Here is a 72,089-nt window from a genome sequence, read left to right on the forward strand (position 1 = left end):
TGGCTGGGCATAGGTATCTGCATCTGTCTCAGTCAGCTGCTGGTAGAATCTCTCAGAGATCAGCGATGCTAGGTTCCTGTCTTCAGTCTCTTCTCCATTATTGTCCCTGCAGTTCTTTTAGACAAGAACAGTTCTATGTCTCTGGTTACTGTGGACCTCCTGAGAGGCAGACGGATTGTAAGATGTGGGAGGGCATTGAGCACTGATCTGGCCCGGATCAGGAAGCAGAACAAAAATCATATTAGCTGTTTATTAATTCTCTATTATACCTGCTATGATGCAGCTTTGAATATGAGTGAATCAACAAGGAAATAATCACTATTCTATTTTGTCTTGTCATATAATGAAAGAGTTTTTTTTGAAAAAAGATCTTTGAAACTCTTTACAATATATTCTGATCATGCTTTGCATACCCCAATCCTCCCCATTTTATCTCCCACCCAACCCCACACCTTCATTCTCTTTCTCTTTAGAAAAAAAAAAAAACAGGCAAGCCACCCAACCAAACTTAAAAAAAAATGGAAAAATGTATGAAACAAAACCAGACATACAAAAACAAAACCCATAAAAGCACAAAACCAGTAATCACAATACATAAGCAAAAGCCCAATCAGATAAAAAATGCACAAGCCAAGATGTATGAGACAAAAATCATCTACAAAAATGTCACTGAGTTCATTCTGTGTTGGCCAAGAACTGATGAGCATAGTGCCTGTCTATCCTTAAATGTGGTTTATATAGCCAGTGAGCATCCATAGAAGAAAACGAATTTTTCCTTTGAAAGCACATGCCAATTTGAGATGACTTCTTGTTTAAGGATGGGAGATAAGAAATGTGTAGCTCTTCATTAATTGAATTAGTATTAACTAGATATCATCAACTACTATCTTTCACAATTGAGTATTTGTGTTGTTTCAGATACTACAACAAACATTTTTCTGAGGTGGAGATGAGTAGGTGGGACATCCTGATTCATGTAGCAAGAAGACTAAGAAACAGAGATTTAAGCTCCTAGATGCCAGGGTCCAGAGCCTATATTATTCCCACCATAGAAGGCTAGATAATATGCTATCTATAAAAATGTGTAACCTTAGGTCTTTTCCTGAATTACAGACGTTTTTTTTTAAACAATCAAAATAACAACAATCATCTATTTGAGCAGCATAAGTGAACTTGTAAATTTTAGACCGAGATTACTGATAGAATCTGATTCAGCTACCCTGAACGTCAGTAACGGGGAACTTCAGGTCTGCAATGAAATAGATCTCAAACTAGAAGCCTGAAGAGAGGATGGGAGGAAACACATTTCACTAGGCATTCATACCTCCTCAAACACCATTGACATATTTCAGATTCATATTGTGGTAATGTAGTTACCACAATAACTCCTTGAAACACAATAATTTTTTAAAAATGAGGCAAAGAAGTTGCTTATTAGTGTTTAGAAAGGTTGTGTTAATTCTTCTTTTTATTTCTTTATTGGACCTTTACAAGAAATGCCCTAAATTTTTCCTTTACTTATTGACATATGAATTTCACAGCTCAGTATGAGTTAGATGTTAATATCACCATTTAATAACTGGCCAAATTAAGACACATGAACACTGAGCATGATGTTCAAAGCTACACAATTAGTAATTAGACAAGTTTAAGTTCAGGTACTGTGACTGGACTTTGAGCTCTAGTTGCTACCTGAAGGGGTAAAATGTCAGAACTTAGATTCAAACTCACACTGAGTTCATTTTTTTAAAGTTTCCCATTGGACTCAGATCCTTTCACAAAACCCAATCTTTTCATAAGGCTGGTAACTGACTTCTTTAGGATGTTGTACCTACATGTGTTACTTAGGGTTACTACTGCTTTGATGAAACACCAAGGCCAAAGCAAGTTGGGGAGGAAAGGGTCTATTTCACTCACAGTTCTCTATGACAGTTCATTAACAAAAGCAGTAAGGGCAGGAACTCAAGCAGAGCAGGAGCTGATGCAGAGGCCATGGAGAAATGCTGCTTACTGGCTTGCTTTCATGGGTTTGCTCAGCCTTCTTTCTTCTAGATCCTGACACCATCAGCACAGGGGTGGTACCACCCATCATGGCCTGAGCTCTCTTTCATCAGTCACTAATTAAGAAAATGTCTGATGGCTGGACGTTATGGATACATTTTCTCAATCAAGGTCCCCTCCTCTCAGATGACTCTAGGTGTGTCAAGCAGACATAAAAGTTATCAGGACGGCACTTCTGAGAGAAGAGTGAAATATCATTCCTCCGGACCATTCAGAATTTCGTTAAAAGTCCCATAAACATGGTCTGTTTAATTTGACCATTAAATTTCCCCTTCATCTCGCCTCTCCTCTTCCTTCCAGAGAGATGATGATATAATGTCCAGAATAATTTGCTTTCCTTTTCTCCAACCTTTGCTCTGACTTCATACTAAGTCCTTCCCCAAGTGAAGCAGTTTTAGAAGCCGACTCCGAATCTCCTTGGTTCTTGCACCGTAGATGATGGGATTGAGCACGGGAGGCACCAGCACATAGAGGTTAGCCAGGAAGATATGCACATGCTTGGGAACTCGATTGTGACCAAAACGGTGGGTAAGGAAGGAGAAGAAAGCAGGTATATAGAAAACCAGAATGACACCAAGGTGAGATCCACAGGTACTCAGAGCCTTGTGTTGAGCATCACGGGATGGAAGACGGAAGACAGCCCGGAGAATGAAGCCATAGGAGATGGCAATGAGGATGGAATCCAGGCCCATGGCCAGCAGAGCCACAGTCAACCCATAGACAATGTTAACAGTAATATTGGCACAGGCAAGCCTAGCAATGCCCATATGCTCACAGTATGTGTGAGTCATGACACGGTGACCACAGTAGGGCAGTCGCCTCAGCAAAAAGATGAAAGGGGAGACAATAGCCACACTACGGACTATCCCAGCAAAGATAATTTGAGCTATGACAGTATGGTTGAGGATGGTTGTATATCTCAGTGGGTTGCAGATAGCTACATATCGATCAAAGGCCATGGCAAGGAGAACCGAGGACTCAAGAGCATAGATAGAGTGGACACAAAACATCTGGGCGAGGCATCCACCAAAGGAAATCTCATTAGCATGGAGCCATAGAATGGCCAACATTTTAGGTACAGTGGTGGAGCTGAGAGCCAGGTCAGTGAGTGAGAGAAGGCAGAGGAAGAGGTACATGGGTGTGTGAAGCACACTCTCTGTCCCAATGATAAGGATGAGGGCAGCATTCCCAAGCAGAGCTACTACATACATGACACAGAAGGGGATGGCAATCCAGAGGTGGGCGAACTCCAGCCCTGGGATCCCAGTCAGGAAGAGAGTGACTGGGAGACTGTCGCTCATGTTGGAGGCTGTTGTCTGTCTTGGCACACGAAGGGCTTTATCCAAGGGGTGACGGCATGCCTGCCCTGAAATTAGGTGTCTGGTTCATTCATGAATTTATAGGCTGAACAATTGCCTGTTCCTCAAGAATCTTTTAAAGCCTCATCTATTTCCTGTATTATTCATCAGTCCTTGTTTTTACAGTCAACACAAGGTAAGTGTTTATGATCCTTAGTGAATATTGTCTGACTTGTCAAATGCTCTGCATACCATCTAGAGGCCTTTAGCCTGCTCTCTTGGATGGATACTTAATTTCCATCACTCATATCCCCCTACACCCCTATCATTTTCAGATTTTTAAACTTTCCTCCTCTATATATCTTTTCTTATTTCAGGGAACTTTCAAGGGACCTTCTGTCTATTTTGCTCCTTAGTCATCTTTACACTCTTGCCTTTTTGATGGGGCCTCCATGTTATCTACATGTTACTTAAAGTTGGTCTTATATATCCAGTTCTGAGTTGGTTCTTTTTACCCCATCCAATGTCATTATTTAATTTTCTATCACTTCCAGAAAAAAACATTTTATTCCATGTCACTTCCTGGTGCCACAATAGCTTTATTTGTTGTCTGAACTTCAGACCCTCTTCCTACTTGCCTGTAAATTTTCACTGATAATGCAGAATAGTTTGGGCTTAGCCCTGCTATTGGCCTGTGGTGAGAGAATCTGGCAAGCTGGAATCACTACAAACTTTTTCCTCTCCTTTTGTTTCAGTACTATACCTGCACAAGATTTCCAATGATTGCTGTGAGATATCTGCCACTCTGTCAGCATCTGTGGCTCAGAGGACTGAGAAGGGTAGCATACAAGCACAGTTAGTTTCTCTTCCATCAAGAAACTGTGAAAGCACATTGAGCTAGCATCCAACTTGTATTCATGGTGGGGGTCCCTTTCCAAATTTGCCTCAGCCTTTTTTGAGTCATGATGGTGACTGGGTTTTGAGGTCTTGCTTAGGCAAATGCAGTTTAGCCAATCTTAGACATCATGCAGTAACTCTGAGTTGTTTGCTTGTTTGTCTTTGTTTTTTTGTTTGTTTGTTTTTCCTAATAAAATACATTTTCTTGGATTCTGATAAGACAAAACAAAACAAAACAAAACAAAACAAAACAAAACAAAACAAAACAAAACAAAACAAAACAAAACTCTTACCTGTGCAAGAGGTATCCATTTTTGGCAGAGAGTGCTGAATGTAGATCTCGGTCAAGGAGCACTGTGTGGGAGCACAGCTACTCTGAGATGTGTTACATGAATGCTGAGTTGCTTGGGAGAGAAAGAGGAGGTAAAAGGGTTTGACCAGACATACCCTGTGGTTGAAGCTTTGTTTGGAGGTGTGGAAGGGCTGTATCCTTGCAGATTCAGGTGAGTGTGGTGTAAGAGAGTGTGAATGCTTAGCATCATTCCTGTTGAATTGGCCTCTTTTAAAGTTTTCTGAACTCCCTGAATGTCTTCAGATCAGCTCTGTATTCCAGCCTCTTTGGTCACCTGGCTCATTAAGAGAAACTTGCTTTGTTCTTCAATGCTCAAGAGTAAAGACTCAGGTGTCCTCCTCCTCTGAGGTCCCTGCTGTGTTTATCTTGAGGGAGAAAGAGAAAGTGACACTTTGATAAATGAAGGAAAAAACTGAGTGAGAAAACTAGCAGTAACCTTTGAAGGGAAGTGGAAATTAACTCCCATGTCTGTGCTCTCTGTGCTCCCATGTCTGTCTTCTCTGCTTGACTCCCTTCTTTCTTTCATTCTGTGTTTTCTTGAATGCCTAGTTATCATGGTTCATTAACATTCTGTGGCCAGGATGAAAGATTTATGTGAAGAAAGTAGTAAATGTCTGTGAATGGCATTGTGTTAACAGATGCCACTTAACAACACACAGTTAAATGGCCCGGAGAGGTGGCTCAGCAGTTGATTATTGGCTGCTCTTCAAGAATACCTTGGTTTGATTCTTGACACCCACATGGCATCTCGCAACTGTAAATTTAGCTCCAGGGAATATGATACTCACTTCTGGCTCCTGAGGAAGCTACATACATGTGGTGCATAGACAAACATGTGGACAAAACATTTCTAAACATAATATAAAAATATGCATAATCAGCATGCACAAGACCTACACCAGGTCTAAGCCAGATAGGGTCCCACTGCTGAGAGGGGAAGTGCACACCAGCCCCCATCCCTAACCCACAAACTACCTCCAACTGATAACCACTCACACAGGAAACTTGTTTTCCACCAACCTCCATCTATGCCCAGCAGTAGATGGCCAACACAAAATAAACTCAATAGTATTTTTGAAGGTCTTTCCTCCCCATACAGGTCTTTGGTGTATATTTCAGTTTCTGATTTTGCATGCAAATGTGTATATTTCTGCATCTATATGTGTTTCTTGTGCCTTTTCTTTAGCTCCTTTCTTCCCTTGTTTGTTTTGTCCTATTCTGGCTTGTTTTTTTTATTTTATGTCATTATCTTTTTAAAGGTAACTGTTTTTTTTTAAATGAGAGAGAGAGAGAGAGAGAGAGAGAGAGAGAGAGAGAGAGAGAGAGAGAGAGAGAGAGAGAAGAGGTAGATTTGGATGGGAGGTGATGTGAGACAAATCTGGAAGGAGTTGAGGGAAGGGAACCATAATCAGAATATATTGTATGGGAAAGTTCTATTTTCAGTAGAAACAAACAAATGCATAGTCAATGATGAGAGCATGGACTTCATGACAATGACAACAGGGAATTATGCAGAGCACAGGGCCTTCCTGAGCATTTTCACCACTGGTACCAGGGTGTGTCATGAACCAGTTCTGGTTGGGTAGCATTTTATTCCAGTCAGATCCCCTGAATTTCATGGCTTTTGCCACCCACCAGGCCCTGATCTATGTTCATCAAAGCTCTGTCCCAGGATCCATCAATTTTCCTTCTTGATTTCCTTTTCAACATATATTCTCTTCTCAAATTACTCCAAAGCAGTAGCCTTACAAAATTTAGGTACTTATTCCTAAAGGATGTAGTTGTTGTAGATTTGGTCTTGTGCTGCTTGTATTATATTAATCTGGTCCCCCCAATTGCATGAGAATCCACACATCTGCATGTAAGAAACTAAGGGAACCCTGCACCCCATTTGTTTTTGATTGGTAAATAAAGTTGCTGGTGGCCAATGGCTGAGCAGAGAGACAAAGCCAGAACTTTTAGGATTGCTGGGCAAGGGACCCAAGGAGGAAGGAGAGATTAGCTGCCATGACATAACAAAAGAAGAGACACAACAGTCCTGAGAGGTGCAGAAGACAGAGAGATAGTCATCATGTAGGTTCAAGAGAATGCAGCTGAGTGGCTGCAGGTCTGGGTCTGGAGCAGCAAAGATGAAATACAGATTTTAGTAATAAGATAGGAATACTGAAGGGGAGTTAGCCATGTGGAGGTTAGGAAGTTGCCCAGCCATTGAACTCTCTAAGGTATATTAAAATATAAGGCTGTGTGTGTGTGTGTGTGTGTGTGTGTTTCACTCGAGAGCACAGATCATTGGGGTTAAATGGTCACATGATTATTTAAAAAAAATCAATAACATTTTTTGGTTGTATGCATATGTATGACATGTGTGTGGAGGTCAGAGGTCAAATTTTGCTGCCTCTTCCCTTGCAAACAACCTTGTTACTATTTATTATTATTATTATTATTATTATTATTATTGTTATCATCATCTCACTATGTTGTCCTGGTTGGCCTCAAAATGCCACTGTAGAGCAGACTGGTCCTGAATTCACAGAGATCCACTTGCCTCTGCCTCTCTAGTGCTGGGATTTAGAGGTGTATGACATCATGCCTGGCTTCCACCTCATTTTCTAAGACAGGATCTTTCACTAATTGGCTATGCTGGTGTGACTAGCCAGCCCGAGACTGTCTCGTATAGATACCCCTGCCCTGAGGTTACAGATGCTGACATCATGTCTGACTTTTTACATTGGTGATGGGACTTAGATTTGTGTCCTCATGCTAACTATAACAAGCACTTACCAACTGAGTCATTTCCACAATTTCTGAAATATTTATAGACTAGAAATTTCTAAGTCATCATTATCAAATTATAAACAGATAGACCTTGGTTAACTATGAAAAATGTATTGTTTTGACTTGAAGGGGTTCATTATTCCACTGAATTTTCCTTGAATATTTAATTATGATCATGCTTACTAAACATATATATACATATACACATATATATGTGTGTGTGTGTATGTATATATATATATATATATATATATATATATATACATATTCTTTCTTTCATTCCTTTTAACAAAAGGCTTTTCATGTTAAACTATTAGTATAATTATTACAATGCTGCATTAACTATTGGAAAAATTTCTCAGTTCGTCCATTATTAGAAAGAGAAACAAATATTCCAGGAAACATTTTTTCCTAATTAGATGAATATAACTTCAATTAGTTATTCTTTTCTTTCAATTTATTTCCCGTGTCCAAGATTGATTGAAATGGAAGATAGTTCACATTCAGTCTGACCCGTCCAGCAGGTCCAGTTATTCGAGGGTCTCGAGGGGACCTTCTCCTAAGAACCAAATGGGGGGTAGAGAGAGACGAGGGTCTTGTGCCAATAACGACACGGAAACGTTCTGAATTGCATCAAGACCCCAATGTATTAGCCAGGCCCAAGGTTTAAATGCACAAGCAAAAGGGGAAGTACAGATACTTACCAGCGGGAGGGGTGGGGCAATACAAGCAAAAGGAGAAGTACTTATCAGTGGGAGGGGGGGCAATAGAAATTTTTTTCTTTTGGCAGCTACACGGGGAAGCAGGAACTTGGTGGTATCAGGGTGTGGTCAGGACATCAGTGGAACATTCTGTGGTTGTTCTCAGAATCAGTGTGTCAGTGGCTCGCTTTTGACCCCCTTTTCTTCTCGGGGGAGAGGCCCAATTTAGAGATCAGGACAATAGTGTTGTCTTAATAGCTCCCAATATCAGTCACTTTTAATTTTATTTAAATTAAGTGGTAAGCAGGAAGAACTATAGTTTCCCTTTACCAGCCAGCTGCCTGTCATAAGATGGTAACAGGAGGTCTTACAGGAAGCCTGGGAAGGCAAAAGATTGAGAAGGGATAACTGTTACTGTCTTTATCTTTTAGTTTACATGGTTTACATAAAGAACTTGGCTATGAATGACTTTCGGTTCTGCCATATAGGGTGTGTGCCACAGCTAGAGGTTAGCAACAGTTTTAAGAATTCTGTGAGGGGGACTGGAAAGGGAAACATTAATAATAATCATCATAATATTAATAATATTAATAATAATAATTTTGGTTGTCTGCAACCAATACCCTAGACTCTGTAGGGCAATATGGTACGCTGGTGTAATGAGGTTAGCTAGAAGGGAGAAATTGAAAAATCAACTAATGTTGCTAGTAAAAAGTTAAGTTCTCTAATCCTCAAGAGACTGGAGACACCAGGGAGTTTAGAGGTCTGGTGGGGCGTGGGGTGTGAAAACATTCTTGTGGAGACAGGGTGGTGCGGAGGAGGTATGGGATGGGGAGCATTCAGAGGGTGAACCAGGAGGGGGATAAACCCTGGAGTGTAAAAAACAAACAAAGGAAAGATTAAATAAAATTTTAAAAAAAGTTAGGTGTTTGAATGATATGGCAAAAGTAAGATATGGACAGTAAGAGTCACCCCTTGCAGTCTTTTGCCTTTCCAGGCTGCCTTTAAGGCTTCCTGTTGCTGAGTCATGACAGGCAGCTGGCTGGTAAAGGAAAAATATAGTCCCAGCCGAGCCATCTTAACCAGAGCCTAGAGGCTGGTTTAGAGCTGGCAAGACAGTGATCTTTGCTACCTGTGTGTTGTGGCTTGAATGAGAAATGTCTTGGGTATGGTCTCTGACACGTGAACACTTGGCATCCTGTTGCTGGAGCTGTTTGGGAAGGTTTAGGTGTGATGCACCTGTGCTGGATGAAGTACACTGCTGGGGATGGGCTTTGAGATAAAAAGCCTTACCTACTTCCAATTCACTCTCTCTGCTTCATGTTTATGGCCCAAGATATGAACTATCTGCTTCTGCAGTTCCACAGAAACTGTTGCTGCTGCAATGTTTGCTGTTTGGTGAGTGACTCTACTCTGCCAACGTGCCAACATGGACTCTCATCCCTCTGGACTTTATGCCAAAATATGCTTCCTCTTAAGTTGCCCTTGGTGTTTTATCACAGCAACAGAAGAGCAAGCAATACATTGTGTAAACATATGTAGAATAATTTGAGTGATATTTTATAATTAAATATGAAGCATGTTAAAACTTGAAATCAGTTTTGTTATACTTTCCTGTAGTTTTTAACGTAAGAAAAGATATGTTGATAACTATTATTTTATGAAACTAAATCCTATTAAGAGTATAATATTAAAATATTTCATTATACATTTGATAGCAGTTTTTAATTGAATAATGAGTATCTTCTCTAGGTATATCTTCTCAAGAAGACAAACAAATATGTGTATATAATATTGTTATTTTGTCATTAAGTGTCATCTACTGAGTTTTGAGGATGTGAGCATGTGGGTATTTGCCTAAGCATTCTCGGTGAAGACAAAGTCCCCGTCACAGCTTATTGCACCTTAGAGTTTACGTGAAGGTAGTGGCCATGATTCCCATTGTGTTTGTGCCAAATGCTGAATGGATGATATGAAGGGAGGAATAACATTCAAGCCACTGCTGCTGTGTGCCAGCCTGAGCAAAGAACTTGTACTTACGATACAATTGTGAAATATGCATGATATTCTAAGTTTCATTTTAGGAATCCGAGTACACTGTAGATTATGGCTTAAGATCATGAAACTGGCAAGTGACTCACCTGGTAATCACACCAAGTCTGACCAAAGCTGTTTCCTCATATATAGCATACCTCATGCTTTTTATCCCAGTAGTGTTCTTTGCCACCAAATATACATATAGTGTGTGTGTGTGCATGTATGTTTGTGGATATCTGTGTATGTATTCTCCCTCCCCCTCTCCCTTTCTCTTTCTGTGTTTAGTGATGATATCAATAGTATTAACAGTTAAAGATCTCTGAAAATTTTATTCTTTCAAAACAAAGTGAAAATGGTGAAAATATTGTTAGGGTCAACTTTTTCAGAACTAGCTGGATATAAAATTAGCTATTAAATAATGGCTTGTGTTAGTCTATAAAGTTTCTATATACAAAATGCCTGAATTTTGCTAATATCAGAGATTTTTGTGCATCGTAATCTTTCCTCATCCTATCCCATCCTCAATTTTTGAGCTCTGTAGGTGCATGTCAACTAGAACTTGGGGTCACAGTCAGAACTAGTGACCTGTTGCCACTCAGAGAGAGCAGACATGGGTGCAGCGCTTATGGTGTCCTTTACTGTGACTTTGATGCTTGGTTCTCTGCTGCTTCCCTTGAAAACCCTGTCTGCAATTCTGTCTAAATGTGGCAGGATCCAGAGCTTATCCTATGTGGAAGATCTTTTCCCATGGGTGACTTTTAAAGGCAATTATACAGTGTTAACTGTGTAGTCCCCTGTGACTTCAGAACAGTTGGAGGAGACAAAGTGATCTCCCAAAGATAAGACTGAGAAGCTGAGGAATATCTTTATTAACATGAATTACTCACACAATTTAGTGAGTTTCATGTGATATTTCCATAAAATATATAAAGTACTGACCCTATCTACTGTTGCTTACATTCCCTCATGTTCTTCATGGTCTACTCTCCCTGGACACCTTTCCATACAGGCTGCTTCAGAAATACATGCTTTTCTTTATGTGGGGGGCCATACTAACCTACTCTGAATAATTCCAATTTTCCGTATGTGCTGCTAAAGGGAACACTGAAGTACTTACAAGCTTCAAAACATTCTAAAGATTTATTTATTTATTTAATATATATGAGTACACTGTAGCTGTACAGATGGTTGTGAGCCTTCATGTGGTTGCTGGGAACTGAACTCAGGACCTCTGCTTGCACCAGCCTGAAGATTTATTATTATATGTAAGTACACTGTAGCTGTCTTCAGACACACCAGAAGAGGGCGTCTGATCTCATGGATGGCTGTGAGCCACCATGTGTTTGCTGGGATTTGAACTCAGGACCTTTGGAAGAGCTATCAATGCTCTTAACCTCTGAGCTATCTCTCTAGCCAATCTTCAGAACATTCTAATTGTGTATCCATAGCAGGCTGGGTCCATGTCCAGAGGTTGATGTATCACCAGAAGACATCATCATTTACACTGAATCTCTGTAGGAGATGATACTAAACTATAGTTGTCTAATAAACTCCTGAGAGCTGAAGTTCTAGTTCAAAAGTTTGCCCTCATCGAACACAGATCTGTTTATGGCTCTTAAAGAAATATCTACTTAATTATTTCCCTTTCTTCTTTTTTTTTAAAGTCTGCAAAATAATTCTTACCAGTAACACACATGAATTCCACCTGCTACTGCCCCTTGCCAGCCAATGGCAGTGCCATTTTTTTTTGAATTTCAATTTTTTTCTTTTACTGAAAATAGATTTTTATCCATATAATATATTCTGATTCCAGTCCCCACCCGCACTCCTCCCAGTTCCTTCCCACCACCTTTTCCATCCATACCCTATTTCTCATTAGAAAATAAAAATTTAATTATAAAAGAAGAATAACTTCAAGATATCTGTGATATAATATGTTGAGCATAATTAACAGGAATACATTAAATACTTGATAATGTTTAAGAAGTCAATAAGAATGTTCTCATAAATGGATGTCAGGTGTATGAGTTGTTCCATATAAAATAGCTTAATTTAGTCATGCCATAGTGCCCATGTACACTAGAAATGTACATTACACTTCAGAACTTTGTGTTATATACCATAAATGAATACAATCTATTAAATTTTTCTTTTATTTCTACATTTTTTGAAAATTTTACACATAGATACAGTATGTTTTGATCATGTCCAAAAAACTGTCCACCTTCAATTTAACTTCTTCCAGACTTCCCCTGTATCTCCCTCCTTTCCTACCAACATTCCTTTGTCTTTACCTCTATGCCTCTGTCTCTGTCTCTGTCTCTCTATCTCTCTCTCCCTCTTTCACACACACACACACACACACACACACACACACACACACACACACACACCCTTAATGAGTCCAGTTAAAGCTGCCCATATGTGCATGGTGCAATCACCATCTCTGACCTCAAGCTGTACTACAGAGCAATTGGGATAAAAACTGCATGGTATTGGTACTGTGACAGGCAGGTAGATCAACAGAAAATAATTGAAGACCCAGAAATGAACCCACATACCTATGGTCACTTGATCTTTGACAAAGGAGCTAAAACCATCCAGTGGAAAAAAGACAGCATTTTCAATAAATGGTGCTGCTTCAACTGGAGGTCAACATGTGGAAGCATGAAAATTCTTATCTCCCTGTATGAAGCTCAATTCCAAGTGGATCAAGGCTTCCACATAAAACCAGATACACTGAAACTAATAGAAAAGACAGTGGGAAAGAGCCTCAAGCACATGGGCACAAGGGAAAATTTCCTAAACAGAACACCAATGGCTTACGCGCTAAGATCAAGAATTGACAAATGGGGCCTCATAAAATGAGGCCTTGTAAAGCTTCTGTAAGGCAAAGGACACTGCCAATAGGACAAAATGGTAACCAACAGATTGGGAAAAGACCTTTACCAACCCTACATTTGATAGAGAGCTAATATCCAATATATACAAAGAACTCAAGAAGTTAGACTCCAGAGAACCAAATAACCTATTAAAAATTTGGGGTACAGAGCTATACAGAGAATTCTTAACTGAGGAATACCAAATGGATGAGAAGCACCTAAATAACTGCTCAACATCCTTGGTCATCAGGGAAATGCAAACCAAATAAGTTTTCTTAAGTGTTTAATGAGGGTGAATTTGCTACTAAAAGAAAATAAAACTCAGAAATGTAGGGCAAGAAATGTATTAGAAGAAAATACAATTTATTAAGCACACAGCATATCAATTATTGTCTATTTTATATAGATCTTATAAAAGAATCATAATAATTATCTGTTGGGAGATTATTTAAGAAGTATTATGCAAAAAGTCTTATATAAAAATCTAATAATGTTTTGAGGTTAAATAAGTTGTATAATTTACTTTTGTTTACTAAACCTTCTATATTTTAGGCACCATTCCAGATTTGGGGTACACACTCAGTAATTTATTTAGTCCTTAACACAATCCCCAAAGTATTTCCATTGTCCCATTTTCAAAGCTGACCTTACTTGATAGAAGAAGATCTTGCAACTGTCCCATAGCTGAAAAGCAGGTGAGGAAGAACACATTTAAACCCATGTGCTCTTTCAGACTTGTGGCTGCATCCAAGACCTAGCACTTTTACATTCACTCTGAATGCCATTTTGATCCCCCATTTTTGTGCCAACCTTGAAATAGAGTATTCTCTTCAGAACACACCTCCTCTTCCTTCTCTCCCTGCTCCTCCTCCTTTGCCTTCTCTTTCATCTCCATCTAGCAAATTCTATCTCCTTTTTTTAAAATTTATTTTTTATTAGGTATTTTCCTCGTTTACATTTTCAATGCTATCCCAAAAGTCCCCCATCCCCTCCCCCCCATCCCCTACCCACCCACTCCCCCTTTTTGGCCCTGGGGTTCCCCTGCACTGGGGCACATAAAGTCTGCAAGTCCAATGGGCCTCTCTTTGCAGTGATGGCCGACTAGGCCATCTTTTGATACATATGTAGCTAGAGACAAGAGCTCCGGGGTACTGGTCAGTTCACACTGTTGTTCCACCTATAGGGTTGCAGTTCCCTTCAGCTCCCTGGGTAACTTCTCTAGCTCCTCCATTGGGGGCTGTGTGATCCATCCAATAGCTGACTGTGATCATCCACCTCTGTGTTTGCTAGGCCCCGGCACAGTCTCACAAGAGACAGCTACATCTGGGTCCTTCCAGCAAAATCTTGCTAGTGTATGCAATGGTGTCAGCGTTTGGAAGCTGATTATGGGATGGATCCCTGCATATGGCAATCACTAGATGGTCCATCCCTTCGTCACAGCTCCAAATTTTGTCTCTGTAACTCCTTCCATGGGTGTTTTGTTCCCATTTCTAAGAAGGGGCAAAGTGTCCACACTTTGGTCTTCATTCAGAAAACTAATATAATCTGATGGTGTGAGAATGGTGGTGGTGGTGGTGGGAGTACCTTATTGTGATGTTTAACAAACCACATTCACCAGACTACTGCTGTTTCTTCCAGCAGTTCTCCCCATGCCATACTGTCATTAACACATCATGGATCTCATCCAAATGATTTTATCTAGAGGACTCACCTGCCCATGTCTATTTTGCTTTCATCATCTTCAACCTCTGCTCAGAATTCACACCGAGCCTTTCTCTAAGCAAAGCAGTTTTAGAAGCCGACTCCGAATCTCCTTGGTTCTTGCTCCGTAGATGATGAGATTGAGCATGGGAGGCACCAGCACATAGAGGTTAGCCAGGAAGATATGCACATGCTTGGGAACTCGATTGTGACCAAAGCGGTGGGTGAGGAAGGAGAAGAAAGCAGGGGTGTAGAAAACCAGAATGACACCAAGGTGAGATCCACAGGTACTCAGAGCCTTGTGCCTGGCATCTTTAGATGGAAGTCAGAAGACAGCCTGGAGAATGAAGCCATAGGAGATGGCAATGAGGTTGGAATCCAGGCCTATAACCAACAACGCTACAGTCAACCCATAGACAATGCTGACAATGATGTTGGCACAGGCAAGCATAGCAATGCCCATATGCTCACAGTATGTGTGAGTCATGACACGGTGACCACAGTAGGGCAATCGCCTCAGCAAAAAGATGAGAGGGGAGGCAAAAGCCACACTACAAACTATGCCAGCAAAGCCAATTTGTCCTATGACTGTATGGTTGAGAATGACTGTGTATCTCAGTGGGTTGCAGATAGCTACATATCGATCAAAGGCCATGGCTAGAAGAACAGAAGACTCCAAGGCATAGATGGAGTGGACACAAAACATCTGAGCTAGGCATCCATCAATGGAAATCTCTCCAGCATGTAACCACAGAATGGAAAGTGTCTTGGGAACAATGGTGGAGCTGAGAGCCAGGTCAGTGAGTGAGAGAAGGCAGAGGAAGAGGCACATGGGTGTGTGAAGCACACTCTCTGTCCCAATGATAAGGATGAGGGCAGCATTCCCAAGCAGAGCTACTACATACATGACGCAGAAGGGGATGGCAATCCAGAGGTGGATGAACTCCAGCCCTGGGATCCCTGTCAGAATGAGAGTGGCTGGGAGACTGTCACTCACATTGAAGGATGACATCCTTGGTAGAAGAAGGGCTCTGCCACAGATTAAGTGATACACCAGCCCTGTAGCATCAGTCAGGTAGTTGATTCACCTAAAACAAATGGCCTTTTGATGAAAAACATTTTTTTTAATTGTGAATACATTCATTTCCACTTATTTGTGCTGAGCATCTGAGAAGATGCTGTCGTATATAACAGCCTTTTCTTTTTGTGCTCATTGTTGGTGGTGTGCATTCATAATAAAATACTGAGTATCAGGCTAAATGTTTATTATTCCTGGACTGTCTAGCTGGCCAGATATATGGAGATCTTTTGTTAATTATGAATGCTTGGCCATTTTGACTTTTTCCAAACTAGCTCTTATATTTAATTTGTCCCATTTATACTAATCTACATTCTGCCATGAGGCTCCTTACTGAGTACTGGCACTTGCTTCTTCCTCTGAGTCTGGTTGGCAAATTCTCACCTGATTCTTTTCCAGAGTTTCTGTCTCAGCTCAGAAGTCCCATCCATCCTTTCCTAGTTTGCTATTGGCCACTCAACTTTTTATTAAACCATTCAGAAGGTATTGGAGGGACTGTTTATAAAATCTAAAGCAGTCATAAGTAGCTGCATATGTATCACCTGTGGAAAGAGAGGCCCATTGGACTTGCAAACTTTATATGCCCCAGTACAGGGGAACGCCAGGGTCAAAAAGTGGGAGTGGGGACTCCGCCGAACTTAGTCTACAGGTTAGAGTGAGGACCACAGAGGCAGACAGCTTCTGGGACAGGCGGGAGCCACAGAGCCGCTGAGGCAGCACCCTTTTGGGGCCGCAGACATCTGGCACCCTCCCAGTCGAAGGACAGTGACCTGCCCTGCAGGGAGCGCCATCTTGGCTCCGGGACTCCGCCGAGCTTAGTCTCTACAGGTCAGAGTGGGGACCACGGGGGCAGACGGCTTCTGGGACAGGCGGGAGCCACAGAGCTGCTGAGGCAGCACCCTTTAGGGGCCGCAGACATCCGGCACCCTCCCAGTTGGAGGACAGTGACCTGCCCTGCAGGGAGCGCCATCTTGGCTCCGGGACTCCGCCGAACTTAGTCTGTACAGGTCAGAGTGGGGACCACAGAGGCAGACAGCTTCTGGGACAGGCAGGAGCCACAGAGCCGCTGAGGCAGCACCCTTTTGGGGCCGCAGACTTCCGGCACCCTCCCAGCCGGAGGACAGAGACCAGCCCTGCAGAGAGCGCCATCTTGGCTCCGGGACTCCGCCGAACTTAGTCTACAGGTTAGAGTGAGGACCACAGAGGCAGACAGCTTCTGGGACAGGCGGGAGCCACAGAGCCGCTGAGGCAGCACCCTTTTGGGGCTGCAGACATCCGGCACCCTCCCAGTCGGAGGACAGTGACCTGCCCTGCAGGGAGCGCCATCTTGGCTCCGGGACTCCGCCGAGCTTAGTCTCTACAGGTCAGAGTGGGGACCACGGGGGCAGACGGCTTCTGGGACAGGCGGGAGCCACAGAGCTGCTGAGGCAGCACCCTTTAGGGGCCGCAGACATCCGGCACCCTCCCAGTCGGAGGACAGTGACCTGCCCTGCAGGGAGCGCCATCTTGGCTCCGGGACTCCGCCGAACTTAGTCTGTACAGGTCAGAGTGAGGACCACAGAGGCAGACAGCTTCTGGGACAGGCGGGAGCCACAGAACCGCTGAGGCAGCACCCTTTTGGGGCCGCAGACATCCGACACCCTCCCAGCCGGAGAACAGTGACCTGCCCTGCAGGGAGCGCCATCTTGGCTCCGGGACTCCGCCGAACTTAGTCTGTACAGGTCTGCTGACAGAGGATACTCAGAATCCCCAGAAGAACAACCTCTGAACAGAGACAACTATAACAACTCCAGAGATTACCAGATGGCGAGAGGTAAAGGTAAGAATCTTACTAACAGAAACCAAGACCACTCACCATCATCAGGACCCAGCACTCCCACTTCGCCCAGTCCAGGGCACCCCAACACACCTGAAAAACTAGACCTGGATTTAAAAGCATATCTCATGATGATGGTAGAGGACATCAAGAAGGACTTTAAAGAACTACAGGAGAACATGGCTAAAGAGTTACAAGTCCTTAAAGAAAAACAGGAAAACACAACCAAACTGGTAGAAGTCCTTAAAGAGAAACAGGAAAACACATCCAATCAGATGATGGAAATGAACAAAACCATACTAGACCTAAAAAGGGAAGTAGACACAATAAAGAAAACCCAAAATGAGGCAACACTGGAGATAGAAACCCTAGGAAAGAAATCTGGAACCATAGATGCAAGCATCAGCAACAGAATACAAGAGATGGAAGAGAGAATCTCAGGTGCAGAAGATTCCATAGAGAACATGGGCACAACAATCAAGGAAAATGGAAAATGCAAAAAGATCCTAACTCAAAACATCCAGGAAATACAGGACACAATGAGAAGACCAAACCTACGGATAATAGGAGTGGATGAGAATGAAGATTTTCAACTCAAAGGACCAGCAAACATCTTCAACAAAATTATAGAAGAAAACTTCCCAAATCTAAAGAAAGAGATGCCCATGAACATACAAGAAGCCTACAGAACTCCAAATAGGCTGGACCAGAAAAGAAATACCTCCCGACACATAATAATCAGAACAACAAATGCACTAAATAAAGATAGAATACTAAAAGCAGTAAGAGAAAAAGGCCAAGTAACATATAAAGGCAAGCCTATCAGAATTACACCAGATTTTTCACCAGAGACTATGAAAGCCAGAAGATCCTGGACAGATGTTATACAGACACTAAAAGAACACAAATTCCAGCCCAAGCTACTATACCCAGCCAAACTCTCAATTAACATAGATGGAGAAACCAAAGTATTCCACGACAAAACCAAATTCACACATTATCTCTCCACGAATCCAGCCCTTCAAAGGATAATAACAGAAAAAAACCAATACAAGGACAGGAACCACGCCCTAGAAACAACAAGAAGGTAATCCCTCAACAAACCTAAAAGAAGACAGCCACAAGAACAGAATGCCAACGTTAACAACAAAAATAACAGGAAACAACAATTACTTTTCCTTAATATCTCTTAATATCAATGGACTCAACTCCCCGATAAAAAGACATAGACTAACAAACTGGCTACACAAACAAGACCCAACATTTTGCTGCTTACAAGAAACTCATCTCAGAGAAAAAGATAGACACTACCTCAGAATGAAAGGCTGGAAAACAATTTTCCAAGCAAATGGTCTGAAGAAACAAGCTGGAGTAGCCATTCTAATATCAGATAAGATTGACTTCCAACCCAAAGTCATCAAAAAAGACAGGGAGGGGCACTTCATACTCATCAAAGGTAAAATCCTCCAAGAGGAACTATCAATCCTGAATATCTATGCTCCAAATACAAAGGCAGCCTCATTCATTAAAGAAACTTTAGTAAATCTCAAAGCACACATTGCACCTCATACAATAATAGTGGGAGACTTCAACACACCACTTTCACCAATGGACAGATCATGGAAACAGAAACTAAACAGGGACACAGTGAAACTAACAGAAGTTATGGATCAAATGGATCTGGCAGATATCTACAGAACATTTTACCCTAAAACAAAAGGATACACCTTCTTCTCAGCACCTCATGGTACCTTCTCCAAAATTGACCACGTAATTGGGCACAAAACAGGACTCAACAGATACAAAAACATTGAAATTGTCCCATGCATCCTATCAGATCACCATGGACTAAGGCTGATCTTCAATAACAAAATAAATAATAGAAAGCCAACCTTCACGTGGAAACTGAACAACACTCTTCTCAATGATACCTTGGTCAAGGAAGGAATAAAGAAAGAAATTAAGGACTTTTTAGAGTTCAATGAAAATGAAGCCACAACATACCCAAACTTATGGGACGCAATGAAAGCATTTCTAAGAGGAAAACTCATAGCTCTGAGTGCCTCCAAAAGGAAACTAGAAAGAGCACACATTAGCAGCTTGACAACACGCCTAAAAGCACTAGAACAAAAGGAAGCAAATTCACCCAAGAGGAGTAGACGGCAGGAAATAATCAAACTCAGGGGCGAAATCAACCAAGTGGAAACAAGAAAAACTATTCAAAGAATCAACCAATCAAGGAGCTGGTTCTTTGAGAAAATCAACAAGATAGATAAACCCTTAGCCAGACTCACTAGAGGGCACAGGGAAAGCATCCTAATTAACAAAATCAGAAATGAAAAAGGAGACATAACAACAGATCCTGAAGACATCCAAAACACCATCAGATCCTTCTACCAAAGGCTATACTCAACAAAACTGGAGAACCTGGATGAAATGAAGAAGTTCCTAGACAGATACCAGGTACCAAAGTTGAATCAAGATCAGGTTAATGATCTAAACAGCCCTATATCCCCCAAAGAAATAGAAGCAGTCATTAATAGTCTCCCAACCAAAAAAAGCCCAGGACCAGATGGGTTTAGTGCAGAGTTCTATCAGACCTTCAAAGAAGATCTAATCCCAGTTCTTCACAAACTATTCCACAAAATAGAAACAGAAGGTACTCTACCCAACTCATTCTATGAAGCCACAATTACTCTGATACCTAAACCACAAAAAGACCCAACAAAGATAGAAAACTTCAGACCAATATCCCTTATGAATATTGATGCAAAAATCCTCAATAAAATTCTTGCTAATCGAATCCAAGAACACATCAAAACAATCATCCATCCTGACCAAGTAGGTTTCATCCCAGGGATGCAGGGATGGTTCAATATACGGAAATCCATCAACGTAATCCAGTATATAAACAAACTCAAAGACAAAAACCACATGGTCATCTCCTTAGATGCGGAAAAAGCATTTGACAAGATCCAACACCCATTCATGATAAAAGTCTTGGAAAGATCAGGAATTCAAGGCCCATACCTAAACATGATAAAAGCAATCTACAGCAAACCAGTAGCCAACATCAAAGTAAATGGTGAGAAGCTTGAAGCAATCCCTCTAAAATCAGGGACTAGACAAGGCTGTCCACTTTCTCCATACCTATTCAACATTGTACTTGAAGTCCTAGCCAGAGCAATTCGACAACAAAAGGAGATCAAAGGGATACAAATTGGAAAAGATGAAGTCAAAATATCACTTTTCGCAGATGATATGATAGTATATATAAGTGACCCTAAAAATTCCACCAGAGAACTCCTAAGCCTGATAAACAGCTTCGGTGAAGTAGCTGGATATAAAATTAACTCAAACAAATCAATGGCCTTTCTCTACACAAAGAATAAACAGGCTGAGAAAGAAATTAGGGAAACAACACCCTTCTCAATAGTCACAAATAATATAAAATATCTTGGCGTGACTCTAACTAAGGAAGTGAAAGATCTGTATAATAAAAACTTCAAGTCTCTGAAGAAAGAAATTGTAGAAGATCTCAGAAGATGGAAAGATCTCCCATGCTCATGGATTGGCAGGATCAACATTGTAAAAATGGCTATCTTGCCAAAAGCAATCTACAGATTCAATGCAATCCCCATCAAAATTCCAACTCAATTCTTCAACGAATTAGAAAGTGCAATCTGCAAATTCATCTGGAATAACAAAAAACCTAGGATAGCAAAAACTCTTCTCAAGGATAAAAGAACCTCTGGTGGAATCACCATGCCGGACCTAAAGCTTTACTACAGAGCAATTGTGATAAAAACTGCATGGTACTGGTATAGTGACAGACAAATAGACCAATGGAATAGAATTGAAGACCCAGAAATGAACCCACACACCTATGGTCACTTGATCTTCGACAAGGGAGCTAAAAACATCCAGTGGAAGAAAGACAGCATTTTCAACAAATGGTGCTGGCACAACTGGTTGTTAACATGTAGAAGAATGCGAATCGATCCATTCCTATCTCCTTGTACTAAGATCAAGTCTAAGTGGATCAAGGAACTTCACATAAAACCAGAGACACTGAAACTTATAGAGGAGAAAGTGGGGAAAAGCCTTGAAGATATGGGCACAGGGGAAAAATTCCTGAATAGAACAGTAATGGCTTGTGCTGTAAGATCGAGAATTGATAAATGGGACCTCATGAAACTACAAAGCTTCTGCAAGGCTAAAGACACCATCAATAAGACAAAAAAACCACCAACAGATTGGGAAAGGATCTTCACCTATCCTAAATCAGATAAGGGACTAATATCCAATATATATAAAGAACTCAAGAAGGTGGACTCCAGAAAGTCAAATAACCCCATTAAAAAATGGGGCTCAGAACTGAACAAAGAATTCTCACCTGAGGAATACCGAATGGCAGAGAAACACCTGAAAAAGTGTTCAACATCCTTAATCATCAGGGAAATGCAAATCAAAACAACCCTGAGATTCCACCTCACACCAGTCAGAATGGCTAAGATCAAAAATTCAGGTGACAGCAGTTGCTGGCGAGGATGTGGAGAAAGAGGAACACTCCTCCATTGTTGGTGGGATTGCAAGCTTGTACAACCACTCTGGAAATCAGTCTGGCGGTTCCTCAGAAAATTGGACATAGTACTACCGGAGGATCCAGCAATACCTCTCCTGGGCATATATCCAGAAGATGTCCCAACCGGTAAAAAGGACACATGTTCCACTATGTTCATAGCAGCCCTATTTATAATAGCCAGAAGCTGGAAAGAACCCAGATGTCCCTCAACAGAGGAATGGATACAGAAATTATGGTACATTTACACAATGGAGTACTACTCAGCTATTAAAAAGAATGAATTTATGAAATTCCTAGCCAAATGGATGGACCTGGAGGGCATCATCTTGAGTGAAGTAACACAATCACAAAAGAACTCACACAATATGTATTCACTGATAAGTGGATATTAGCCCAAAACTTAGGATACCCAAGATTTAAGATACAATTTGCTAAACGCATGAAACTCAAGAAGAATGAAGACCAAAGTGTGGACACTGTGCACCTTCTCAGAATTGGGAACAAAACACCCAGGGAAGGAGTTACAGAGACAAAGTTCGTAGCGGTGATGAAAGGATGGACCATTTAGAGACTGCCGTATCCAGGGTTCCATCCCATAATCAACTTCTAAACGCTGACACCATTGCATACACTAGCAAGATTTTGCTGAAAGGACCCAAATATAGCTGTCTCTTGTGAGACGATGCTGGGGCCTAGCAAACACAGGAGTGGATGTTCACAGTCAGCTATTGGATGTATCACAGGGCTCCCAATGGAGAAGCCAGAGAAAGTACCCAAGGAGCTAAAGGGATCTGCAACCCTATTGTTGGAACAACATGATGTACTAACTAGAACCCCGGAGCTCTTGTCTCTAGCTGCATATGTATCGAAAGATGGCCTAGTCAGCCATCAATGGAAAGAGAGGCCCATTGGACTTGCAAACTTTATATGCCCCAATATAGGGGAATGCCAGGGCCAAAAGAATGGGAATGGGTGTGTAGGGAAGTGGGGGGCGCTATGGGGGACTTTTGGGATAGCATTGGAAACGTAATTGAGGAAAATATGTAATAAAAATATTAAAAAAAAAATAAATTTGGAAAAGTCAAACAAAAAAAAAAGTGGGAGTGGGTGGGTAGGGGAGTGTGTGTGGGGGGAAGGGTATGGGGTACTTTTGGGATAGCATTGGGAATGTAAATGAGGAAAATACCTAATTAAAAAAATACCAATGTCTGGCCTGTAATCAGATCTCTACTGGTACATAGTGCACAAAACATCACCCCAACAGCTTATTGTTCTGCTCTGCCTAATGCACGCCAGTATATCTCCCACCATATCCCATACACAATTTGCTTCTTTTCTGCACAAAATATTAGGGTCATTTCTTGTTTCTTTTTTTTTCAATATCTATCATAAACCCAGGCACCTGTTTTTCTTTGTATTCTCAGGTTTTTGAAGTTTGCTTTCAATCTGGTTCTTAGTTACTTTTAATTTCATTTTATTCACTATTTGTAAAATCTTACTGGGTTGAGATTGTCTTTGTGTTTTTAAATCTCAGTCTTTTCATTGGCACTGTTGACATCTAAACTTTGAACTGCTTCCCTAAAATAGTTAATTGACAATTCATAGCGACTGCATTGCCCATTTGGCTCAGTACCTCCATGTGTAGTCCTTTCTATGTAATGTATCCACCTAATTATATGCCAAATAGCTTGCTTTTGTATCTTAAGTGATAGTCGACCTGAATATACCAACCAGTTTCAGAAGTATTTATAGTAATTTAAGCATGAAGTACATCACACATATTAGATGTGGCTCCTAACTACTGCAAAGCCAGTGTACGGAACTGCAAACCTACCAGAGCAATGTCTAGACACAGTGACCAGGTAGCATGCCAGGTGCTAATAGAATCAGATGTAAGAAGCACTGGATAAGTCTGGTGTTGCCAGTGACAGAGATATTCTAAAGAATGAGACACTGGGGGCTGGAGAGATGGCTCAGCAGTTAAGAGCATTGACTGCTCTTTCAAAGGTCTCCAGTTCAAATCCTAGCAACCACATGGTGGCTCAAAACCATCCGTAATGAGATCTGATGCCCTCTTCTGGGGTGTCTGAAGACAATAGTTTACTTATTTATAACAATAAATAAATCTTTAAAAAGATGAGATATTACAGAAGGATAGCATGTATTGTATGTATCTTCCTTCAGTGACACATTGTATACTTACAGATATCTTTTGCTGAGGTTCAAGAAATCTGAATTAATTCAGACATATGAATGTTGTATGGCTATTTTCATCTAATATACAACAGCAGAATCCCAGCCTCAGCTCATCGACCCATTAATTTTAGGCATCAACGACAACTCTGCTGAGGTTTTTAATTCTTTCTGCATTGAGAATGGCAGCATTTGGTTTACCTATCTCATACAATATTTTGTCATTGAAGAAAATAGTTAAGTAATGGGATTAAAAGATCTAACACCAAGTTAAAGCTTGTAGCCCCTTCTGCCAGGCACTGCTCTGGAATCTCCACCATGCTGCCTGCCCACTTTTCTGAGACAGAATCCAGGAAAGCATTAGTTTTTCTTTTACTTCTCTTTATCCCCTCTTTGGGTACCATCCAAAGGCTAACACAGACCTTCCCTGGTACTCTGGGTTTTCTCGTTCTTTCTCTGAAGTCACCCCCTTCATTCCCCCATCACAGCTCATTGACACTACAACAGGAATCTCTCTCTCTCTCTCTCTCTCTCTCTCTCTCTCTCTCTCTCTCTCTCTCTCTCTCTCATACACACACACACACACACACACACACACACACACACACACATACACACACACACATACACACACCTCCATCTCCCATAATGCAGATACTTATATTGGCAGCTTGCTTAACTAGTGGTTTTTCTTTTAAGCTCAAATAAAATTCTCCCCAGACTTAAAAACAAACAAACAAAGGAACAAAAACTAACTGTAGAAGCAGCACCTTCTCCATCCCGTACCAGCAGTTGGAGTAGTGGAGAGTTTAATCAGTATTCATACCTTGATCTCACCAACAGGCCCTAGCTCACAGAAATGAACTGATGAGACCAGAGCACAGCAGTCTGCACTGTCAGAAGTGCAACTGGCTCCCAGGTGTCTTGATTTAACTGCAGTATTTCACTCATTTAACTGTCAAATTAGATAGCCACAGCTCACATTCCAATGCTTTTCTCAAATGGTACTCTGTATACATTTGTACCTATTCCTGAAATCACTCACTGTTTTAAAGGAGAGAGTGATAACTATAGTTCCTAGGGGAAAATCTTGAATGGTGGAAATCAGAGAGAGGGCTGGACTTTGTGCAATGTGTATGTGTGTGTTTGTGTGTGTGTGTGTGTTTAAGCTTATTCTTGCCCCCAAGAGAATAATGGTAACTGTAAGGAGTTGTAAGGAGGATGCTCTTCCATAAACAGATGTAGACTCTGGAAAGACAAAGTACAAATAAATCTGTAGTGCAGGGCCAAGTTGTAAACAGTTGAGTTGCTGTAGCATTACATTTGGAATGGGGGCATGCTCCAGAAGTTGTCCATGCAGCCTTGCTATGAGTCAATTTTATGGGTTTTGCCCCCTAATTCTTTTGAGATCTTAGCAATCGAACCATGATTTCTTTCTTTGAACAGTTGCTTTTAGAGATTCTAATCATAAGAGCAGCATGCTTAGGCTTGACCTGTGGTGGGTTGTCATATGTGGACTGGAGGCTTTGAGGTCTGAGTGATAAAATGGTCATGTGTATAGGTAATGTGTAAGCTGCCTGTGATGGTTTGTTTGGGGACATGAAAGGTGAGTGTGTGATCTGGATATCACTGTCTATTTTCAGTTTGTAAACTCAAAGGCTGTGTTTGTGATAGCTCTGAATTCCATCTTTCTTTTTATTCAAAGGGCATGGTTATGTATGGATTGGAATATTCAAATTCATAAGTCAGATATCATCATCATCATTACTATGAGTATTATTACCTTTAATTTTTTACAGTCCAGTCATTGCCCTTCTCCTAGTTTGCCCTCCCACAGATTCTCATTCCATTCCTCTTCCCCTTTACCCCAAGATGATGTCTCCCAACCCCCTGCCAGACCTCTCCACTCCCTGGGGCCTCTGCTGTATATGTGTCAGGGGCCTGGTACCAGTTCCTGTATGCTGCCTGGTTGGTGGCTCAGTGTCTGGGAGCTCCCTAGGGTCTAGTTAGTTGAGACTGCTGGTCTTCTCTTTATCTTCTTCTAACCTTTCCCTAATTCAACAACAGGGGTCTCTGACTTCATTCCAATGATTGGGTGTCTAAGTATCTGCTTCTGTCTCAGTCAGCTGCTTGCTGGGCCTCCCTTAGGGCAGCCGTGCTAGGCTCCTGTCTGTAAGTACACCATAGCATCAGGAAGAGTGTCAGGCCTTGGAACCTGTTGGGTGAGTCACTGGGACCTCTTCTCCCAGTCTCTTCTCCATTTTTGTTACTGCAGTTCTTTTAGACAGCAACAACTCTGGGCCAGAGTTTTGACTGTGGGATGGCAACCCCATCCATTCACTTGATGCCCTGTCTCTATCCTGGAAGTGGACTCTACAAGTTCCCTCTCCCTACTGTTGGGCATTTCATCTAAGGTCCCTCCTTTTGAGTCCTGAGAGTCTCACCTCCCAGGTCTCTGGTACTTTCTAGAGGGTCCTGCTTCCTCCCTCCCTCCCTCCCTCCCTCCCTCCCTCCCTCCCTCCCTCCCTCCCTCCCTCCCTCCCTCCTTCCCTCCCAATGTTGTATGTTTCCATTAATTTTTTCTGGCCCTCAGGGCTTATATCCTATTCCCTGCCCCCTAATACCTGATCATGTTCCCATTTCCCCTCTCCCCCTTCTTCCACACAGGCCCCTCCCTCCTTCGGCTTCCTGTGATTTCTTTCTTCTCCCTCCTAAGTGGGATTGAAGCATCCTCACTTGGGCCCTTCTGCTTGCTAACCTTCTTGAGTTCTATGGATTATCCTAGGTTATCTGTACTTTTTTGGCTAATATCTACTTATCAGTGAGGACATACCATGCATGTCATTTTGGGTCTGAGTTACCTCACTCAGGATATTTTCTACTTCAATCCATTTGCCTGCAAAACTCACGATGTTTTTGTTCTTAATAGCTGAATAGTATTCCATCGTGTAAATGAATCACATTTGCTGTATCCATTCATACATTGTGGGACATCTGAGTTGTTTCCATCTATTGGCTATCACAGACAAGGCCACTATGAATATAGTGGAGCACATGCCTCTGTGGTATAGTGGGGTATCTTTGGTGTATCCAAAGGCTAACACAGACCTTTGGTGATAAAGCTGATCTTCAGGTAGATCTATTTACATTTTTTCTGAGGAACCTACAGAATGATTTACAGAGTGGTTGTACCAGTTTGGAATCTTACCAGCAATGGAGGAGTGTTCCTCTTTCTCCACATCCTCTCCAACATGTGTTGTCACCTGAGTTTTTGATCTGAGCCATTCTGATTGGTGTCAGGTGGAATCTCAGGGCCCCCCTCATTGTCTAGATCCAGTATTCAAAACTATTGAGAAAACATCTTTTTTTTTTTTTTTTTTTTTTTTTTTTTTGAGACAGGGCTTCTCTGTGTAGCCCTGGCTGTCCTAGTACTCACTTTGTAGATCAGGCTGGCTTCGAACTCAGAAAATCGCCTGCCCCTGCCTCCCAAGTGCTGGGATTGAAGGCGTGCGCCACCACCACCTGGCGGAAAAAAAAAGTCTTAATCGTTTATAAAATAATTATACAATAATGGGGAATCATTGGAACTTCAAAAACCTGAAAGCTCTCTGTTGAGATATAGTCAAATAACCTGCTGTAAATCTGAGAGATGCCTAAATGATGAGTCAATCTCAAAACCTGTGAACAAAACCTAATTAATTTTACTGAAGAAAGATTCCAGAGCTCCCTGCAAATGGCATCACTAACAGTTTACATTTCATTAAAGAAGCCCATTGGGCACTCGCTCTTCTGAACCAAGAGCAAATCCAACACAAGAGTTCAATGAGCAGAGAAATAGCTGCATCCTTTTATTACAGCAGGAAAAATAAAATAAAACAAAGAAATAAAAACAAACAAAAACAAAACAATCCAGGAGCTAAAAATTTGCAGGGACACATAAATTTGGAAGCCCTGTCACAGAAACACAAGAAAACACTCAGGTTCATTTAATTTGTGAAAAACAAGTCTACCTATCTGCAGGAGAATTTGCTTTGTGGAAGGTAAGATGTTAGTTGAACTGCTCATTTGACAACTAACTCTGAGCTAATTATACTCTATGTTGGATACTGTAATGGCAAACATAAATAAATATCATAAAATATTTTATTTTGTTTTTTTATGAGAATAATTTGTGACCAACCAATATCAAAATGTGCAACACTAAACATCGTTTTGTGGTACAGATGATCCTAAGTGCTGCATATGTAATGGCACTAGGTATGACCAAATAAAATTGCCACTCTTAGAAAAAAAAAAAAAAGGAAATTGTGATGAATCATGGTGTCATTTAACCCCTAGACAGCTTTCAAATAAAAAAAAAAAACTTTCTTTAGAAATACAGTAGTTGTCTTAGACATTTACACAACAAGTATTCATCTACCATTTAATATGGCCTGTTGATGCCTATAATGTTTTTTAGGTGATTGGGATCTCAGAACTCTGGATTGAGATCCCAACAAATATTCATTCTGAATTTCAGCTCATTGTGTTTAGAAAAGAGAAAATGCTACACAGAAAAACTGTGTGAACTTTGCTGGAAAGACTAAATTGACTCTCACTTAAAAGTGTATATATTTGCTCCAAAATAAACACCTGATAAGCCTAGAGAAAGAGCTCCGTGGTTAGGAGCATGTTCTGCTCTTGCTGAATATCCATCTGGGTTCAGTTCCCAGTACCCACATACAGTAGCTCTCAACTGCCTATAATCTCCATTTTAGGAAAATACACCTTCCTCTGTTGTCTGCAGGAACCTCATGCTGTATAAAAACTCACTCAGGCGTGCACATACAGAAAACCATCCAACCATCCAAACTATTTTAATATATATGACTAAGAAGGAAATCAGCTTGTGTTCAAAATTTCTATGTGACATGTTTTGTAATCAGTAACGTGGTTTTGAACAGCACAGAAGTAGCATAATGTAATAAAAATCATAAACAGTTTTTGAAACTTGCTCTATATTTTGTTGTTTTAAAAGAACAATAAACTCCAGAAAACATGTTTCTGTCTTTCTTTAACTCTGTCTCATCTCTGTCTCTGGCTCCATCTCTGTGTCTCTCTGTGTCTTGCTCTCTTTCTCCCCCTCTTTTACACACACACACACACACACACACACACACACACACACACACACACACACACACACACACAGATATACAGACACATACACACAGATATACACACTCACATAGACACACACAAAGACACACACACACACAAACATACACACGCATGTACACACACACTACATATGGGTGATCTCTCGCCCTACTTGACTGACAGTTGTCTGTGGAAGCAGGGCACCAGGGGTGAGTCCAACAGCTATCACAAACTTAAAGAGCCAAATTTTCCCATATTGCTCATAATATTTTTGTTTAGTCAAAGAAAATAAATATTAGAGAAATACTTACAATAAGAGATTGTTATTAAAATTAATAATAACACTTAATAGTTTTTCTTTATAGCAACATTCAATATCTGCCCTTTCATCTCTTTTAGGAAGACAGTGTTAAGAAGTAAGAAGATATATCATTTTACCCAAATTAGCGTGATTTGATTTTTTTTGTAACAAAACAAAGCCCCTGACCTGATAAGAAATGCCCATGGTTTTGTAGTAGCATAAACATCATAGGAGTAACCAATCACTTTCTGATTGGATTTAAATCTCATTCCACAAGATGAAAGGCATATCTGGCACCATTATAAGACTAAGAACCTATGACTTGACAGGTCCTAAGTCCTAGGGGAGAACTAATTACTGTTATGTTCCTAAATAACCAGAGTATTAAAGGGATTATTAATGACTTATCATTTTACTAAAAGATCAATGCATTGCTCAGCCCTTATCAGAGTATCTTCTATTTGTAGTAGACAGTGATTAATACCGAGAACCACAACAGTCCAGAATGCATAGAATAAGAATAGCAGAATGCTCTGCTCTGAAGGGAATATCTATATCTTACATTCCTCCCAAGGCTCAGAGATCCATGATGGAAAATGAGGTAGAAAGAATGTAAGAATCATAGCTGGGGAATGAACAAATATGACTTTCTAGGCACAGTAAAACAGCTGCACATATGAACTCAGAGAAGTTTAGACAGCAGATAATCTGTACAGGTCATATTAGACAAAAATCTCAGTATGGAGAGAGAATTTGGGCACAAAATCTTACTTCTAGCTATGGTGCTATTGACAGTTGTTAGCTACTGAGAGAGGCAGAGGGGGAAAGGGAGACAGACAGTTTTCTCTAGGAGGATAGCCTCTGCTAAGCTGACCACTCTACTGGAAGAATACACATTCATGAATAACAAGGACACAAAGTTAGGTCAGTAGGGAAGAAGGTGTAAAGAGTTGGGGAATGGTGTGAATATGATCACCACACACTGTATGGAACTCTAGAAGAATTAATAAAATTCTCACAATGACAGATACTGTTGACTGTAGGGAGAGACAGGGACTCTGAACTTCTGATGGGAATATGGGTTAGTATTACAGATTATTTTATGACTCTGAAGTCATAAAATTCTAAAAATCATTGCACCCTATGATTCAGTTATCTAGGTATATTTTCAAAAGAGATGACATCAGCATAATAAAGACGCACATGCAGGCTCATACATCCTTCAGCACTATTTACAACAATTAAGGCATGAAATAAGCCCAGGTTTCTACAGACAGTTGAATGAAAAATAAAATGTGTACCATATATGCACAGTAGAATGTTTATTCAACCACGGAGGAGGATGAATGTTTATCATTTGCAGCAAACTAGAAGATAATAAATGAAATAGCAGTGGGTTAATTATTTATGAAGGCGAAAAGCATCCATGTTTTCCTCATGCTGCCCAAGGCCTTAGACTCAACCAGAGTGGTCTCCAGTTTACAATCCTTTTGCCTTAGTCTCCTCGTGTTTTGATTACAAATTTGGATTATGTCTGTCTGTCTTGTGTTGTGATAATTTTAAGTGAGTAAAGGAATGGTCTGTGTTTGAAAGCAGCCTTGCCACTTGGCACTAATAATTTTGAGTTTACCTCGAGTTTCTGAGCCTCCAGTTTTCTCAGGCATGAAATGGAAGGATTCCTTCTTTGAGAAGTTGATTTTGTGGGTTAAATAAGGCAATGTCTCTAAGCTTTGGTAGGGTTCTAGGACACCAACACCATAGGGTATCACCAGCAAGCATTTGTTTTTATTGTTTATGAGATTAGCTATCATTATGGTACAGCTTGTGCATCTCTCCTGGGAAGGAGTCTGAGTGGGAACGAGGCTTGGGGGAAGGGCTCCATCTATCTGGAGGAGAGAAAGAATGAATTAGTCATATATTATCATTTTCTAGTGTTGGGCTCCTTGTCACTCAGACTCTGATTTGAAACATTGCTTACAAGACCCTAGTAGCCATGCGGATATGCCAAAGGTGAATGTCAGCTCTCTTTGATGGGGAGGAGAGGGACGTTTGTCTTGTTCTTTGCACAAAGCTCTGGAGCACCCAAAGGAATAGAAGGCAGGGGGTAAACATGGGAATCCTGTGGTGACGAACCTATTCCCAACAGCGTTTGGCTGAAGAATATTAGGTCTTGCTGTAAACCTTGCATTGGTCAGAGGTTGAGATGAAGCTCGTGAGAAATATGGTATGAATATGGTTTCTTTTATAGCTTTCACTTCACAAGACCTGAGGTGAGCCTAGCACTTAATGTCAGGAGCATGAGGCAGGCAGAGGCATCTCCTTGTAACTGTTGGCAGTGGAATTTGACTTTCTCTTAACCTTTATTCTCGGTGTTGCTGTCATCTCTCCAATCTTCCCTCTCTGATATTACATCCTACACCTTACACTTCCTCATTCGGCCTTTATCCCTTTCATAGTATTTCCTCTTTAAAATTTTTTTCTTTCAGCCTTTCCTCCTTTATTTCTGTTCTTGTCTTTCTAAGTCTTCACCACTTCTTTCACTCTCTGTTCTCAGTTTTTTTTCTCCTTGGTGTAAATCCCCAGAAAATTACTAAGAAACAGAAGTGACATTAGTGTCAGAAGGGGACAGTAAGGCCACTTCATCTTGTCTAATTATAACAAAACCAGATATGAATGCTAATTTTTTCCTACAGAAGCAGGCTTTTAATTAAGGCATTTTTAGATTTCCTTAAGGTTAATGTATTCCATGGTAGAATGAGACTAGAGTGTTCAAGAAGTCTGGCCACCTTGGGACAACCCCCTCTAAAATAAGCAATGTTCTTTCTTTGCATGGTGGTGTCAGGAGCTCATCACACTGTGAAGATTTCTCTAAGTATTTCTTGTCTGCCCTTTCTACATCTTCAAAACTAATGCTCTTTTCCAGCAAACTTATCCTTCATTCATGGACCCTTGGAACTCTTTCTCAACAACTTGTACTCTAATAAGTAATTTCCTCCTGATATCTAATATTAGTATTCCCTGATATAATACTTAACTTCTGCCATGGGAAACTATGTTTTCTGAGGGTTATATAAAATAATACAGAAAACATATGCTATGTGTGTTAATGATTATCTGTGAGACACAAAGGTTGACCTGGCAAACAAATTCTGAAGCCACCTTTTACAAGGCACTAGATGTTCATAGGCTTGCCACAGGAATGTTACAAAACATTGCTAAATGCAGTTTCTTGCTCAAATGTGTGCATCTGAAACACATACAGGAGAGCAAAGAAGAAGGATGTAAAACAAAAGATGTGTTTCTCTTTCACTACATCTCACAGTTTCATCTGGGCTGATGGAAGGTTGCATTTCTTATCTCCTACACCTGGGAAAAATTAAAATACCAGCTGAGGAACAGCAATGGTATTTTATGAACACGAAAGCATGAATTATGTTATCAATTTTTAGGAAAAAAACCCTGGGGACTGTAATTGGGTTAGAATTTAGGTTCTAATCATGTAGCTTTCTTATCAGGAAACCTGGAATAATTTCCTTCTTCTTTTGCTTGACATTTGTTTCCTTATTTTTCAGAATGGATGTTTAATTTTTCCTATAGACGAACTTAGGTCATGCTCATGAAGTTTGAGGCACGTGGAGATAGCTGGCAGAGTGATTACAAAGACCATATATACATATCCAGGAAGCTACTAAGAGTCTGAATGAGATGGTCAACTCCCACAAAAAGATTTCCAATTCCTTCTTCTAAAAGAGGCCTGAGACAAAAGCCTCTTCCCATAGCTGGATGTTCATAACCTTCTGATCAGCTCACCAGTGGATTTCAGAGATCAAATACATGTACAATCATTATTAAGAAGAAAGCTATGTGCTGCCACCTTTCCTTCCACAGGGATACTATAGTATTGGACACATGATATAATTTTCCAGAACATCCATCTGACTGGTGACAAATGACCCCGTCATCTTATGGGGAACTTCAGGATCAATGCCTCTCAGGTTCCCAGCTTTATTCTTACAGGCTTTCCAGGAATGGAAGCCATCGAACCCTGGCTGTCTCTCCCTTTCCTTTTATTCTATGCCATCTCCATTGTAGGCAACTCCTTGATCCTCCTCATCATCAAGGAGGAGCAGAGCTTGCACCAGCCCATGTACTACTTCCTGTCCCTACTGTCTGTGAATGACCTGGGTGTGTCTTTCTCCACACTGCCAACTGTTTTGGCTACCCTTTGCTTCCATGCCCGAGTGATCGCCTTTAATGCCTGCTTGGCTCAGATGTTTTTTATACATCTTTTTTCTTGGACAGAGTCTGGCATCCTTCTAGCCATGAGCTTTGATCGCTATGTAGCTATATGCAATCCACTGCGCTATGCCACAGTGCTCACCAATGCTCGCATTGTGGCAATGGGCCTGGGAACAATCCTCCGTAGCTTTGTTCTCATTGTTGTCTTTCCAGTGCTTTTGCACAGGCTGCCCTTCTGCCACCCTCAGAACATCCTCTCCCATGCTTACTGTCTACATGTGGACATGATTAAACTGGCATGTACTGATGTTTCCCTCAATAGCCACTATGGGTTGTCCATCGTGTTGCTCACCTTTGGCCTGGACTCTGCACTCATCCTCATCTCTTATGTGCTTATCCTGCGATCCGTGCTTGCCATTGCATCTCGGGAGGAGCGTCTGAAGACACTCAACACATGTGTGTCCCACATCTTGGCTGTGCTCATCTTCTATGTGCCCATGGTCAGTGTGTCTATTGTTCATCGCTTTGGGGCTGGCCTGCCTCATGTGGTACATATCCTCATGTCTATTCTCTATCTTTTTGTGCCTCCTATGCTAAATCCTATCATCTATTCCATTAAGACAAAGGAGATACGCCAGAGACTACTCAAGATGCTCTTCAGAGTCAAGTTGTGACTCAAGCGAAGACAGAAATGATACATGATCTAGTGTTGTGTGGGTATGGACAGCTACCAAATATGAACAGTACCAGAATAGGGAGAGATTGACTAAGGGATGTGAGGTCTATGCTTAAAGTTCCAGGATCACTGATAAGAAGTTTAATCTAGATTATTAGGCTTGTATCTGCCAACACCATTTGGGGTCAGAACCAGAATTTAACTTTGTTAACTTTTCTTTAGACACAGAAAACAATCCTGTTTCCAGGATAAGCAAGGGAATTGTTATTTTCTAGAGATGCCAAGGACTAATATCAAAATATCTAGTGACACTGTTGGACTTTGAGGGATATGCATTAAAACAAATAAAGATACAGATAGGATTAGTGTGGGATGGGTCCATGCCATCTATGCTAGGAAAGTTTAAGCAAAAAAGACTTGGTACCTGGGCTCGAAAAAGTTGAAGAGCTCTGCTGCTTATTTACTCAGAATTTGATTTTAGAATTCCTTGGAAATTTTTCCAACATGCACATAGCCAGAGGCACGTTGGCATTTAGTTTTGCCTAAATGAAGTTAACAGCCCTTTGCTTATAACTCTGGGGGACTTTTTTTTGTCATTCTCCATGAATATATTTATTCACAAAGAATAAGACAGTAATCTTGTGCTGTTCTGTCTGACCATATGAGACCTGCCATGATCTCCCATTGAAATTGGATCTGAAAGTGTGAGACCAATATTGAAGGATTCAGTGAAAAATTGGCTGAATAAGGAATGAGATGAGTAACTAAGATAAAAAATAGCAAATATACATACTTATAAACCATTGCTATCGTTTCTCAAATCAGAGTTCCTTTCTTTTTTTTTTAAATTGGATATTTTATGTATTTGCATTTAAAATGTTATTCCATTTCCCAGTTTCCCCTCCAGAGCCCCCCTCCCCTTGCTTCTAAGAGAGTGTTTCCCCTCCCAACCACCCACTCCAACCTCACAGCTCTGGCATTCCCCTACACTGGAGGATCAAGCCTTCACAGGACCAAGGGCCTATCCTTCATTTATTCCATACAATGCCATCCTCTGCTACCTATGTGATTGGAGCCAAGGGTTGCTCCCTGTGTACTCTTTGGTTGGTGATTTAGTTACTGGGAGCTCTGGGGGGGTCTGGTTGGTTGATATTGTTGTTCTTCTTATGGGGTTGCAAATCCCTTCAACTCCTCCAGTCCTTTCTCTAACTTCCCCATTGGAGACCTCATGCTCAGTCCAATGGTTGGCTATGAGCATCTACATCTGTATTTTTTAGGCACTGGCAAAGCCTCTCAGGAGACAGCCATAACAGGCTCCTGTTAGCAAGTGCTCATTGTCATCCACAAGAGTGTCTGGGTTTGGTGTTTGTATATGGAATAAATCCCCAGGTGGGGCAGTCTCTGGATGGCCTTCCCTTTAGTCTCTGCTCCATACTTTGTCCCCTTATTTCCTCTAAACAGGATCCCTTCTGGGTTAAGAACTTGCAGACAATTGGGTAGCCCCACCCCACTACTGGGGGTCTTGCCTAACCTCTGGATATGGTCTCTATAGGTTCTCCCTCCCATTTGTCGGGCATTTCAGTTAATCAGATCCCTGTTGGGTCTGGGGCACCTCTTGTTTTCCTGACATTCCCCATCCCCTATTGCCACACATCATGGTTCAAATTCCTGACTCTCTGTATATCATCTCTGTCTCCTCTCTCTCATGGTCCTACCCCCTTCCCCCCTTCTCCTCTCTTTCTCCCAAGTCCCTCCTACCCTCTTCCTCCTGTGAGTATTTTGTTCCCCCTTCTAAGAAGGGCTGAGCATCTGCATTTTCAAACCAAAGTTTCATATAGAAAAATGTTGCCTATCTCTCTGGGTCTCATGTTGCCTCTTATTGGAGAAAGTGGAAACAAAATTTGAGATTTTAGAGTCTTGACATTTTTCTGATGTGAAATAAGGAACCAGCCTTTCATCTATTTAATTCATAGGCTTGGTTTGAAGTATAAACAAAATAAATTGCTTTAACATTTATATAATAACAGACATACATTATTCATGCATATTAATTTTTATTCAATGGGAATAAATACAAGATTCTGTGTTGAGTTTTAAATATGACATGCAGGCCAGTAAGTTCGTCTAGCGGGTAAGGAAATTGGCCACTAAGCTTGACTCCCCAAGTTGTTGCCCTCTGATCTCTCTCTATACACCATGACATGTATACATCTGTCCCCAGTGAAATGGAAATTTAAAGTGTTAAAAAATTTCTTGAAACATGACACGTCAATGTCCAAAGAAATGTTTTGTCTGACCTTTCCTGAGTCTTAACCCAAGTGAACCTTATTATTCACTACCTTCTTTATATTTATACTAACATCAAGTAATATATCTCAACCAATTCAGTTTAGTTAACTTGTCCTTTCCACCTGTATTTTGTTCATTGTTTTTCCTGTTAGCCATCATGAGGCCTACAATGCATCAGTCAGATATAAGGTGAGAAGTGAGTTAATAAATACATGTATTTATTTATTTGTCTGTCAGTAAACTCTTTAGGTTGAATTATCACATCCAAACATCTTATTCTAAAATTTATCACGCTTCTTACTAAAGATTAATTTTATATGGAGCTTTTATTATTGATCATAGCATAAATACTGTACACATTACAATTGAATAAAAACTTTATTTTCAAATATTCCATACATGTACCTTACATATTTATATATCATGTACCCTATGGACTATGGTTTATAATAATAGCAATTATCAGGGTCAAATGTGCTCAAATAAATATTTTTAATGGACTTGGCTGTTTAGTGATTTCCTTTCATAAATATGAAATAATGAATCAAAGCTACTATAAATTCTATGGCAATGCTTTGACGTATTACCATAATTCTAGAGGACTCTGATGTAAACCTTTGGGTCTTCAATGCAATTGTGAAGAGCTTATGGAAACACTAAGAAAAGGCTACTATTTCCCATGGCACATTTGATAGGAACACTAAAAATCCACTTGTCTGCAAGGTCTTCTGCATGTGAGAATGACTCCTCATAGATATTTGCTACGAATGATGCTCGTTTTCTCAGACTAATAAACATATGTCTTACAGTTCTCTCTGGTCATGTCATTGGCATATTCATAGATATTTCACAGACCATTTCCTTAGAGCACTGATAAGAACAAGATGCACAGTGATAACAAAGAGCTGTGAGTACCAGAGTTAGCACAAACAACTAGTCTACAGTATAAGCTTCTTTAACTTCTCAAGATTTAGCCTTCACTGATCAGTGATTAGCTTCATGGTTCATTCTTTTAAATAGTTAACAAATGATCCTGGTTTGGCTGAGCAAGAGAAGTTATATTATTATTTTATTCTTTTAAATTAGATATTTTCTTTATTTACTTTTTAAATGTTATCCCCTTTCCCGGCTTCCCTCCTTCCCAGAAATATCCTATCACATCCTCCTTCCTCCTGCTTCTATGAGGGTGTTCCTCTTCTCACCCACCCACTCCCACCTCCCGTCCTTCATTTCCTCTACACTGGGGTATCTATAGAGCTTTCATAAGACCAAGGATCTCTCCTTCCATTGATGCATGACAACACCATCTTCTGCTACATATGCAGCTGGAGCCATGTGTACTCCTTTGTTGATGGTTTAGTCCCTGGGAGTTCTGGGTGGGAGGTCCTGTTGGTTGATATTGTTGTTCTTCCTATGGGGTTGTAAACTCCTTCAACTCGAGAAGGCACATTATGATATATGATCTGGGAAGTAGGTCTACAGACTATCCAGTCTACATGCCTGCTCAAGATAGTAGAAGAAGTGTCAAGCAGAGGAAGACATCTTTCAATTGGTGCATGGAGAACCTACTGGGTTTATGAGACTAGAGGGCTTGGACAAATGAAGTGTTCTAGAGAATGACTTGGGATCAATGGAGAGTTATGTGACCTTTTCTCTTTCTGAGTGCACACCCATAGAGTCCCAGTGAAACAGCAGTTTGGTGGTATATCACATTCTGTGCATTATTTTTACAGGTTCTGCAGAGCACACTTTCTAAAGTATGAGTGCAGTTAGAGGATAGGTGATGCAGCTCTCCCACTCCATTTCAGCCAAAAGTCCCTCCAAACAGATTCCCACAAGGCCTTAATTCAATCTTCTCACATTATTCTACTAAAAATTCCTCATTTGACCATAGAAAAAAAATCAAGGTGAGGTTTGAATTAAGACTTTAGAGTAATGGGAAAAACAAAGAAACAAAGAAATAACCCAAACACTTTGTCTTATCTACTTGCTCTTGTTCTATTTCACAGGTGAGGAAGATTCCATTATTATTCCTTTCAATAAGTATGTGACTGTATTTTTTCTCAAGAAGGCAAAGAGGATCAACAGTGTTGCGTGGTGTCATTTTATAGCTACACATCCAAGTGAAATTTAAAGCTTTCTGTGTATCTAGCATAGTGCATGCTGCAGCCAAGCTCTTTAAATACAGTTGAAAAAAGGAAAGGAAAACTGAAGATTGTATCCATACTTTTCATATTAATTTCTTATTTATTAATATCGATATTTAATTAATAAATATAACATGGTAATAAATTAATAAATATGGTATTTAATTAAAAATAGCTTGAAAGAAATTATTACTCAAAATAAGCCAACTAAAGGAAGACAACTACCTCTCTATTTCAGTTATGTGTAGAATTTTAGGTTGAACACAGCAGAGGAAGGATAGAGAATGTTTGGTCAATGGATACAATATCACAGCTAGATAAAAGGAAAATATTCTAGTGTAACACAGGAAAGTAACAACTTATTGTCATTTCAAAAATGTTAAGAGAAGACAGCCACAAGAACAGAATGCCAACTTTAACAACAAAAATAACAGGAAACAACAATTACTTTTCCTTTTTATCTCTTAATATCAATGGACTCAACTCCCCGATAAAAAGACATAGACTAACAAACTGGCTACACAAACAAGACCCAACATTTTGCTGCTTACAGGAAACTCATCTCAGAGAAAAAGATAGACACTACCTCAGAATGAAAGGCTGGAAAACAATTTTCCAAGCAAATGGTATGAAGAAACAAGCTGGAGTAGCCATTCTAATATCTGATAAGATTGACTTCCAACCCAAAGTCATTAAAAAAGACAGGGAGGGACACTTCATACTCATCAAAGGTAAAATCCTCCAAGAGGAACTATCAATCCTGAATATCTATGCTCCAAATACAAAGGCAGCCACATTCATTAAAGAAACTTTAGTAAATCTCAAAGCACACATTGCACCTCATACAATAATAGTGGGAGACTTCAACACACCACTTTCACCAATGGACAGATCATGGAAACAGAAACTAAACAGGGACACAGAGAAACTAAGAGAAATTATGAATCAAATGGATCTGGTAGATATCTACAGAACATTCTATCCTAAAACAAAAGGATATACCTTCTTCTCAGCACCTCATGGTACCTTCTCCAAAACTGACCACATAATTGGTCACAAAACAGGCCTCAACAGATACAAAAATATTGAAATTGTCCCATGCATCCTATCAGATCACCATGGACTAAGGCTGATCTTCAATAACAAAATAAATAATAGAAAGCCAACCTTCACGTGGAAACTGAACAACACTCTTCTCAATGATACCTTGGTCAAGGAAGGAATAAAGAAAGAAATTAAGGACTTTTTAGAGTTCAATGAAAATGAAGCCACAACATACCCAAACTTATGGGACGCAATGAAAGCATTTCTAAGAGGAAAACTCATAGCTCTGAGTGCCTCCAAAAGGAAACTAGAGAGAGCACACATTAGCAGCTTGACAACATACCTAAAAGCACTAGAACAAAAGGAAGCAAATTCACCCAAGAGGAGTAGACGGCAGGAAATAATCAAACTCGGGGCGAAATCAACCAAGTGGAAACAAGAAAAACTATTCAAAGAATCAACCAATCAAGGAGCTGGTTCTTTGAGAAAATCAACAAGATAGATAAACCCTTAGCCAGACTCACTAGAGGGCACAGGGAAAGCATCCTAATTAACAAAATCAGAAATGAAAAAGGAGACATAACAACAGATCCTGAAGACATCCAAAACACCATCAGATCCTTCTACCAAAGGCTATACTCAACGAAACTGGAGAACCTGGATGAAATGGAGAAGTTCCTAGACAGATACCAGGTACCAAAGTTGAATCAAGGTCAGGTTAATGATCTAAACAGCCCTATATCCCCCAAAGAAATAGAAGCAGTCATTAATAGTCTCCCAACTAAAAAAAGCCCAGGACCAGATGGGTTTAGTGCAGAGTTCTATCAGACCTTCAAAGAAGATCTAATCCCAGTTCTTCACAAACTATTCCACAAAATAGAAACAGAAGGTACTCTACCCAACTCATTCTATGAAGCCACAATTACTCTGATACCTAAACCACAAAAAGACCCAACAAAGATAGAAAACTTCAGACCAATATCCCTTATGAATATTGATGCAAAAATCCTCAATAAAGTTCTTGCTAACCGAATCCAAGAACACATCAAAACAATCATCCATCCTGACCAAGTAGGTTTCATCCCAGGGATGCAGGGATGGTTCAATATACGGAAATCCATCAACGTAATCCAGTATATAAACAAACTCAAAGACAAAAACCACATGGTCATCTCGTTAGATGCGGAAAAAGCATTTGACAATATCCAACACCCATTCATGATAAAAGTCTTGGAAAGATCAGGAATTCAAGGCCCATACCTAAACATGATAAAAGCAATCTACAGCAAACCAGTAGCCAACATCAAAGTAAATGGTGAGAAGCTTGAAGCAATCCCTCTAAAATCAGGGACTAGACAAGGCTGTCCACTTTCTCCATACCTATTCAACATTGTACTTGAAGTCCTAGCCAGAGCAATTCGACAACAAAAGGAGATCAAAGGGATACAAATTGGAAAAGATGAAGTCAAAATATCACTCTTTGCAGATGATATGATAATATATCTAAGTGACCCTAAAAATTCCACCAGAGAACTCCTAAGCCTGATAAACAGCTTCGGTGAAGTAGCTGGATATAAAATTAACTCAAACAAATCAATGGCCTTTCTCTACACAAAGAATAAACAGGCTGAGAAAGAAATTAGGGAAACAACACCCTTCTCAATAGTCACAAATAATATAAAATATCTTGGCGTGACTCTAACTAAGGAAGTGAAAGATCTGTATAATAAAAACTTCAAGTCTCTGAAGAAAGAAATTGTAGAAGATCTCAGAAGATGGAAAGATCTCCCATGCTCATGGATTGGCAGGATCAACATTGTAAAAATGGCTATCTTGCCAAAAGCAATCTACAGATTCAATGCAATCCCCATCAAAATTCCAACTCAATTCTTCAACGAATTAGAAAGTGCAATCTGCAAATTCATCTGGAATAACAAAAAACCTAGGATAGCAAAAACTCTTCTCAAGGATAAAAGAACCTCTGGTGGAATCACCATGCCGGACCTAAAGCTCTACTACAGAGCAATTGTGATAAAAACTGCATGGTACTGGTATAGTGACAGACAAATAGACCAATGGAATAGAATTGAAGACCCAGAAATGAACCCACACACCTACGGTCACTTGATCTTCGACAAGGGAGCTAAAAACATCCAGTGGAAGAAAGACAGCATTTTCAACAAATGGTGCTGGCACAACTGGTTGTTAACATGTAGAAGAATGCGAATCTATCTATTCCTATCTCCTTGTACTACGGTCAAGTCTAAGTGGATCAAGGAACTTCACATAAAACCAGAGACATTGAAACTTATAGAGGAGAAAGTGGGGAAAAGCCTTGAAGATATGGGCACAGGGGAAAAATTCCTGAATAGAACAGTAATGGCTTGTGCTGTAAGATCGAGAATTGACAAGTGGGACCTCATGAAACTGCAAAGCTTCTGCAAGGCTAAAGACACCATCAATAAGACAAAAAAACCACCAACAGATTGGGAAAGGATCTTCACCTATCCTAAATCAGATAAGGGTCTAATATCCAATATATATAAAGAACTCAAGAAGGTGGACTCCAGAAAGTCAAATAACCCCATTAAAAAATGGGGCTCAGAACTGAACAAAGAATTCTCACCTGAGGAATACCGAATGGCAGAGAAGCACCTGAAAAAATGTTCAACATCCTTAATCATCAGGGAAATGCAAATCAAAACAACCCTGAGATTCCACCTCACACCAGTCAGAATGGCTAAGATCAAAAATTCAGGTGACAGCAGATGCTGGCGAGGATGTGGAGAAAGAGGAACACTCCTCCATTGTTGGTGGGATTGCAAGCTTGTACAACCACTCTGGAAATCAGTTTGGCGGTTCCTCAGAAAATTGGACATAGTACTACCGGAGGATCCAGCAATACCTCTCCTGGGCATATATCCAGAAGATGTCCCAACCGGTAAAAAGGACACATGTTCCACTATGTTCATAGCAGCCCTATTTATAATAGCCAGAAGCTGGAAAGAACCCAGATGTCCCTCAACAGAGGAATGGATACAGAAATTATGGTACATTTACACAATGGAGTACTACTCAGCTATTAAAAAGAATGAATTTATGAAATTCCTAGCCAAATGGATGGACCTGGAGGGCATCATCTTGAGTGAGGTAACACAATCACAAAAGAACTCACACAATATGTATTCACTGATAAGTGGATATTAGCCCAAAACTTAGGATACCGAAGATATAAGATACAATTTGCTAAACGCATGAAACTCAAGAAGAATGAAGACCAAAGTGTGGACACTGTGCACCTTCTTAGAATTGGGAACAAAACACCCAGGGAAGGAGTTACAGAGACAAAGTTCGTAGCTGTGATGAAAGGATGGACCATTTAGAGACTGCCGTATCCAGGGATCCATCCCATAATCAGCTTCTAAACGCTGACACCATTGCATACACTAGCAAGATTTTGCTGAAAGGACCCAAATATAGCTGTCTCTTGTGAGACGATGCCAGGGCCTAGCAAACACAGGAGTGGATTGTAAGGAGCCGCCTTCACATTCGCCATTACAAGATGGCGCTGATGGCACTGACACCCGTGTTCTAAGTAGTAAACAAGCAAGCTGCGCATGTGCTGGGGTAGTTTCCCACCCCATGTGCTCTGCCTTTCCCGTGACGACAACTCCGGCTGATGGGCTGCAGCCAATCAGGGAGTGACACGTCTGAGGCGGAGGACAGTCCTCCATAAAAGGGAGGGGGCTCCGCCATCTCTCTCTCTCTCTGGCTCTCTTCTCCACTGGCTCCTGATGGGGTAAGCAATAAAGTTTGTGCTGCAGAAGATTCCGGTTGCCCTGAGCGTGTTCTTACCAGGGGACACAAAAAAGCGGCGGGCAATAGTGGATGTTCACAGTCAGCTATTGGATGTATCACAGGGCTCCCAATGGAGAAGCTAGAGAAAGTACCCAAGGAGCTAAAGGGATCTGCAACCCTATTGTTGGAACAACATGATGTACTAACCAGAACCCCGGAGCTCTTGTCTCTAGCTGCATATGTATCGAAAGATGACCTAGTCGGCCATCAATGGAAAGAGAGGCCCATTGGACTTGCAAACTTTATATGCCCCAATATAGGGGAATGCCAGGGCCAAAAGAATGGGAATGGGTGGGTAGGGAATTGGGGGGCGCTATGGGGGACTTTTGGGATAGCATTGGAAATGTAATTGAGGAAAATATGTAATAAAAATATTAAAAATTTAAAAAAAATGTTAAGAGTTTCATTGTTCTCAGACAAGAAATTAATTGTTAAAAGTGGACACATGCTAATTACTTTGATTTGGTAATTGTACTATCTATTGCCAAGTACCAGCCTCAGCTTGAGAGGGCATCCTGGGGAAGGGATGTTTGAGACGTGAAGAAATGACTTGAGTCAATGACATGGTGGAAACTGATAGCTTTATGTTCTGCTCAAGCTGGCTCTTCAGACAGTTGTGTAGATAGCTCAGCTCTTATAGACCAAAGACTAATCTTTTATTTCCAAATCAATTTAATCATTACCCTAGGTTTTCTTTTGATTATTCCACAAATCACATTTTATAACCTTAGCCCCTTAGGGAAGGAGAGCATGTACAATTTCTTTTTAACAGCAAATGATTTCAGAGATCTGCCTGCCTTTGTAAGCATAGACAAGCTAGCTGGCTGGCATCTGACTCTGAAATCACCATTTCCATCACAACTGGTCCTAGATTTTCTCTGTCCCAGGCTGATTTTGAACTTAGAAATCTGCCTGCCTTTGTATCTTTTTGACAAGCTGACTCATTAGTGTGGCTGACTTTGTTCTTTTCAGTCTATGAAGTCCTGATGCAATTCATATTCTATTATTATATTTTTCATATTTGAGAAAGTATATATTGTATGTATTATATATTATGTTATAAAATTACATATTTGTTTTTTTTTTTTGGACAGGGTTTCTCTGTATAGTCCTGGCTGTCCTAGAACCCACGTTGTAGACCAAGCTGGCCTTGAATTCAGAAATCTGCTTGCCTCTGCCTCCCAAGTGGTAGGATTAAAGGCGTTTGCCACCACCACCCAACTGAAATTATTCTTGAACTCATGTTTTCAGAGCTCTTTCCTACAGCCTTAAGGACTTTGCTGAAGGTCACAGTGTTCACCATTTTGCTAAGGAACATTAGACACACCCTTGCCTCCAAGACTCATGCTGCTTCTAATTATCATGGGGTTATTAACTTTGGCAGGAAGAATATGCCCCAATATCTTTGGTAGGGAGAATATCCCCAAAAGAGGATCATGAAGTAAAACATGCACATTATTATGCAAACTCCACAACCACACCAACTGTCAGCACTTGTGGAGAGACCCATATCCTGCTGGCTCTGTTCTAGGGTCTGGAAACCATGTCATGCCATCCCTTCAGTGGCCATGTAGGACTTCATAATCTATCCATCTGTCTGTCTGTCTGTCTATCTATCTATCTATCTATCTATCTATCTATCTATCTATCTATCCATTTACCCATTCATTCATTGATTGCTCCATCTATATATATTACATCAGCACATTGGATCTTATCTCATTGCTTTCCAATAAATCACAAAAGAGAAATGCCTTCAGTGAATAAGTATAAACATGCATGAAAGGAACATATATAATACAGGAAATAGGAATTCAGTGTTGGCAACCCCCTTGATGACTGTTCTCTAATGAGCCTGGGAGAGAAAGGGGGATGCAGATGGGGGGTTGTCAAGAAATCCAAAAAGCTTTTAGTAGAAGAGTAAACTGATGAAGTGTATAAATTTATTTAAGGAAATGATAAACCCAATATTATAATGATACCAGATGTGAACATTTTCATACTTTCTCTTTCATAGATTTTTGGAGTGACTAAACTCAGGATCCTTACACAGGGTAGGAAAGTTTTCTACCACTTAGCTTTATCCCATCAACTATTTCATTATTGTTTTGCCTTTTAAACCACAAAACCTACTAATCACAAACTCTGCTTGTAGCTTATGCATTTTGTTTCAAGTTAGGATATTGCTGATAGATACTCTAAATTTGCTAATACTGAGTTTGCTAGTTTATAGCAAGGGTAGAAGTTTCCCTAGTCATGAATGGTTATCACCATTTATGGCTATTAGAAATTAATGTTGAATGAATTTCCTACTTTTTAAATCACATCCTTCCTCATGCCACCCTTTCTCCATTTAAGTATTCTCTCTGTACTTGTCAGATCTTCTGGAAATGATTGTTCTTTATTCTTTGTCCTCCTTCTTTTGTCTAATGTTCACTGTGCTTGTTTTTATTGCAGCTACACTCAGTAGCTTAAACTCTCTCATAAATTTTGTAGGTCAGAACTCTGGGAAAGAATCTACTTTTGAAGGTGGTTCTTCTGTTTAATTTCTTCCTTCCTTCCTTCCTTCCTTTTTTCTTTCTTTCTTTCTTTCTTTCTTTCTTTCTTTCTTTCTTTCTTTCTTTCTTTCTTTCTTTCTTTCCTTCCTTCCTTCTTTCCTTCCTTCTCCCTTTCTTTCTTTCTTTCTTTCTTTCTTTCTTTCTTTCTTTCTTTCTTTCTTTCTTTCTTTCTTCTAAAAAATATTTATTTTAAGTGAGACAAGTGTCAGATAACAAAATTTATCATTTAATCATTTAAGTGTATATTTGTATAGTTTATTTTTCCAGTTTTGCATAACCACCAATCTATTTAGTTCCAGAATACTCCTATCATCTCACAAAGAAGCCCTCTACCTATTATATGGTCACTCCTACCCAACCTCCCCTAAGCTTTTGACAATCATCCATTTACCTGTTGTCCTCATTATGTTGCAGAAAAACACTTTTGGGAACCCTTTCCTCTTAGCTTGTATGTGTCCTCTGACCTCTCTTCATCCCACATTTACAGCATAACAGCCTGACTAAGAAAAGATGCCTTTGGTGGCAGGTGGAAACTGGGCCATATGATCATTTACTTTAACCCTCTAAACCATGAATTAAATATATCTTTTCTTAACATAAGTGATTTTTCTAGGTAGTTTTGTCATGGTATTAATAAAAATTTAGTCAAGGCAGACTAATATAATGATAATATTTGCATTTGGAGGAAAAAACATCCACTGAAGCCCAGAAGAGAGTCACAGTTTGTAACCTCTGAGAATAGGAAAGACTTACTGCATTGGTTATTACTGTCCACATAACAGGGTCTAGAATTCCTATTCCTGAAGAGATAAACCTTTGGCCATATCTATCAAGATATTTCTGGGTTGGAACCTTTGACATGGGAAGACCTGCCCAAACTGTGGGTGCCATCATTCCATGGCTTCAAGTCCTACACTGAACAAAAAGCAGGAAGTGAGAGGCAACACTTACCTGTTTCCTGAGAGTGGATGCAAGGAAACCCACTGTCTTAATCTCCTGCTACCATGCATTCCCCTACATAAAACCTAAAATAAACCCTTCCTTCCTCAAGTTGCTTTTAGCTAGTGTTTTGTCACAAAACCACAGCTATCAGAAAGATAGGTAAAATACCTGTACTGCAGGAAAGGCTCCATCCAAGCTACAGCTATAAAAGACTGGAGTATGTCCCTATTTAATTTCTTTCTTTTCTTTTCTTTCTTTCTTTTTTTAAATTTTTTTTTTTTTTTTGGTTTTCAAGACAGGGTTTCTCTGTGTAGCCCTGGCTGTCCTGGAACTCACTCTGTAGACCAGGCTGGCCTTGAACTCAGAAATCTGCCTGCCTCTGCCTCCCAAGTGCTGGGATTAAATGTGTGAGTCACCACTGCCTGGCCCTGCTTAATTTCTTTATGGATATAATTTATAGGAAGGAAGCTTTTCCTTATCTGACTACATGTTTAGCCATCAGTTCTTTTCCCTGAAAGCTTTCTTCAGTATTGTCTGTGATTTTTCATTTGTCTCCTACAGGTAATGATGGGCTGAGTATCTCTCACACTCAAGCATCTACTTATCTACTGAACTTCCTTCTTTATTGTAAGAAAAGAAAGCATGGAGACTAATGACTGCCATGTAGTACTCAGCGGCTTTAGTCATTGTGTACATGTTTCTAACATTAAGTCCTAATAGGAAATGCTCATTGACTAAAGAGTGCAGAATGACTCAAAAACCCCCTTTTGTGAACATACCTTCAGGTACATACATGTTTGATGAGCTTAAGAACTTACATGCTTAGTTTACTATTATGAGTACCATTCAAAAGTAACAGAAGAAAAATATTATCTCAATATACATAATCTTAATTGCATATGCAAAATTTCTTTGTTTAACATGAAACTCATGGGATAAATGTGAATACATCTTTTGAGAGTTATTTTGCCTATCACACTCATTTCAACAGTGTTTCTTATTTCTTTGAGACTCATGCACACTACATATGTAGCTCATTCTCTGGCTTCTCAAGAGTGGATTATATGGACCTGGATGGAAGTGTTAATACTGTATCTAAATTTATACAAGCAGTAAAATGTGATATTTTATTACTCAACATTATTTCTTCAATATGTATCTGCAGGTTTGTTTTCAAAGGGGAACTTTTAAGTCATTCTGTACTGTTTAGACAGTGTCCATTTTCTATTAGGGCTCAATAAGATCAATTAGCAATTCCTATTAGGACTTAATGTTAGGAACGTATACATAATGACTAACCCCTAGTACTACATGGCATGCAGGAGTCGCAATGCTTTCTCATATTCTTTCAAATTACCCTAATAATTCTATGATATATGACTGTATCTATTTACAGGTGAAAAATGAAGCCCTTCAAGGAGGGGTTAGGTACTTTCTTCAGCTAAGAATAATACAGATTAAAATTTAAGTTCATCTAATGTCTTCATTTTTATCTATGGGTCCCTATTACCATTATTTTCCCTAAAAGATATTCCAAAGTCATCTGTGAAGGAAACAGCAAAGTGCAATGTATCAATGCTGTGAAATGTCTCAATGCTATGAAACCATGTTTTATGATATAATTTGCAATCACATGTTTTGCTTGATCAGCTGTGTGCACCAGTGTTTCTTATAAGGGTTTAGAACAACTTCATTAAGGATCATGAGTTATTTTTATGTGTCCTGGTTATAGTTATAGGATTCAGATGTCTGGTAAATACTGACTATAGGTACACACACACACACACACACACACACACACACACCACACACACTGGAAAGGCCATAAACCTAATAGGAAGATTTAGAATTAAATTATATTTTGTTATAAAACTACAAAAATTTAGGGAGTCATCTTCTCCCACTTCTGTGACTAAGGGATGAAGTACAATCTTCTTTATTTTTTTCATTTTTTCATTGGTTACATTGTTTATTTACATTTCAAATGTTATCCCCCTTCCTAGTTTCTCCCTCACAAGCCTCCTGCTGCCTCTCCTCCCTCCCCCAGCCTCTATGAGTGTGCTCCCCACCCCCCACTCCTGCTTCTTCTTAACAATTGGTCTCTTTCAGTTCTGATCATTTCCACTCTGTCATAACCCAATGAGAGGTGAAATGCTAAGTCCAGAAGGTGTGTTTCTGACTTACACTCTGGTGTATTCCCAGAGGTCCATGAGCACCTGAGCTGGTAATAACCTAAGGGACTTTCCAGATACGATTATATCATTCTTAGGACAAAGAGTTGAAAGAAGCAGCAGGGGACCATGGAGAGAGAACTTATGGTCCCCAGAATTGCTCTTTCTTTCTTTATACAGCCTATGTATCTGACTCTTAGGTAGGAGAGCTGAAGTGTCTGATGCTCCAAATTCAAATTCTAAGACTCTTTTGTCAGCTTAGAAATCCTAGCATTACAGTCTAAAGAAGAAACTCTTTCAACACGCAGTTCTTACTTCCACCTTTCCTGCAGGCTCCTTTCCTCCTGTCTCCTTGTATCTGTGCTTTCTATCTGCTGTATTCGGTCAGTGACATCCCACCTGATTTCTGCATTACATATTACTTTCTCAGAGAAATACTTCACCAGGCTGTACTTTAGATATAAAGGTGTGACTACTCCCCACATTCAACAATTTTCTCAGAAAAAAAACCCTTGTATTTAGCCTATACATCAAAGACCTTGACTCTTTTAGAACCACTCATTTACATTTTCCTTAATATTAAAAGATTACAGTTTATGAGCAACTGTTTATAGAATGAAGTGGGAAAGAAAATGAGCATAAAAAGATTGTGTAAGTGGGGAGTGCTCAAAGATACATAATTAAAAGCATCTTGTGAGGAAAAGAGAGGAGTGTTGTGTGTAGACAGAGGAGTCAGGGTAGATGAGCAGAAGAGGACAGGATAGCTTCACAACTCATACTCACAAAATTTTTGGTGTAAAGAATTTATACATCTGTCCAGTTGTGGCTTTCCACTACCCTATGAGGTAAGTTTATCAACATTTCTGTATTACAGTGTGTGAATCAAACCAGAGAGCACACGCAACTTAATGAGCAGTACTCCTGGTCAAGCCTTTGTCCTAAAAACAGCATAGCAGAGACTTAACTGTGAAAGAGTCAATGTTGGGTTGTTAGAGCTGGCCAGAGAGTTCCATATAAGACCAGACAGTGCTTTAGACAGGGCATGCAGAGAAGTGTTCACAGAAGGATGTGCAAGTTGAACGTGCTAAAGGGAAGAGAAGGAATCACCAGTACTTACATTAATATATGCCAAGTGTTCATGGAGAATGGTACCATGGGCTACAGCCCTGAAAAACGACAGTTTTCTTAATTTTCACTTTCCTTAATTGATGTTGATTTATAGATTGGGGGTTTTATTTGTGTTATTTTCTGACATACATGTATGATATTTTGGTTTAGACTGCTTCTCTGAAATCTTTCTCTCCTCATCATTTTGTTACCTTTTCCCTTCCATAGTAGTTTCTTCTACCTTCAGCTTTTGAAAAATGCACATTCTTTTGTACAGACAAAACATATAACATTGTTCTCTTTCCATGTCGACTAAACTCTGAAACATGGTTTGAGTGACTATGGTCATACAGTTGGGAAAATCACTGGAAAATGAAAACCTGCAAGCAGATACTGGGATGAGGATAAAGAGAACAGGTGGGAGGCTCAGGAAAGAAAGACATTTGTGAGGACTTATAGTGAAAATATTAAGGATTGAAAAAGATGCCTTGAGTTCAAGGCAAAGGAGCTGAATCCGGTCATTTAATGAGAGATTATTTGAGATTGCTAGTGAGGAAAGTGCCTTTTCATACACATCTTTTAAAATATCTTTTAGATTATCAATGAATTAGAGAGGTAGGTGAGGTTTACAGGGCTGTGATCATGGACCAGTGATGAGAAATCCTGGGTCTTAGGCAGGCCTGCAGGTTGAATGAGGAGGTGCTGGCAGAAGCACTTTGGGTCAGAAGTTTCTTCCAGTGTTAACTTATTACATAGTAGACAAGGGAAAAGGAGATGTCCTGACAGTGCTTGAAACTGAGTTTTAACCTTAGGCATAATCAATTTCACTGATTTCAAGAACCAAATACAATTTAATTCTGAAATAAGTTGTTGTAAACTCACATAAATCAAATTCTTCAGAGGAAAGTAATATGCTGTGGTGGACAGGAGAAGAAGAAGATGGTAGGACAAGTGTCACAAAGGTATCTCCATAGGCTTTTGGTTTTCAACTGAGATGGGTTCTGGTTTCCCTTGCAAAGCTGACTGCAAGTCACAATCCCCCTGCTTCAGGCGCTCAGGTGCTAACACAGGTCCAATTCAGGCTTGGATGGATATCTTTCCACTTATTTACAGTTCACCTGATTGTTTTTTAAATTAAACTAATTGATTTTAGTTTTAGTTTTAGAGATTATAATATAATTACATCATATCATCATTCCCATTTTTACCTCCAAACTCTCTCATATACTCCTCTCTACTCTTCCAAAGTTATGGCCTGTCATTTCAGTAACTGTTCTATGCATATATGTCTATGTATGTACATATAAATATTCCAGAATACATAGATGCAACCTGCTCAGTCTGCCTAGTGCTTCTTGTGTGTAATTGAATGGGTGGAAAAACTAGAGTGTAGTGGTGGCCATTGGGAGTCATAAGTGGATATTAGAGACTCAGTAGCAGGGCAGTGTAGAAAGAGGAAAAATAATTGTGGTCTAATTAATGTGTCTTGCCTTAGAAAGAACCATAACTGGAAAAGTAGAGACCAAAAGAGTTTTATTTCAGTTTTTGAAAACAAACAAACAAACAAACAACAACAACAACAACAAAAAACACAAACGTATATTGGAAGGAGTTTATCCAGTAAATAAGGAAGGGATATGCCTAGGCAAAGAGGAGGTCAGAACACCTGTTGTTTCAAATGAGCTCATTAGGGCAGCTCAAAGAATTAAAAAAAATTTTTGTCTCAATGAGGAGATAAGAATGCATGTTGCTCTCAGATGAGGAATTAGATGGCATAAGAGATACATTGTCCAGAGATCACACACAATATTATGTATTCGTCTTTCTAGGATAGAGGACCAAGCATCTAAGGAGTTCCAGAATGGGAGGTGAAGCCCACAACAGCTCTGGGTTGCCTCCCTTCATCTTGACAGGACTGCCAGGGATGGAGACCTCCCAGCACTGGTTGTTCCTGCTCCTTGGTGTTCTTTACACTGTCTCCATAGTGGGCAATGCCCTGATCCTGTTCATCATCAAGGAGGAAGAGAGTCTTCACCAGCCCATGTACTACTTCCTATCTCTGCTGTCAGGCAATGACCTTGGTGTGTCTTTCTCCACACTTCCTACAGTTCTGGGAGTGTTTTGTTTCCACTTAAGAGAGATCAGTTTTAACTCCTGCATGTCCCAAATGTTCTTTATCCATCTTTTCTCTTTCATGGAGTCTGGGATTCTGCTGGCCATGAGCTTTGATCGCTATGTAGCCATCTGTAACCCACTGCGCTATTCCACGCTGCTCACTGATGCCCATGTGATGTGGATGGGTGTATGTGTTTTCCTTCGAAGTTTCTGCATGATTTTCCCATTACCTTTCCTTCTGAAGAGGTTGCCCTTCTGCAAGGCTAATGTGCTTTCCCATGCCTACTGTCTGCATCCTGATCTGATTCGACTGCCTTGTGGTGACACTTCCATTAACAATATATTTGGTCTGTCCATTGTCATTTCTACCTTTGGGCTGGATTCTGCCCTCATTTTCCTCTCTTATGTTCTCATACTTCGCTCTGTGCTTGCTATTGCCTCCCGGGAAGAAAGGATGAAGACACTGAACACATGTGTGTCACATCTGTGTGCTGTGCTCATCTTCTATGTGCCTAAGGTAGGTGTGTCCATGTTTGCTCGCTATGGGAGGCATGCCCCTCACTACGTACACACACTCTTGTCACTCATCTATCTCTTTGTTCCTCCAATGCTCAACCCTGTCATCTACTCCATCAAAACCAAGGAGATTCGTCGGAGGCTTTGCAAAATCCTGCTGGGGAACAAATTTTGAGTAGAAGGGTGTTGTTATGTCAGTCAATGTACAGAGGTTGTTTACCCTGACTCCACTAACTTGTGTTTTGAAGACATGAATAAACAAATAGTATTTGATCTTTGACCTTAGCACTGTGAGTCCTGTTATCAGATATTGGATGATAGTACTTAGAATTCAAAGCAACAGTTTTTCTTGTGCTAAGATAGGCCATTCATTACTTAACAAAATATTTAGTCTCATAATCCGTTTCTCATTATATTATAATATGTCCCCATTTTCTTTTTTAAAGGTTACACACTCAACTGGATTTGTTACTAATACTGAAACACTGTTATAATGACAATTAGATTTTCCTCCCAAAGTTCATATCCTAGTGACATTAGTTACAAATCTTTCTCTTCAGACAGAAAAGGTTTCTGTGAAAATGTCCCTGCAACCCCCACAAAGAAAAACATCAGTCTAGACAGAATGTCATTGAAGAGCACTCTTAAAAATTGTGGTAGGGATGCTGAAGTTTAGCTCTTCACAGTTAATGGCTTCTGACAGTGTTGGGATGGGAAATGTGAAAGAATTCAGTTTTCTTTAAGGGGTTGGCCTATATGCTCCAGTGAGTATATAGGCAACACAAATTGGACTTGATAGTTTTCTGAGAGTGGGGTGTGAGTCAACAGAGGTGGGAGGAATGACCTGGACAATTAGGAAGTGAATGTGATTGGATACATCATGCAAAATTATTACATAATTATTTTAAAATTACGTTGAAAAACAAAAAAAGACATAAAAATTTCTCTCACACATATACTCATCCACCTGTACTGGAACTATGCATATAAATATTATTTTTTATACAACACATGGTGCCCATTTGGTCTATGAAATGAGATAAATGAATTTGTATATGCATTTTACTGAGATACTTTAGTAATCCTTAAATTCATCTAATTTTGATTGTATAATTTAAGTTGAATATAAATATATAATATCAACAATAATAATGAGTACCAAAACTCAAAAAATATGTTAAATTGTTTGCTATATTCATGTGGTCGAATGACTTTGGGGGTAAGTTTGATGACAGAAAAGGAAAAGTTATGAATTTAAGGATTAAATTTAAGAATTTATGAATGAATAAAGTGTTTCATAAATTTGTTGAAATAACTAAAAGAATTACAGTATATAGAAAAGATGTCAAGTAATATAACATTGCCCCTCTGATAAGCTTGTATATTAGATAATCCACTAGAAAATCTAATTAAATGGAAAAAACCTTGGATTTTCTATACATTTCCATGGTGAAGATGATTTCAATATTACATTAGAACCTGCGTTTGTGTCTGTGTCTCTCTTTCTTTGTAGATTTGTATTTGTGTGGGTGTATTTGCCTATGTGCATGTGGACTTATCAGAAGAGGATAATGCATGTCTTGCTATGCCATTCTCTGCTTCAAGGCCTTGAGATATGTTCTTTCACTGCACCTGGAGGAAGGATGGTAGCCAGAAAGCTCCTGAAATTCTCTTGTTCTTACAAGTGTCCCACTTCATTGTTAGGGTTATAGCTCTTCATAAAGTTGTGCTTGGGTTGTTAGAAATTAAAATGGTGTATTCATTTGTTCAATGTTAATTTGGAAATTTGTCTCTATTATTTTTAAAATTTAAGATATTATATATGTGTACTCAACTTATATTATTTCCTTCTCCCTATAATTCCATCCATGTTTCTCCACTCTGAATATTTGTGGTCTTCTAAAAATATATTATTTTACATATACACTAATAAATATATACATACAACCTGTTGAGTGTATAGTGCTGCTCTTGTGTACCTATGTATAGAACTGACCACTTGGTACTGAATGACAAATTGGGGGTTCATCTATGGAGAAGACTGATTCTTCCTCTCTCATAAGTCATTATATTTTTTAACAGGTCTTCATGTAGTGTTGAGGTCCTGTGAAATTTCCCTTACCCACATTGGTTTTGTTTAGGCAGTCATACTTATTGTATTTCATGGTTTCAAGTTCTTGTCTTCTGCAGAAGACATAGTCTTGCAGTAGACATCTGATCTGATTTTTACAGTGTTCCCACCCTATCTTCTGCTACAATCCCTGCGCCTTAGGTGTGTGTGGGGGGAGGAGGTTGTGTTGTATCAAATGGGTCTGGATACTCCATGGTCAGTTTTGTTCTCTGCATTTCAAAAATTGTGGCTTTCTCTAGTGGACTCCATCTGAAGTGAAAAGAAGCTTCCTAAAGAATAGGCAAGTATACCTATCTTTTCCATTAACGTTGCCAATGAAACTCAAGTCTTCATGCTTGAGCAGCAAGTGATTATAATCACACAGCTATATAACCAGCTCTGTGTTTGTTTGTTTGTTTATATTATATTTGTCTTTATTTTTTGGGTATTTCACACATCTGTACAATGAAATATGATCAGGAGAACCCTCCGTTTCCCTCCCTTATCTCTGCCAGAATCCTCCTCAACATATTCCTTTTCCAATTTTATGTTTCTTTTTCCCTTTTGGATACCCCTGTAAATCCAATCAGTGCTGCTCATATGTGCATGGATATGGGCCATTCACTGGAGCATGGGAATCTTATCAGTGGTGACTTCCTCAAAAAGAATGATTTTACCAGTCCCAACAGTCATCACAGGCCAGTAGTGTCCAAAGTGTTTGTGGGGACTGAAGATCACTTTCCCCTTTGGTGCAGGAATTTTGGCTGGCTTGATCTTGCTGCCTTTTGCACATACCATAGGTGCTATGAATATGTGTGAGTGTAATTTCCATGTCATGACCAGAAGGCAGCATTTCACAGCACTCCTCCTTGTCCTTTGCCTCTTACACTCCACCTCGTTTTCCATGATGCTTGCTAAGTCTTGTTGGTTGTGGGCTTAATAAAAATGTTCCTTTTAGGGCTTAGTACTCAGTTTTTTCTGCTTAGCACTTTGATCTAAGCTCTCTGTTGAATGCTGATTGATGTAAATAGGTTTTCTGACTTATTTGACAGCAGCCTAAGATTATGTGCATAGAGACAAAATTTAGAAGACAATTCAACTTGAAGACAATAGAGCAAAATAATAACAAGAGGTTTTATTTTAGGGACTATAACATCCTTACCTTGAGCCTTTGATCAGGACTATAGTATCAATCATGAAATCCCCTCTTTTGGAGAAGATCTCAGCACTTTGTTACTCCATACTCATTGTTACTACACAGTCATTTGCATCACTGGGCACATATCCCATTTTGCAGGCCAATATTCTAGCATGGTGATTTATGAGTTCTTATGAATTAAAGAACTCCTAGTAAAATTGATAGTGATAGGAAAATAATAAAATGTAGAATTACTAAGAGTTAATTGGCAATTCAGAAAGAAGTCAAAAGTTGCCAGTTGCAACACAACTTACATTTAAAATACTTTATTACAGATTTGTTTTTTTGTTTTGGTTTTTTTTTTTTTTTGGTTTTTCGAGACAGGGTTTCTCTGTGTAGCCCTGGCTGTCCTGGAACTCACTCTGTAGACCAGGCTGGCCTCGAACTCAGAAATCCTCCTGCCTCTGCCTCCCGAGTGCTGGGATTAAAGGCGTGCGCCACCACACCTGGCTTACAGATTTGTTTTAATTACTTTTCTACCAATATTGAGAAACAAATGGTTTGTGTCATGGTTTATATTTTTGTAAATGGTATAGAAGGTAAGAAAGCTATGCAAAATATAATCTTGTTGAACCATATACATAAACCATTTTATGAGCAAAAATTCTTGTGAAAAATGCCACGAATAAAGGTAAAAATATAAAATACTGCGTTTACCATGTATATTGTTACACATATACACACATCTATATGCACACACACTCATCAAGTGAAAGAAGAGAGTAGGTTGAAGAGAGTGAGAGACAGAGAGACAAAGAGACAGACACAGAAACAGGACAGAGAGCCATTCTTTAGCTCCATTGGTGTTGGGTTTAAGAAATCTCTCTTTGTTGGGTCTTTGTGTGGTTTTGGTATCATCATAACTGTGGTTTCAAAGAATGAACTGGGTACTGTTCCTTCTGTTTATATTTTGTGGAATAGTTTGAAGAGTATTGGTATTAGGTCTTCTTTGAAGGTCTGATAGAATTCTGCACTAAACCCATCTGGTCCTGGGCTTTTTTGGCTGGGAGACTTTTAATGGCTGCTTCTATTTCTTTAGGAGTTATGGGACAACAAGATAAATAAACCCTTAGCTAGACTAACCAGAGGGTACAGAGGCAGTATCCAAATTAATAAAATCATATATGAAAAGGGAGACATAACAACAAAATATATCTTAAAATAATTATTTTGTTTGTTGAATATTAACAGTTGAAAATATTACAATCACTCTCTACAAAAATCATGGAAATATTGTTGATAACTTTTCTCACTGTGCTTAAAATTAGCATTTTAATGTTTAACTTCAAAGAGTTCTTGTTATTTTGAAAAATTTAAAATATACTTACTGATAAAATAATTTGCCCCCTAAAAACACTGATTATCTTTTTTGAGTAAACTGATTGTTAGACAATGAACAAAGATATGTAATGTGTTTTAAATATTCTCTCACTATGTCAGGAGGTATTATGTAAGGGATTTTGAATATATTTCTCTATGATTCATTTTTAATATTTTATACATTTTTACTATGCCTAATTCCCAAAGAATATTTTGTATGTTTCGAAACAATTTAGTATTCAACATCGGATATAGGATCCTCAGTTATGGATAGTATTAAATATTCTTTCATTTTATTTGTAGGTTATGAAAGGATATGAATATAAATGTTGAACATGTTTTATATGTATTATTTGATTCTCAAAATGCTCAATATAATTAATATGTTTGATGTATAAAATGCATCTACATAATCAAACATTTAAGAAAAAGAGAATGATCTCTATGTACTTGTTTTGGAGTCACTCCTGTCACTGTATGATACTTGTCATTACATATTTGTAGGAGAAGAATGAAGTTTATGGAGGTGAATTTGCTTCTCAATCAGTGGGTAGAGTACATTTAGAAATGAAAGTTCTTTTTTTTCAATTTTTATTAGATATTTTCTTCATTTACATTTCAAATGCTATCCCAAAAGTCCCCTATACCCTCCCTCACTCCCTGCTCCCCTAACCACCCACTCCCACTTCCTGGCATTCCCCTGTACTGGGGCATATTAAGTTTGCAAGACTAAGGGGCTTCTCTTCCCAATGACGGCCAACTAGATCATCTTCTGCTACATATGCAGCTAGAGACACGACCTCTGGGGATACTGGTTAGTTCATATTGTTGTTCCACCTATAGGGTTGCAGACCCCTTCAGCTCCTTGGATACTTTCTCTAGCTCATCCAATAGGGGCCCTGTGTTCCATCGAATAGATGACTGTGAGCATCCACTTCTGTATTTGCCAGGCACTGGCATAGCCTCACAAGAGATAGCTATATCAGGGTCATGTCAGCAAAATCTTGCTGGCATGTGCAATAATGTCTGTGTTTGGTGGATGATTATGGGATGGATGCAAGGTGTGATAGTCTCTGGATGTTCCATCCTTTCAACTTAGCTCCAACCTTTGTCTCTGTAACTCCTTCCATGGCTATTTTGTTCCCTATTCTAAGGAGGAATGAAATAGCCACACATTGCTTTTCCTTCTTCTTGATTTTCTTGTGTTTGCAAATTGTATCTTGGGTATTCTAAGTTTCTGGGCTAATATCCACTTATCAGTGAGTGCATATCAAGTGTTTTCCTTTGTGATTGGGTTACCTCACTAAGGATGATATCCTCCAGATCCTTCCATTTGCCCAAGAATTTCATAAATTCATTGTTTTTAATAGCTGTGTAATACTCCATTGTGTAAATGCACCACATTTTCTCTATCTATTCCTCTGTTGAGGGACATCTGGGTTCTTTCCAGCTTCTGGCTATTATAAATAAGGCTGCTATGAACATAGTGGAAAAATGAAAGTTCTTGTAATGTTTTTATCTTCCTGAATCTCTCATGCCCTTGCTCTATCTCTAACAGGAATTTCATAGCCATCTGAGAAGAACAGAGAGCAATGTTGTCAGTACTTTCTTGCCAGAACAGATGTTATGACAGGACCTGCATTCATGATCTGTGTCTGACCAGCAATGTGAACTAGCTTCTTTCCATTGTTCAGACAGGTTTACCGATGATCTGGTATGACTTGCATATATCACGACCAAATTAACTGTTAAAATTTATATGGGATTTACATGTTCTGTTATAGAATTCAGTACTTTTGTGGCCATATGCAGATACACATGTATACTGGAATGGCAATCAAATATATCTAAACAATTATCCACTGACAAGCTGTATAAATTTGAGGATCATCCTTTTCTCTCTGTGAATTAGGTGTGAGACACAATCTTTTCAACAAGTCCCTTCAAGTTCTGATCATTTCCATTTTGTCATAACCCCATGAGAAATGAAATGCTATTTCCAGGAGGTGTGCATGCTGCTGATGCTCTATATTCCCAGAGGTCCATGAGCACTGGAGCTGGTAATAACCTAAGAGACTATCCAGATACAATCATATTGTTCTCAGGACAGAGCTGAAGGAAGCAGCAGAGGAATACATGCAGGGCATGCTCCCGAATAATGTTCTTTCTCTTTCCACTCTGGCCACATTTGTGAATGTCAGGTAGGTGACCTGAAACATCCAGTGTTCCAAAATCAAGTGCTAAGATTCTGCCATTAGCTTAGAAACTTCAGCAGTAAAACATTTCAATTAGAAGGAGAGCCTATGCTTTCTTCTCCTCTCCAATCATTTCCTTTCTCCTCTCCTCTCCTCTCCTCTCCTCTCCTCTCCTCTCCTCTCCTCTCCTCTCCTCTCCTCTCCTCTCCTCTCCTCTCCTCTCCTCTCCTCTCCTCTCCTCTCCTCTCCTCTCCTCTCCTCTCCTCTCCTCTCCTCTCCTCTCCTCTCTTCTCCTCTCCTCCCCTCCCCTTTCCATCCCACTCCTCTCCTCTATTCTTTTTAATTTTTTCTCTGCCCCCTTGTCTTTCCATTTTTGTTTTTCTTTTTTGCATGCTTTCTTCATCATCTTTGGCTCTGCTTTCTGTCTGTTGTCTTTGGTCCAAGAAAACATCATCTGCTTTCTGCATCAGACATTACTTTCTTGGAAAGTATATACCATGAGACTGTATTATGATTCTAGACTCCATGACTACAATATCCACTCCCCATAGTTTTTCTACAAAAATTCTAGAGTTTAGGAAAAGAAGAATAGAAGCATTAGCAGAGAAGTATTCATAAAGGAGCGTCTGAGGGGAGGGGAGATAGCACTGCTTATAATAATCTGCTATGTGTCACAGAAGATGGTACCCTCTGATAAGAAAAAAATCCATAAAATGAGTTTTTCTTCACACTGAGATTTGAAAGGGTAGCTATCATGGACAAGTAATGTGGTATCTTGGTTCTGAGGCATAGGCTGCAGTTGGAATGATAGAAAGAAGTGCTCAAAGAAGCAATTTGGGTCAGTAATTTTATCTAGTGTTAACATAGTTAACAATGGAAAAGGTGTGTAGATATTGTGATTGAGTCTTCACCTTGGGTGTAATGATGAGGTCATTAAAAAGGTGAACTTTACGTGTGAAGGCAATATTGTTGCTTAGAGAAGTGATTATTAATTCCATAGATTTAAGGAATTAATTAAAAGTTGATTATGAACAAAATTGCAAAGAATTTACATTCATTAAATTCTAATGTTCATGGAGAAGAGCAGTCATTAGCCGAATGAGTAGAAATTTTAGAAAGAGGTAGCAAGGGATGGAGTAAAAGCAAGCATAGTCAGTGACTTCCTGAGTGGTTTTCACTATGGAGGAATAGTTTTAAATATAAGGTCTTGCCAGAAGTTTTAATAATTCCCAGGACTTTCAGTCTCCCAGTCTCAGCCTCTAAATGACCATGACAGCTATGAACTACCACATCTACCTTGGATATATATCTTTATGGCCATTTATCTCACATCTGGATGAAAGAATGGAAGCTATGGTCTATAGGTCTAAGGAGTTTAGACTGTAGAAGTTCAGTTCCCTCACATTATAGATAGAAGAAACGATTGTGATCTGATGAGTAAGTAATTTGCATCAAAGAGGCTGTAATAATTGAAGATTTTGGGACTAATAGAGTTTTATGCTGGTAATAGAAAAGACTAGTTCCAAAATACTGACAGAGTTCACAGCCTTAAAGGTAAGAAAAAACAGTAGACACAGGCGAGAAGGGGGCGGGGATGTTTATTTCCAGGTAAGTCCAGTGCCACAGCTTCAGAAATCTTTGTGCAATGAGAAGCAGTGTTGAGTACTATTGGAACCCAACTTTCTAAAATGGAGGGCTACATAGATATAAAAAAGAAATAATATTGGACTCAGGCCATGCATGAAAATGTGTGTTTGTTTTCTTTATAGGACAGAGGTCTGAGCATCTTAGAAGAAGTTCCAGAATGGGAGGTGAAGCCCACAACAGCTCTGGGTTGCCTCCCTTCATCTTGACAGGACTGCCAGGGATGGAGACCTCTCAGCACTGGTTGTTCCTGCTTCTTGGTGTCCTCTACACTGTCTCCATAGTGGGCAATGCTCTGATCCTGTTCATCATCAAGGAGGAAGAGAGTCTTCACCAGCCCATGTACTACTTCCTGTCTCTGCTGTCTCTCAATGACCTTGGTGTGTCTTTCTCCACACTGGCCACAGTCTTGGGTGTGTTTTGCTTTCACTTAAGAGAGATCAGTTTTAACTCTTGTATGTCCCAAATGTTCTTTATCCATCTTTTCTCTTTCATGGAGTCTGGGATTCTGTTGGCCATGAGCTTTGATCGCTATGTAGCCATCTGTAACCCACTGCGCTATTCCACAGTGCTCACTGATGCCCACGTGATGTGGATGGGTGTATGTGTTTTCTTTCGAAGTTTCTGCATGATTTTCCCATTACCTTTCCTTCTGAAGAGGTTGCCCTTCTGCAAGGCTAATGTGCTTTCCCATGCCTACTGTCTGCATCCAGACATGATTCGCCTGCCCTGTGGGGATATTACCATTAATAATATATTTGGCTTGTTCATAGTCATCTCTACCTTTGGGCTGGATTCTGCACTCATTCTCCTCTCTTATGTTCTCATACTTCGCTCTGTGCTTGCTATTGCCTCCCGGGAAGAAAGGCTGAAGACACTGAACACGTGTGTGTCACATCTGTGTGCTGTGCTTATTTTCTATGTGCCCATGGTAGGTGTGTCCATGGCTGCTCGCTATGTGAGGCATGCGCCAAAGTATGTGCATACACTCCTATCACTTGTTTATCTGTTTGTGCCTCCAGTGCTCAACCCTGTTATTTATTCCATCAAAACTAAGGAGATTCGTCGAAGGCTTCACAAAATCCTTGTGGGGACCAAGATTTGATCTGGATAATATTCTACAGTCTTGGTTCAGAGGATGTTTGTCCTGACTGCACGGAGTTGTCTTTTGAGACCCTTTTTTGACTTGGGATTTTAAAAACTTTTTTTTCCGAATTGACATTGCTATTAGGTTTCTTGATACCAGATGCCATATGTTAGCAGCAGCATGGCTAGGATTCACAGCAATAAGCTCTGGCATCGAAAAACAGGTCACATCATAATTTATTTAAAAATTCATGTTTCATTTCCTTCTTTTTAAAATGAAAATTATATGGTGTTCCCTTATTTTCTTTATTAAAATCTTACATCACCTTTGATTTCTTAACATAGAATTATTGTATTAATGGGAATTATATTGTTTCTCTGAAAGAGTTTGGTCAAGATATATTATCTCAAATCTTTGTCTCTCACACACAAACATACTCACTAGAATTATGCATAACTCTTTCATATAGTATGATTTCCATCTGGCCTGTAAGAAGAGATAAACATTATTTTATGTGAGTTACACTAAAAAGCTCATTTTTACTAATATTGAAATTTAGATAAAGTTTAATATTTAACTAATATATTGTATATTTAAATTGTATATAATTATATGTTCAGCATATGAATAAAAGAATTAAAATTATAGGAAAGTTTGTGTTACAAAGTACATGTAGTATATAGGGTGATTCAATTTAGGATATGATAAAATAATGTACTTTTAAAATTATTGTTTTAAAGAACTTAATCAATGGGTATTGAAAAGAGGGACAATCACTCAGTATTGATTTTTTAAATAAACTTACAGACTTGATCCATCTCTAGAAAATGCACCCCAATATAAAATGAAACTTAAATATTTTATGTCTTACCATGTGGAGATACAGTATTGTATGTATGTGTGTGTGTGTGTGTGTGTGTTGAAGTGTATGTCTTTTATGTTGAGATACATGCCTGCCTTGCTACATTTCTCAGATTGATTCTCCTGCTTCAGCTGCCTTACTAGCTTGGTCTACATTCATCATATCAATAAAATGCACCCTCTTTGTAGAAATTTCTCATAGTAATGAGTAACATTTTAAAATACATGTGTAGTTAGCAGTAGCTTTAAAGGAGTAACTCCCTCAGAATCAGATAGTTTCCCTTATTAATTACTTCATCTACATTCTTGTTGATCATTAATCTCTTTTAATTTCCCTGAGAATGATGATTGAATGACTTCCTCTCAGTCTCAAATCTCTCATTTTTCTACTCTACTTTTCTTTTGTTTTTTAAAAAATTTTTATTAGATATTTTCTTCATTTACATTTCAAACACTATCCCAAAAGTCCCCTATACCCTCCCCCCACCCTGCTCCCCTACCAACTCACTCCCACTTCTTGGCCCTGGTGTTCCCATGTACTGGGCCATAAAAAGTTTGCTAGACCAAGGGGCCTCTCTTCCCAATGATGGCCAACTAGGCCATCTTTTGCCTTATGCAGCTAGAGACACGAGCTTTGGGGGTACTCTTTTTTTTTTTTATTGAGAGACCCTGTCTCAAAGAACAAACAAACAAAAAAGAATATTCTAATAATTAAATACTGGCTAATTAATTCAATATTGAAAAACATTGTTCAAAACATTATGGAAAATCATGACATCTAATTATCTAATTTCACTGAATCTAAGATGTACTACTATTATTATTTTTTATTATTATTATTATTGCCCTCAGTCCTTTCTTATCAAATATCAAGAGACTTCACACATATTTATAAGGGATCTCTTGTTTTTCTTTTTCTTTTTTTTTTGATTTTTAATATTTTTATTACATATTTTCCTCAATTACATTTCCAATGCTATCCCAAAAGTCCCCCATAGCGCCCCCCACTTCCCTACCCACCCATTCCCATTCTTTTGGCCCTGGCATTCCCCTATATTGGGGCATATAAAGTTTGCAAGTCCAATGGGCCTCTCTTTCCATTGATGGCCGACTAGGCCATCTTTCCATACATATGCAGCTAGAGACAAGAGCTCCGGGGTTCTGGTTAGTACATCATGTTGTTCCAACAATAGGGTTGCAGATCCCTTTAGCTCCTTGGGTACTTTCTCTAGCTTCTCCATTGGGAGCCCTGTGATACATCCAATAGCTGACTGTGAACATCCACTCCTGTGTTTGCTAGGCCCCGGCATCATCTCACAAGAGACAGCTATATTTGGGTCCTTTCAGCAAAATCTTGCTAGTGTATGCAATGGTGTCAGCATTTAGAAGCTGATTATGGGATGGATCCCTGGATATGGCAGTCTCTAAATGGTCCATCCTTTCATCACAGCTACGAACTTTGTCTCTGTAACTCCTTCCCTGGGTGTTTTGTTCCCAATTCTAAGAAGGGGCAGAGTGTCCACACTTTGGTCTTCATTCTTCTTGAGTTTCATGCGTTTAGCAAATTGTATCTTATATCTTCGGTATCCTAAGTTTTGGGCTAATATCCACTTATCAGTGAATACATATTGTGTGAGTTCTTTTGTGATTGTGTTACTTCACTCAAGATGATGCCCTCCAGGTCCATCCATTTGGCTAGGAATTTCATAAATCCATTCTTTTTAATAGCTGAGTAGTACTCCATTGTGTAAATGTACCATAATTTCTGTATCCATTCCTCTGTTGAGGGACATCTGGGTTCTTTCCAGCTTCTGGCTATTATAAATAGGGCTGCTATGAACATAGTGGAGCATGTGTCCTTTTTACCGGTTGGGACATCTTCTGGATATATGCCCAGGAGAGGTATTGCTGAATCCTCCTGTAGTACTATGTCCAATTTTCTGAGGAACCGCCAAACTGATTTCCAGAGTGGTTGTACAAGCTTGCAATCCCACCAACAATGGAGGAGTGTTCCTCTTTCTCCACATCCTCGCCAGCATCTGCTGTCACCTGAATTTTTGATCTTAGCCATTCTGACTGGTGTGAGGTGGAATCTCAGGGTTGTTTTGATTTGCATTTCCCTGATGATTAAGGATGTTGAACATTTTTTCAGGTGCTTCTCTGCCATTCGGTATTCCTCAGGTGAGAATTCTTTGTTCAGTTCTGAGCCCCATTTTTTAATGGGGTTATTTGATTTTCTGGAGTCCACCTTCTTGAGTTCTTTATATATATTGGATAATAGTCCCTTATCTGATTTAGGATAGGTGAAGATCCTTTCTCAATCTGTTGGTGGTTTTTTTGTCTTATTGATGGTGTCTTTAGCCTTGCAGAAGCTTTGCAGTTTCATGAGGTCCCACTTGTCAATTCTCGATCTTACAGCACAAGCCATTACTGTTCTATTCAAGAATTTTTTACCTGTGCCCATATCTTCAAGGCTTTTCCCCACTTTCTCCTCTATAAGTTTCAGTGTCTCTGGTTTTATGTGAAGTTCCTTGATCCACTTAGACATGACCTTAGTACAAGGAGATAGGAATGGATTGATTCACATTCTTCTACATGTTAACAACCAGTTGTGCCAGCACCATTTGTTGAAAATGCTGTCTTTCTTCCACTGGATGTTTTTAGCTCCCTTGTCGAAGATCAAGTGACCGTAGGTGTGTGGGTTCATTTCTGGGTCTTCAATTCTATTCCATTGGTCTATTTGTCTGTCACTATACCAGTACCATGCAGTTTTTATCACAATTGCTCTGTAGTAAAGCTTTAGGTCCGGCATGGTGATTCCATCAGAGGTTCTTTTATCCTTGAGAATCGTTTTTGCTATCCTAGTTTTTTTGTTATTCCAGATGAATTTGCAGATTGCCTTTCTAATTCGTTGAAGAATTGATTTGGAATTTTGATGGGAATTGCATTGAATCTGTAGATTGCTTTTGGCAAGATAGCCATTTTTACAATGTTGATCCTGCCAATCCGTGAGCATGGGAGATCTTTCCTTCTTCTGAGATCTTCTATAATTTCTTTCTTCAGAGACTTGAAGTTTTTATTATACAGATCTTTCACTTCCTTAGTTAGAGTCACGCCAAGATATTTTATATTATTTGTGACTATTGAGAAGGGTGTTGTTTCCCTAATTTCTTTCTCAGCCTGTTTATTCTTTGTGTAGAGAAAGGCCATTGATTTGTTTGAGTTGATTTTATATCCAGCTACTTCACCGAAGCTGTTTATCAGGCTTAGGAGTTCTCTGGTGGAATTTTTAGGGTCACTTAGATATACTATCATATCATCTGCAAAAAGTGATATTTTGACTTCATCTTTTCCAATTTGTATCCCTTTGATCTCCTTTTGTTGTCGAATTGCTCTGGCTAGGACTTCAAGAACAATGTTGAATAGGTATGGAGAAAGTGGATAGCCTTGTCTAGTCCCTGATTTTAGAGGGATTGCTTCAAGCTTCTCACCATTTGCTCTGATGTTGGCTACTGGTTTGCTGTAGATTGCTTTTATCATGTTTAGGTATGGGCCTTGAATTCCTGATCTTTCCAAGACTTTTATCATGAATGGGTGTTGGATCTTGTCAAATGCTTTTTCCGCATCTAACAAGATGACCATGTGGTTTTTTGTCTTTGAGTTTGTTTATATACTGGATTACGTTGATGGATTTCCGTATATTGAACCATCCTGCATCCCTGGGATGAAACCTACTTGGTCAGGATGGATGATTGTTTTGATGTGTTCTTGGATTCGGTTAGCAAGAAATTTATTGAGGATTTTTGCATCAATATTCATAAGGGATATTGGTCTGAAGTTTTCTATCTTTGTTGGGTCTTTTTGTGGTTTAGGTATCAGAGTAACTGTGGCTTCATAGAATGAGTTGGTAGAGTACCTTCTGTTTCTATTTTGTGGAATAGTTTGTGAAGAACTGGGATTAGATCTTCTTTGAAGGTCTGATAGAACTCTGCACTAAACCCATCTGGTCCTGGGCTTTTTTTAGTTGGGAGACTATTAATGACTGCTTCTATTTCTTTGGGGGATATAGGGCTGTTTAGATCATTAACCTGATCTTGATTCAACTTTGGTACCTGGTATCTGTCTAGGAACTTCTCCATTTCATCCAGGTTCTCCAGTTTTGTTGAGTATAGCCTTTGGTAGAAGGATCTGATGGTGTTTTGGATGTCTTCAGGATCTGTTGTTATGTCTCCTTTTTCATTTCTGATTTTGTTAATTAGGATGCTTTCCCTGTGCCCTCTAGTGAGTCTGGCTAAGGGTTTATCTATCTTGTTGATTTTCTCAAAGAACCAGCTCCTTGATTGGTTGATTCTTTGAATAATTCTTCTTGTTTCCACTTGGTTGATTTCGCCCCGAGTTTGATTATTTCCTGCCGTCTACTCCTCTTGGGTGAACTTGCTTCCTTTTGTTCTAGTGCTTTTAGGTATGTTGTCAAGCTGCTAATGTGTGCTCTCTCTAGTTTCCTTTTGGAGACACTCAGAGCTATGAGTTTTCCTCTTAGAAATGCTTTCATTGCGTCCCATAAGTTTCGGTATGTTGTGGCTTCATTTTCATTGAACTCTAAAAAGTCCTTAATTTCTTTCTTTACTCCTTCCTTGACCAAGGTATCATTGAGAAGAGTGTTGTTCAGTTTCCACGTGAAGGTTGGCTTTCTATTATTTATTTTGTTATTGAAGATCAGCCTTAGTCCATGGTGATCTGATAGGATGCATGGGACAATTTCAATATTTTTGTATCTGTTGAGGCCTGTTTTGTGACCAATTATGTGGTCAATTTTGGAGAAGGTACCATGAGGTGCTGAGAAGAAGGTATATCCTTTTGTTTTAGGATAGAATGTTCTGTAGATATCTGCCAGATCCATTTGATTCATAATTTCTGTTAGTTTCACTGTGTCCCTGTTTAGTTTCTGTTTCCATGATCTGTCCATTGGTGAAAGTGGTGTGTTGAAGTCTCCCACTATTATTGTATGAGGTGCAATGTGTGCTTTGAGATTTACTAAAGTTTCTTTAATGAATGTGGCTGTCTTTGTATTTGGAGCATAGATATTCAGGATTGATAGTTCCTCTTGGAGGATTTTACTTTTGATGAGTATGAAGTGTCCCTCCTTGTCTTTTTTAATGACTTTGGGTTGGAAGTCAATCTTATCAGATATTAGAATGGCTACTCCAGCTTGTTTCTTCATACCATTTGCTTGGAAAATTGTTTTCCAGCCTTTCATTCTGAGGTAGTGTCTATCTTTTTCTCTGAGATGAGTTTCCTGTAAGCAGCAAAATGTTGGGTCTTGTTTGTGTAGCCAGTTTGTTAGTCTATGTCTTTTTATCGGGGAGTTGAGTCCATTGATATTAAGAGATATTAAGGAAAAGTAATTGTTGTTTCCTGTTATTTTTGTTGTTAAAGTTGGCATTCTGTTCTTGTGGCTGTCTTCTTTTAGGTTTGTTGAGGGATTACCTTCTTGTCGTTTCTAGGGCGTGGTTCCTGTCCTTGTATTGGTTTTTTTCTGTTATTATCCTTTGAAGGGCTGGATTCGTGGAGAGATAATGTGTGAATTTGGTTTTGTCGTGGAATACTTTGGTTTCTCCATCTATGTTAATTGAGAGTTTGGCTGGGTATAGTAGCCTGGGCTGGAATTTGTGTTCTTTTAGTGTCTGTATAACATCCGTCCAGGATCTTCTGGCTTTCATAGTCTCTGGTGAAAAATCTGGTGTAATTCTGATAGGCTTGCCTTTATATGTTACTTGGCCTTTTTCTCTTACTGCTTTTAGTATTCTATCTTTATTTAGAGCATTTGTTGTTCTGATTATTATGTGTCGGGAGGTATTTCTTTTCTGGTCCAGTCTATTTGGAGTTCTGTAGGCTTCGTGTATGTTCATGGGCATCTCTTTCTTTAGATTTGGGAAGTTTTCTTCTATAATTTTGTTGAAGATGTTTGCTGGTCCTTTGAGTTGAAAATCTTCATTCTCATCCACTCCTATTATCCGTAGGTTGGTCTTCTCATTGTGTCCTGTATTTCTTGGATGTTTTGAGTTAGGATCTTTTTGCATTTTACATTTTCCTTGATTGTTGTGCCGATATTCTCTATGGAATCTTCTGCACCTGAGATTCTCTCTTCCATCTCTTGTATTCTGTTGCTGATGCTCATATCTATGGTTCCAGATTTCTTTCCTAGGGTTTCTATCTCCAGTGTTGCCTCATTTTGGGTTTTCTTTATTGTGTCTACTTCCCTTTTTAGGTCTAGTATGGTTTTGTTCATTTCCATCATCGGTTTGGATATGTTTTCCTGTTTTTCTGTAAGGACTTCTACCCGTTTGATTATGTTATCCTGTTTTTCTTTAAGGATTTGTAACTCTTTAGCAGTGTTCTTCTGCAATTCTTTAAGGGATTTTTGTGCTTCCTCTTTAATGTCTTCTACCTGTTTAGCAGTGTTCTCCTGTATTTCTTTAAGTGTGTTATTAAAGTCCTTCTTGAAGTCCTCTACCATCATCAGGAGATATGCTTTTAGATCTGTGTCTAGCTTTTCCGGTGTGTTGGGGTGCCCTGGACTGGGCGAAGTGGGAGTGCTGGGTTCTGATGATGGTGAGTGGTCTTGGTTTCTGTTAGTAAGATTATTACGTTTACCTTTCGCCATCTGGTAATCTCTGGGGTTAGTTGTTGTCGTTGTCACTGTTTAAAGATTGGAGCAGAAGCTGTGTTCCACTCACCAGCAGTCTCAAAATCCTGTGGCGGGGGTCGTGGGTAGCTGGCGGGTGTCAGCTGACCCTGCGCTCTAGCTACCCTGGCGCTTTTCTGACCAGAGAGGCTTGTGGCCCTACTGAGGCCGGATTTCTGCCTCCCCAACCAAAGCAATCTCAGGTCCCGCGTGATTGGACTGGAGCAGAAGCTGTGTTCCACTCATCAGCAGTCTCAAAATCCTGTGGAGGGGGTCGTGGGTAGCTGGCGGGTGTCAGCAGACCCTGCGCTCTAGCTATCCCGGTGCTGGTCCGTCAGGAAGAGGTCTGTGGTTCTACTCCGTCAGGAAGCTCTTTATACCTTCTGTTTCTTCCTGATATCTCCCTAAGACAGAGTTCCTCCCTGGAAAATATCCCAGTGACAACTTGTAGTCTTGAAAAATGATGTCTCTATCTCCCTTTTTTGGTGGCTAAGTCAGTATTGTAGCATAAATTCCTTACTCACCAGAGAAGTTTTCTAATCTCTTACGTCTGATTACAGTTTCTTATTTCTGTGGGAGCAACCATTCCATTCTGTTGCAGACAACATACTCTTATCTTCCCTAGAAGTATGGGAGATCCAAAGTCCATTTCTTTGTTTTTGTTTTTGTTCATTAATTAAGAAAATGCTTTACAGTCAGACCGTATGCAGGTATACTCTTCACTGAGGTCCCCTCCTTTCAGATTTCTCTAGTTTATGTGACAAGTTGACATAAAATTAACCAGCCCATCCACAGATAAAACAGACATAAAGGAGAAAACGGTTTCCTCTTCAAAATGGCTGGACAGTGTGGACTTTGAAACAGGGAGAGCTTTCCCTTGGGCAATGTGGCAACTACTGCTCTATTACTATTCTAGACTAAGCACACTTACACATATGTAGGTTTGCAGGGCAATAGAGGGTGAACTAAAGTCCAGCAGCATCATTCCAGCCTTAAAGACCCATAGTAATCCTCCATCACCCTCTGGAGTTCACCATATCTAGGCCTTGGATAAGGGAAAGTGAGTTGATGTTGCAGGTATTTTTCACCTCAGCCCAAAGAGAAGCAAACTGTTTGAGAACGTTGAGGGCAGTGGGTGGGGGCTTCTTTTAGATCTGCTTGTGTTAAGTTGGAGTGGGAACTAAGCCTTGGTTAGGATTTCTATGACGAAAGCCACTCGGAGAGGTTTCTGGGAGATTATTTCTTTTAAATTCTGAATAAAGTAGGGAATAATTTTGTCTCCCTCAAAGTCAGAGGGAGTTTGTTGGATATGGGGTGTGGGTATTTGTAAGAGAGAAACAGATCTTTCTCGAAGAACAAATGAGTCTGGAGTTCTCGGTTGTACGGCAGGTATGGATCGAATGGCAGCATAGCCCTGAAAGAAAGCAGTTTCTGGGAGATGATACTACCTGTGCCAGTCTGAATTTAAACTTATCTTTGAGCTACCCCTCCCCCTGGTGGCTACACTAGAG

General features: G+C 39.7%; 4 protein-coding genes and 1 pseudogene across 4 annotated transcripts; 3 read left to right on the forward strand and 2 right to left on the reverse strand.

Moving 5' to 3' along the window:
- Positions 1 to 2,423: 2,423 nt before the first annotated feature.
- Positions 2,424 to 4,568, reverse strand: LOC110298874 (olfactory receptor 52D1). The gene is made up of 2 exons (XM_021168395.2): positions 4,550 to 4,568; positions 2,424 to 3,427 (listed from the first exon to the last, which is right to left on the reverse strand). Exons 1-2 carry the CDS (start codon positions 4,566 to 4,568, stop codon positions 2,424 to 2,426), a joined length of 1,023 nt encoding a protein of 340 aa, XP_021024054.2.
- Positions 4,569 to 14,762: 10,194 nt separating this feature from the next.
- Positions 14,763 to 15,716, reverse strand: LOC110298875 (olfactory receptor 52D1-like; annotated as a pseudogene).
- Positions 15,717 to 33,781: 18,065 nt separating this feature from the next.
- On the forward strand, positions 33,782 to 34,729 carry LOC110298865 (olfactory receptor 51I2-like). The gene has a single exon (XM_021168388.2). It carries the CDS (start codon positions 33,782 to 33,784, stop codon positions 34,727 to 34,729), a length of 948 nt encoding a protein of 315 aa, XP_021024047.1.
- A 17,979-nt stretch (positions 34,730 to 52,708) lies between these two features.
- Positions 52,709 to 53,653, forward strand: LOC110298870 (olfactory receptor 51I2-like). Its single transcript, XM_021168392.1, has one exon. It carries the CDS (start codon positions 52,709 to 52,711, stop codon positions 53,651 to 53,653), a length of 945 nt encoding a protein of 314 aa, XP_021024051.1.
- An 8,452-nt stretch (positions 53,654 to 62,105) lies between these two features.
- On the forward strand, positions 62,106 to 63,050 carry LOC110298866 (olfactory receptor 51I2-like). The gene has a single exon (XM_021168389.2). It carries the CDS (start codon positions 62,106 to 62,108, stop codon positions 63,048 to 63,050), a length of 945 nt encoding a protein of 314 aa, XP_021024048.1.
- The last annotated feature ends 9,039 nt before the right edge of the window (positions 63,051 to 72,089 follow it).

This window comes from Mus caroli, unplaced genomic scaffold (assembly GCF_978045245.1).
Source record: "Mus caroli unplaced genomic scaffold, Mus_caroli_1 scaffold_8, whole genome shotgun sequence".
In the NCBI taxonomy this organism is placed as follows: domain Eukaryota; kingdom Metazoa; phylum Chordata; class Mammalia; order Rodentia; family Muridae; genus Mus; species Mus caroli.

Bases quoted from the DNA above. Each gene is read 5' to 3' on its own strand.
- LOC110298870 (XM_021168392.1), top strand. From the start codon at position 52,709: ATGGGAGGTGAAGCCCACAACAGCTCTGGGTTGCCTCCCTTCATCTTG.
- LOC110298865 (XM_021168388.2), top strand. From the start codon at position 33,782: ATGGGGAACTTCAGGATCAATGCCTCTCAGGTTCCCAGCTTTATTCTT.
- LOC110298866 (XM_021168389.2), top strand. From the start codon at position 62,106: ATGGGAGGTGAAGCCCACAACAGCTCTGGGTTGCCTCCCTTCATCTTG.